At 38.3% G+C, this 60,948-nt stretch overlaps 2 protein-coding genes across 2 annotated transcripts; both read left to right on the top strand.

Annotated features, from left to right (window-relative positions):
- Positions 1-534: 534 nt before the first annotated feature.
- On the top strand, positions 535-9,268 carry HSPA13 (heat shock protein family A (Hsp70) member 13). Its single transcript, XM_056497818.1, has 5 exons — positions 535-604; positions 2,091-2,431; positions 3,993-4,206; positions 4,787-4,954; positions 5,880-9,268. Exons 1-5 carry the CDS (start codon positions 580-582, stop codon positions 6,548-6,550), a joined length of 1,419 nt encoding a protein of 472 aa, XP_056353793.1. The 5' UTR covers positions 535-579; the 3' UTR covers positions 6,551-9,268.
- Positions 9,269-20,007: 10,739 nt separating this feature from the next.
- Positions 20,008-35,684, top strand: LIPI (lipase I). Its single transcript, XM_056497299.1, has 10 exons — positions 20,008-20,243; positions 23,320-23,696; positions 25,259-25,367; positions 26,018-26,119; positions 27,148-27,237; positions 28,325-28,492; positions 29,490-29,582; positions 30,700-30,811; positions 31,165-31,338; positions 34,872-35,684. Exons 1-10 carry the CDS (start codon positions 20,195-20,197, stop codon positions 34,975-34,977), a joined length of 1,380 nt encoding a protein of 459 aa, XP_056353274.1. The 5' UTR covers positions 20,008-20,194; the 3' UTR covers positions 34,978-35,684.
- The last annotated feature ends 25,264 nt before the right edge of the window (positions 35,685-60,948 follow it).

Below are 60,948 nucleotides of genomic sequence, written 5' to 3'. Positions count from 1 at the left end.
GTGAAATGAGTATTTATTGTGAAGTTCTGAGAATCGGTGAGCTTGATTTGTGGAAAGCTTCTACTTGCATTCTGCGCAGAATAAACAATGTCTCCTTTCCGAAACAGGCTCCTGTCCGTGTGAAAGACACGGCGGTCAGGCTCTCTCGAAACCCTCGCAGAGGAGGGAACTCGGTGCTTTCTAGCTGAAAACCGAGCGGGACAAACGAAGACGTCCTGCTCGGGCACGGCCACAGCCGCGGTCTCTGACGCCTCACGCCGGCGGAAAGCAGCAGAGCGCCATGGCGCCGGGGCCCGAGACTACAGCTCCCAGCAGCCACCGCGACCGCCCCGCCCGGGCCTGCGCATGCGCTTCTGAGAGGCCACACGCACCCTCCCCTGCTAACGGGTGACGCGCCTCCCGGCCCATTGGCTGGTACCCGCCGGAACCGGCTGTGCTGCGGTGTGCACTGGGAGTTGTAGTTTTCTTACCCCCAGCAGCAGCTGATGTGAGCGGGGCGAGAGGGATAGGCGTACTACCATTCCCGGCGTGCCCCGCGCGGCCCGGAAAGAGCCGTCAGCAGCCGGAGCCGGGGCAGACATGGCGGGGCAGATGGCTGTTCTGGGTGAGGCGGTGGTGCGGCTGGGCTGGGAGGTTTTGGGGAGTTTTGCTTCCGCTCTCGCGTCTTTCTGCCGTCGGTGTTCCCCGGCTTGGCTGTCCAGGGTGGCACGAGCTTCCCGTCCTCGGTGTGTTCCGCTGTGCCCAATTCTGGACTCCTCTGTACAGGAGTGAGATGGATCTCCTGGAGCGGGTCCAGCGGAGGGCAGCAAAGATGATGAGGGGACTGGGCCTTTTAGAAGCAAAGGCTGAGGGGGCTGGGACTATTCAGCCTCAAGGAGAGATGAGTGAGAGGGAACCTCACCAGTGTCTGTCAGTGCCTGCAGGGAGGGGCCAGAGCATGGACCAGGCTCTGCTCAGTGGTGTCAGCAATGGGACAAGAGGCAATGGGCAGGAACTGATGCACAGAAATTCCACCTGAACAGGAGGAGGAACTTCTTCACTGTGCAGTGACCAAGCACTGGAACAGAGCACCCAGAGAGGGTGTGGAGTCTCCCTCACTGCAGATATCCCAGAACCATCTGGGTGCAATCCTGTGCTGTGGGCTCTAGGTTGACCCTGCTTGAGGAGGGAGGTTGGACTAGATGATCCACTATGGTCCCTTCCAACCCGACCCATTATGGGATTCTGTGAAAGCCAAAAGTGCTCAGTGGCACATTGCTCAGAAATGCCTGGGGAAATTTGCAGCCCAGAGTAAGCCAGGGCTTTCTGACCAGTTGGTTTGAAGTATTACTATGACCACCCTTCCCTGCCAGAAAAAAGTGATCACTCACTCTTTGAAATCTAACTTATTTACATTTCTTGGTGAGATTTTGTTTGTTAGTGCTTTGTTTTGGTAATCATCTAAGGCATTATTTGATGCTGGACTTTTGGGTCTCCTGTGTCTTTTGATTATAAGTAAAATAAAAAGAAAATCAGCCAAACAACAAACTCTTCTGCACATAAACTGGTCTTCCCTTGGGTTTCAAGGTACAGAAAAGATGCAGAGGTATGGGAAAATGCTTTTTTGGGAGCTATGGCTGGAATAGAATGAGTTAGTATGGATTTCTTTCCACTTATTTTTAGACTTCTGGTGAAGCTGGAGGTGTTAGAATTGGGAGTTTATTGTTTCACTGTGATTTTGGGCAGCCCAATTAACTCAATGTCTTTTTAGGGTCCTTTATAGTCAGCTCCTCCAGAAGTACTAATTAGCCTGTGTTATTGCAGATACATGCAGAGAGAAATAGAATTATTACAGTGTGGTGATATTTTTGGCTTGGCCGTCTCTTGGGCTTTTTTTTCTTAATCAGTTTAATATTTAATGCCTAAAATCCTTGACTTCTAGCCACTCTTTGTTGAGAAGGAAATTAAAAACTAATTAGGTAGCTGAACAGGCTCTGGAGTGTGAAATAAAGCTGCAGGAGGTGCAGAGTGTCACACCGCGTCATTTCCATTGACTTGCAGGTTTGCAGAGCTGCTCCCCTAACCCTGCTGTTCCCATCTCCATGTTTCAGGCTCTGCTGTGCTGGCCCTGCTCTTGGCCAGCTACCTGGCCCAGCAGTACCTGCCCATGCCCACCCCCAGGGTGATCGGGATCGACCTGGGCACCACCTACTGCTCCGTCGGCGTCTTCCTGCCCGGCAGCGGGGACGTGAAGGTCATTGTGGATGAGAGTGGCCACAGCAGCATCCCCAGCGTGGTCTCCTTCACAGACTCAGGGGTGCATGTGGGCTATGAGGGCCTGGAGCTGGCTGATGCCAATCCTCAGAACACCATATATGATGCCAAGAGATTCATTGGGAAAGTCTTCACTTCAGAAGAACTGCAGAGTGAAAGCAGCAGGTATCCCTTTAAGGTAAGCAGGCACCACCTTCAGTGCCTTCCAAGCAGTAAGGTACAGGATACAGTCCAAGCTGGAAATGAGCAGATCCAGAGCAGCCCTGGAGAAGGAGTTGGGGTGCTGTGGGTGAGAGGCTGGACATGCCCCGGCCGTGTGCTGGGAGCCCAGAGCCCCCCGTGTGCTGGGCTGCAGCCAGAGCCCCGTGGGCAGCAGGGCAGGGAGGGGATTCTGCCCCTCTGCCCCTCTGCTGAGACCCCACCTGCAGGGCTGCATCCAGCTCTGGGCTCAGCACAGCAAGGACAGGGACCTGCTGGAGCCAGCCCAGAGCAGGCACCGAGGGGAGCAGAGGGATGGAACAGCTCTGCTATGGGAAAAAGACAGGAGAATTGGATTGGCTTGGGATTGGAGAAGTCTTAGGGGTGAACTAATTGTGGCTTTCCGACACCTGAAGGGAGATTACAAGAAAGGTGGAGAGAGACTATTTATGAGAGTCTGGAGTGACAGGACAAGGGGGAGTGGTTGCAAACTGGTAGAGAGTAGGTTTAGATTAGAGATTAGGAAACACATTCTTTACTGTGAGGGTGGCAAGGCCCTGGCACAGGTTGCCCAGAGAAACTGTGGATGCCCTATCCCCAGAAGTGTTCACAACCTGGTCCCCATGGTAGGGGGTTGGAAGGAGATGAGCTATGAGGTTCCTCCATCCTGATTCTATGACACTTGAAATGTGGTTGATCATCTGGTCAGACCTTGCTCATTTGGCCCAATCTGATATGCCTGAAAACCATAAGAGATATCCAGAGAGAGGAAGGAAAAGGTTGTGGAAGTTGTACACATCTGCATGAGAGCTGATAATGACTTTCCAGAGGACCATGTATTCCTACTCAGAAATGTGTTTGTAACCTTCCAGTCCCTTCTTTGAAAGGATAAATTTAAACTTGAAATGCTAACAGTGCTTTACTGAAACTTTACTTTTCCCTGAAATTATAAAATAAAAATACAAACAAACAAACAAAAATCAACATACCTCCTCCCCAAAAAAAACAAAACCCAAAAAAGTTTTAAAGCCACATGTTCTCTGTCCCAGTGGCACATTACTACGTACTTGACCAGCAATAAGCATGGTGCAGAATGGGTTGAAAAAAAAATTTGTGTACTGCAAGTGGTCTTTAAAGTCTTTTTAATTTTTTTTTATATTGTTAAGAAAAGCTATTTCAGTACCAAGCTGTTTGTTTCCTCTCAGAAACCTTAAAGGTAACCTTATGATTAAAAAAGCATCCCTTCTGTCTTTGAATGTGGTGTTGGAAGTTGATTGCACAGTTTCTAGGTCTTAAATTTTTTTAATGTGTTTTACTGGGGCACAGTGGGTGTCATTTGTTTGGTTATACTTTGCCCCCTTAAGTGGTGTGTTTTGCATAATCCTCCTAATCCAGGAATAAAAGTGATCCAGAAATGGCAAAAGCACGTTTAAATTATTCCAGAATAAAGAGACTACATGAAATAAAACATTTGGTGGGAACAGGGTGGGGGAACAGAGGAAGATTTCTCACTTGGGGGTTGTGTCACTTTATCCTTCTAGGTTGTCAACAACAATGGATTAGCTGAATTTTCTGTGACAACTAATGAAACCTTTCACATCACTCCAGAGCGCATTGGCTCTAAGCTGCTGCTGAAACTGAAGCAAATGGCAGAAGCCAACCTTGGCATGTCCGTTTCCAAGGCAGTCATCTCCGTGCCAGCAGAGTTTGATGAAAGGCAGCGGAATTCTACCGTTAAGGCAGCTAACCTTGCAGGTGATGTCTCTCTATTCCAGAGTGTTTCTTGGAGACCTTGAGGTCTATTTCACTTACAGTAAGGTTTTGTGGAGGATATAGAAACAGTGAATCAGTGACAGAGAAGTTTAGAAAGGATTTATTGTGAGGAGGCTGAGAGCTTCTGAGTACCAAAAGGTGCAGCTTGCTAACGCAGGCATACATGGCTGGAAGTAAGTTTTACTTCAGGGAAAATAGTCCCTTTTATAATCTCCAAATAGGGAGACTATATAGAGCACACTTGGACAATAATTTAAACAGAAATAGAGCACATGAAATAAATCTCTGTAGCAAGGTTTCTCTGGAAGCAGTTATGTTTGGGCACCTTATGGTTTGTGATTTTGCCCTGATACCGAAGCAGTACTGTTTTAAGATTAAGCAAGGAAAGGATTTCATTGGATATTACTGCTTAGGAAACTATTTCCTTTAAATCTGACACTTACCTTGAGGTGAGTGTGGTTAAAAAAAACTCCAACAAGTAATGGCAAATGGCATTCTGGTGTAAGAACTGCAGTTTTCTGAGGCGTAGCTGAATGTTGCTTGTTGTCTCTGCTCTTCACAGGGCTCAGCGTTCTGCGAGTAATCAATGAGCCCACAGCTGCTGCTATGGCTTATGGTCTCCACAAAGCTGATGTGTTTAATGTTCTGGTGGTGGATTTGGGTGGAGGAACTTTGGATGTGTCTCTGTTGAACAAGATGGGAGGGATGTTCATCACACGAGCCATGGCAGGTGAGAAAAATACTTTTGTTTCTCAAGGAGTGGGAGGCAAGCTGCACCTGAAGTTGCTGTTGGAGGGACTTTTTAAAACATACCAGCCATGTCACAGAGTGTTTTCCTAATGCATTCTCAGCTTATTTTCATGCAAAATTAGGTTTGTGGCTGGTTTCAGCAATTAAGACCACAAAGTCATAGGTTTTGGCTGACCCAGAGGGGTAAGTTGTGGTTTCATTTTATCCGTGCCTGTTGACTTTTGTGCCCACTAATAAAGTGCTGGTGCATGCTACAGTTACTTTGACTGGACTTTTTGGAGGCTGGGGTTCTTTAAAATCTTCCTGCCACCGTTGCCCAAATTGGGAATATTGGCAGATCACTGACCAGTGCTTTGGTGCATCCATGCCTTGTGTTTGGTGCCAGTTCAGTTGAGCAGGGTTTGGGAATGCACATGCTGTTAACCCAGAAGTTTTGTGATTGGTGTATGAATGATTCATACCTGGGCACAGAGCTCTGGCAGCAGTGTTTGGTTAGACTGTGGTGAAGAGACAGCTGTGCTTCAGCTGGCCTGCCTGCACACAGCTCTGAGGTCCAGTGCCAGCTGCCTGTGTTGCCTTGGGTAAGCAAGTTCAGATGTGAACTGCTGCTACTGCTTCTGAGTCCAGTTAGAGTGGAGCAGCAAGAAAGGTTCACTCTGATTTAGTCAGACAGAGGTCCACTAAGTGAGTTACTGTTTTCAGTCAAAACAAAACAGTGGAAATTATTATGCATCGTGTGCAGTGGACAACAATTTTGTCTGTTATCAAAGCTCTGTGAGCTCATGTGCTTGTGGTTCTTCTGTGATTGTTCTGACCCTTGAGCACCATCTCCCAGTGAAAGAGAAGCAGTGTGCTGCTTTGGGCTTTGGAGGTGCTCTGTCATGCCTTCTATTCTGATCTTTCAGGTAACAACAAACTTGGAGGACAGGACTTCAATCAGAGGTTGATGGTGTATTTGTATGATCAGCTCCGTCAAATGTACGGTTCTCTGCCAACACAAAAAGAGGAGATTCACCGCCTCAGACAGGCCGTGGAAGCTGTTAAATTAAACCTGACTGTCCATGAGACAGCTACTCTGAGGGTGCTGTTGACTCTGCCAGCAAACAAGCTTACAAGAGACCTTGCAGAAAGCCAGGCAAAAACAAACAGTGCACTAAAAGACGAGGCCTCACAGAACACAAAAGGCAAGAAAAATCCTGGAGACACTTCCAAAGTAGAGGACAACTTTGTCGAAGTTGTGTTTGAAACAGAAATCTCTCGGGAGCTGTTTGAGATGTTAAATGAGGACCTTTTTCAGAAGATTCTTGTGCCCATTGAACAAGTGTTGCAGGAAGGGCACCTGCACAAAGCAGAAGTGGATGAAATTGTGTTAGTCGGAGGCTCCACACGGATTCCCAAAATACGTGAAGTTATTCAGGACTTCTTTGGAAAGGAACCCAACACCTCTGTAGATCCCGACCTGGCAGTTGTGACAGGCGTAGCCATCCAAGCAGGAATTCTTGCTGGGTCCTGGCCTCTCCAAGTCAGTGCTATAGAAATCCCTAACAAGCATTTACGGAAGACTAATTTTAACTGAAAAGAAACTTTTCTCAATTGCATTCCAGCTCTCCAGAAGGATCCATACTTATCTGACTGGCAATGGAGACTAGTCTTAGCTACATTCTATTCAATTTTCACCTGTTCCCATTAGGTGTTACTGGACACCTACCTTTGCTAAAGCTTGATGTTACTTTAAAGGTACAAACGAGTTCTGAAGTGTGCTGTGTTTACTTGGAGATGGGATATTGGATGAAAAGGCCAGTGATGACACACCCATATTCTCTTGCTAAATTTTATTAGCAAATCCTGGAGCGGTGTGTATTTAAAGTGTAAAGGGAGTGTGACCAAAAGGTTTGAGGTGATGTGGTGCTGAGGTGTTCCTGGCTCCAGTGTATTTGGAAGGACTGTGAAGCAGCAGTAATGCACAGAGTGCTGGCAGTGTTCAGCTTACACTTATTGGTTAGATTGAGCCATTCAAACATTTAAGCACCTTTCCTAAAGGCATCTTGCAGCTTAAATGAGACTGAGGCATTCACTTGATTCTTCTGCTGTTCATAACAGCATAATGGTATTGCTGAGGCTCCGTGGCAAATGGTCCCATGATTAGGAAATTTTATTGAAAATGTAGCTCTTGCCAGTGCAGTTTCTTGGTCTCCAAAGGCTTCATTCCTGACCTGGCTGTGATGGTTAAACACAGGTGCTGCTGTTTTACCACTGATGTTCTCCACAGAGAACGAGGGTATATTGCATATTCATACCTGCCCCTGCCTTATTTTAAATCTACGCTGATTTTATGTATCTTGAAGCTACACCTGCCTGTCTTCCCTTGAATTTGAGCAACATGAATTTCATCATTCTGCATTTACAAGTGTGTGACATCTCCTCCCTGAAGTATCCCAAGCCATACTGTGCTTGGGGAGAAAGTGTGGGACAGAAGGGATGGCCTGGATGCAATGTTGTTCCTGTAGCCCTAGCAAATGAAAATTGACCCAACTACTTTGTGCTTTTCAGCTCTTACATGGTTTAGGTTTTGTCATATCCCCACCCTAAACTGAACAGAGGTTATAGCTGTCCTATTGGGAAAGAAGCAGTGTTGTGTGTAACTCAGGGTTTGAGGCAGCACTTCTTAGGACTCTCTTTTAGGCAAATAGGTAGCTATCCAGATATCTTGAAAATGTGTGGAGAACAAAGTTACTGATCTGAAAAATAAACCAAATTGGTGACAGTTCTCTCTTTGGAGGGATTAAGCAATAATCAAACACCAGCTGAATTCTATTATCTTCTTGGAACTTCCTACCAAAAAAACCATGTCATTCACTAAGACTGGTTTCAACATCCATCAGCCCAGTCTTCATCAGGTAAGCTCTAGTAATAGGAGATTGTAAGGATTTTCTTGTCTTCTCGAGAATAATTTTGTATTAACCTTGCTAAGATAAAGTATGGGGCTTAGATTTATTGTGTTAACCTATGACTATATTAAAATAGGCTTATTACTCTCCTGGCAGTAGGCCTGATTTATGGCACTGCCATGAATCAGTTGTGCTGATTCAGCTTTTTGCATAGCTATTGTCTAAATGCATCTTTGAAGTAATCCAATTAAAAACCTCTTAAACTTGATGCCTCTTAAAACCTTGAATCATAGTTGCAAACAGCCATTCCAGAGCATTGTTTAACTTGACAGAGGATTCCCAAAGTACTGCTAACATCTCTTTAATTTTCCCGAGTTGAAAACCAAAGTGATTTTTTTATTTGAGGATTCCTTTTTTCCTTTGTGCCTCTTTGAATGTGACTCCAACTAAGTCTGTATGCAACTTCCAGTAAGTAAAACTCCTGCAATGAAAGAAGTGCCTCTTCAGTGACACCATGGATGAATGACAGTGTGCACTACAGTCCTCAGTTGCTGTTGGGGGTCTTTACTTTGCAGATATCAATGTGTGTGTTCAACATCTGTAACATCTTTAGAGTCATTGTGGCCTTTCCTTCTGCCCTGCTATAAGTTCATCTCAAAATCCACTGGAGTTACAGTAGGACTTAGGTCTTCATGTCTTTAATGCACTGTGTAAAACAAGCAGACTTTTATAGAAATAGAACCACATCACAGGGAAGTTAAATGATTAAAAACTTTTGCAGTTTTGGAACAAGTTAGGTAGGAGCTGTTAAAACTCTCAAAGCAAATAAATGAAGTACTTTTTCCTTTCATATCCTCCTTTACCCTGGGGGAGTTAAATCTACTTCAGTGTTAATCTGGGAATTGGAGAGGAAGGGCAGGTTGTTAACTTGTAAAAACTAAATTCACAAAAGGGTATTTATTCAGATTTCTGTACAGGTTGGATTTTTTAGTAGAGAAGTTACTGTACACTGGATATCACAATGCATCCTTATTTATTAATTTTTCTGATTATTTATTTTGTATCTTTTAATACTGTATTTTGGCACAAACAGTTGAATTTTAAAGATGAGTTCACTGTACTAAGTAGGTATTTCCAGGTATGTACCTGGGTTGCTTAGCAAAAGTCTCTCTGTAAAAACTTGGTATTTCAAGGCTGAAATATTTCTGTAATCCTTATGATTGCCTGTGGTGGTAGGTGTGTAACAAATTTCTCTAGGTAAGGCTTGTTTGGCAAGTTGAAATTCTGAAAGCATCAAGAGGCCTCAGCAATTATGTGTGCCCTGATTACTTCCCAGTACAGATGATGAAATGCATTTTATAAATAACATTTTAGATTTTTTTAATAAAAACAATTTCTACCCCTTGTGTCTGTCTTCTTTCACTTTCTCAAGGAAATTCCTGTCTTCCTCAAATTCCTTGGAAGCGTAGAAGATAAGGTTGTGTCAGCTGTGTGGGTTTGTGCATCTGTGTTGTCTTGGGGAGTTGTGAAGTCTGCAGAGCCTGAACTCTACTGCACTTCCTTTTCTGAAGTTATAGTCAAATGTGAGGGGTACAGCTTGCTGAAAGAGAAGGAATAGCTTTGTTGATGCTAGTCTAGCAGTTTCTCTCAGGCTTTGCCTTTGTTCAGTCTGCAGCACTCCGAGGAAGTGAAAGGTTATGTCAGCCTGGCAGTGAGCACAGAAAACCCTCCCCACAAATAAAAGTAAATAAAGTGAAAGTTACCATGCACTGATCCTCCACTCGGACTGTTTTCTCTGGGCCTTGCAAAAGGGATTGGCTCCTGAGGTACTGAAGGCTACCTCCCCTAGCCTGTGTGCCCAAAACTTTCTCTTGAGCAAGAAATTAAGATTGTACTTGATACACCAGGTGTCAATATTAAACTAATATAACTGGGCTGTACCAAAGAACTTAGTTTGTTGGGTTTTTTTAAGCAGTTGATGGGGATCTTATCTTTAGAGAAGATGGATTACATTGGTTATGTTGGTATTAAATTTTAAGAGCTTCAGGAACTGCAATAAAAACAAATGACTATTTATGTGGGCTACAGAGATACATTTAGCTGACATTTCAAGTAAGGTTACATAACTTGTCCTCCTTCTGTAATTAGTATGGAGGTTTACATATTTACCCGCAAAGAGGCAGCTCCACCTGACTGCATTTTTTGGGATTCTTTCACAATGGATTTTTTAACATTCAATTAAGATGTGTTTTTCAGTTTTTCAGAAATCACAAAAGGAAAACTGACTTAATGGTGCACATTTATTGCCTCAAGAACTACCCAAGTATACGTGGGGATGTGCATATCCTAAAAATCAGCCCCAAATGACATCTGTCTCTGTGTCCACACAATAAGCAGTTTTTGAATATGTAATCATAATAAGGATTGTTGACTAAATGAGCATAATGTCAGAACAACTTAGTTCAAGTTAAATAAAACAGCATGTCAATAGCAAGATTATTTTTCAATCAGTCTTTACTAATCCAGCAGTTTAAACATACACCATGAAAATCCCTGCTTCACTCTGTTGTCCCAGTGCCAATATAATAAAAACAAGTGATTTGTATAAAGTCTCAGTTTTAAGAAACCTGATCAATATATACAGATTGTAGCTGTAGTAAACAGCAATGCTGAGAGGAACTCTTGAGTATGTCAGTTGTTTTATGTAGAATATAAAATATTGCACCTATAAATATGGAATGCCAGAGATCCCTTGTGTTCCTTCATTAGTTTTCTTTATATTCTTGTCCCAGGCTCTGCAACCATTTCAGAAAAGGCACCTTTTCACTGTAACAAATTCAGTGGTGTATCATATTCTAGAATCCTTCCTGCATCCAGAACCGGCACTCAACAGTAAAAGAGCAGAAAGGTTACAGAAGATAAATCAGCTCTTCAGCCTCATCTTCCAGTCCTAGTACAAGTATATCTGGTTGATGGGAACACATGTCACGGAAGGAGTTTACTTTTCAAATGGCTTATCAAAATTTAGCTCCCTGGATCCGTGATGGTGTGTAACCTGTGGGCTGTAGTTAACACTGTGCAGTTGTGAAACTCTCTTTTGATGGTTGACTGCACAAAGTTTTCTGTTTCCATGTCAACAGAAGTTGTCACCTCATCTAGGACCAGGATTTTTGTCTTTTGTAGCAAAGCACAGGCCAGACAGACCAGCTGTCTCTTCCCAACACTGTTAAAAATACATTTGAGAAAGGGACATAGAGGACAGGGAGCACAAGATAAAGCTGGGATTACCGTGGAGCATGCCTGTACTTCTTTCCTAACAACACCTTGTGCTTCTGAGAACAGAAATATGTTCATCCTGCTTTGCAATCTTTCTTCTTGCTCAGCCAATCAATAGTAGTTAAGGGAGGACTCTTGAACACTTCTGGCTGAACTTTGAATCTTAAACCCAGTCTTCAGTTTCTATGTTCACATTATAGTGGGACACTAGGAATGAGCCAGATTGAATGCTGAACCACTTTTTAATGTTCAGTGTAAAAGTTTGGGTATTTCTGTATGTTAGTTATAGTGTGTGCCTTCTAGAAATGTCCTCCTGAAAACGATCTGTCAGAAGATTCAGGTTGATATTCAGTACACTATTTAAGATCTGTCCCTTTGCTGCTGAAAGCTTCAATATTTGTCTCCTCAGTTTCGAGTGTCACCCTCCTTGCATAATTACGGGGTAATAATTTAAAGTCAAAACTGAGGTTTTTTGCCTAAGCAAACAGAACAAAAGAATAAGCTCTTTGCACTTTGGTGGGTTTTGTATTTGTTGGGGTTTTTTTTCAGTTGGTTGCTTTTTGTTGGTTTTTTTTTTGTTGTTGTTGTTGTTTGATTTATTTATTTTTTAAATATAAATAAATGGGCACTTTTCTACCCAAATCGAATGAGGTGATGCATGAATTGCAACACCACACTCCCCCTTCTTTACACTTATATACTTGAGCTGAAAATAGTCCACTCCCTTGGCTTCCCATATAGCACAGGCCATCAGAATTTATACCACTGTGACCAGTTGTTCATCTCAAAGAAACTTGCACTACTAGAATAGTTCTACTAAAAATGACAGGAGATGTGTCATTTCTATCCTGATACCTTCTGAAGTAAATTCTCTGGAAGGATCACATAGTTTTACAGCACTGGAAAATAACAGCATTACCACTTTCTTGATTATGTACCTGAGATTTTCACCACCTTCTGCCATCTCATGGAGGAGCTTCTTTGGCAGTGACTGGACCTCTGTTGCTGATGTATTTACAGAAATATTTTTATCATCTTTTATGGTAGTAGCCTGATTAAGTTTTAGTTGGATCTTGGCCCTTCTGATTTCCTCCCTCCCTCATGACATCATTGTAGTCCTCCTGAGTTGCCTGAATCATCAACCTGGACTGCTAAAGTCCAACAATTAGGGCACAGCTGAACTGGGTGAAACAGACCTGCAAGTCTGTCACCTCATATGCTACGTATTAAGATGACACCAAACGTTTTTATAGGTCAGACAGCTACTTGTACCTCTACATTATTATCCTTGCATGTCGTGTAGTTAATAATGCTGCTGCCTCAGCAGATCTTATTAAAGGTGAGGTAAGTTATAGATAGACTTCCACAGTGCTTAGTCATCTTTCAAACATCTGAAAAACAATTAAACTACCGGGTTCAGAGCTCAAAAGCAATTTCACTAAAATCATCAGATACTGTAACCTCCTAAGTGTGGCAAAATTCACCCTCTCTTACTCACTACTACTATGTTGTAAAAAACAGTGATCCTGTATATCCTTACTTTCTCCCAGACATCCAACCCCATTTCAATCAGTAAATTTGGGGAATTAACCCATAACCAAAATATAAAGTGTTTAGTTTCTACATGTATTTCCAATATTATGTCTGTACAGGTGGCTGACAAAAAACATGTACTTTCAGGATTACAGTGTTACAGTAGAAATTCTGCTGAAATTCAAAATTATTATAAATAAGCAATCCTCAAAATGCATCAGTCTGTCAGCCTGCCACCAGGGTGTAACATTCTGTGTTTTGATCAGGCAAAGTCTTTTAACACTGTGTGTATTTCAGGTTTTGTTTTGAAAGCAAAGTAGAAGGACACATGATTACCTTTTTGTAGATCAGGCCAACAACTGCAGTCTTCATTTTTGAGTGCTGTAAGAATGTTGTCCCAATGGTATAAGTGATAGAGAACAGTTTGTGAGAGAACCACAAAAATCAGGGCTATAGCAGAGCCACAGCCACTCCCATATGTCACTACTCTGGAAAAAAAAAAAAATTAATTTTAATTTCCATCCATTAAATCAACAGCCAACAGCAAACATTTCACAAATTAAGACACTGGCAACTTGTTTAATTGAATCTATTTTGGATCTAGATATGGTTAAAGATCATAACAAATTATTATTTTTAAAACTGCAGGTTTTATATGTGTTTTCCAATCTCTTGGCTCAGAAGCAATTCTCAAATACAAACCTTGACATGAATGTGCTATTACTGACTTCTCTGACAATGGAGTACAAATGAAGAATAAAAGAAAATAACTTTATAAAAGATTTTTTTTTAATTAGGAATTTGTACTTAGAAATATTGTAACTACCAACCACAAGAGCAAGAGTGGAAAAAAAATCTATAGGAAAATTCTTAGTTTTTGTGCTAAGAAATTATAATCTTAAGTAACCATCAGCCATGATGTCTTCAGGCAGATTTTATAGTTAACCATTTTGATCAGGATTGCATTAATTCAGAACATATTTTGGAGGTAACCAATAATTCTGTTCATCAACTCTTTTCTTTATAAGCACTCAAGTGCTTATAAAATATAAAAGATCATCTCTTAACACATCTATGGTAAGCACACACTTATCTAAAGTAAGTAAGATTTCTATCAATGTCATGGCACCAGCAACACAATAACAGAGTGCATTTTCACATTAAATATCATTAGATATTATATACTTGAGTTTTTTTAAAAGTAGAGATGGAAAAAATGACAAAATGGGAGGAAAGTTAGGTATCTTTAGTGCATTTTTCTTAGCATTTGAATTTATATTTGTATATTAAATACTTACAAACAATACTGTGGAACTTTTACTAATTTTGTCTCAGTCCTTTAGCTATGAAATTCCTGATCTCTTTGAGCTTTCCTTCATTAGACCATTTCAAAATAATGGAGAGGGAAATTTAGATCCTGGTAACCCTTTAGCTTTATTATTAATATTTCTCTTGGAACAAAAAATGAAACACATTAAAAATTAACTTCATTACTTGTGGACTCATAAAAGCCAGAATGTCAGCTGTAACTTTCAGAAATGCAACTTTAATCAATTAATATTTAAATATTTGCCATAATGGCAAAATCAAAGATGGATTGTGGGAACATAAATAGCACTCTTTGGATGCAAGAAGCCTGCAAGATTACAAAAATATAGAGAGTATTAAGAGAAAAAAAATTAACTTTTCCCACATTTACAGTATAAAATATGTAATATTAGAGTGTCTATCTAAAGCCATCAGTGTACTGTCATCTGAAAAAGAACATTTCCTGCAGATAAAAGAAAAGCTTTGGAGTAAGAAATTAAGTCTGATTTTATTTAGCCTGGCTAATAGTTATTTAGGAAAGGATAAATGCAATTCCTAGGGTTGCCCCTATCATCCATGAATATAATTACAATATACTTTAATCCTCAAGTTATTATCACAGGTCAAAACAAAATGTATCAGAAATAAACAGAGATAAGTTTAAATATAAATGCATTCTCATTTATAGCAGACTTGCAGCAACTTATTTCAGAATATTTTCAGTTGTCTAGCAACCTTTTTTCCAGTTTGAATTTTGCTCAAACAATTGCAAAGATTTTTGAAAGGGCTGAAATAAAAATGTGTGTGTGTTTATGAGTGCCCAAGGGATGTGTGTTTATCCACAGCCAGGAGTGACTGTAGCTCACCCAAGGAGTGAATCCTTTCCCCCAGTCACCTCCTTATAATAATCCCAGCCCAAGGATGTAGTTTGAGCCTTTTCCAGCAGGTGCCAGGGCTCCTCTGTGGTTCTCCACAAGAATTTCTGTTGTGCTTTCAGTAAAATGCTGAATGGTTACAAGAGAATGGGACAAATGACTGCAAACAGTCCATAAGGATGTATGTGGCACAGCCCTGGCATCAAGAAATGTTGGGAAAGTGCTCCCAGGCTCAGGGTGTGACTGAGGAATGGTCCTGTGCAAGAAAAGGTGCTGGTGTTCCCTTTCAACTCAGCCTATTCTGTGATTCTGGGGTTCTGTAACTATTGTATGTGTGAAAAACGAGGTTCACTTTTTTGGTAAATTTTAAAAAGTTTAATAAAAGACAATAAGAGATGGTAAAGTAAAAGGTTATAATAGTTGGGTGCTTGGCATTTAGCCAAGAGCACACACTGACCTAGAAAACACTTTTTAAAATGCATTCACTTGTATATTCATACATTTCATGCATTATTCAAAATCATTCCTTCTAACTTGTAAGTTAACTTTTTTTCCTTGTGGCTCTTTTTTGTAAGTGCACTTTTTGATAACGGAGATTAATAATTTTTTTTTCTTTTTGAGTTTTGGTGTTCGTCACCCTTGTTCTTCATTTATGATAATTTAAGAGTATAAAGAATTTTTTATTATCTTTTTACTAATTTTTGAGTTAGTTACATGAATAAAAGTTTTTTTACATTACTATGTTATAGTCTAAGAAAAAAATATATTTATCACACTACTAAGTGTTATTAATAGCAGAACTAAAAGAAATTATATTTATTCAACAAAGTTTTCTGACATTATACATATAGCATTCATTTTAATTGTGAAAAGCCGATAATATAATATATACTTATAACATATGCATAGCACATTTCAAAAATAGTGTGACTCTTGAATGTTCTTTTTTTGATAAAGTTCAAAGATATGAACATTTCTCTCATATCAGAATAGGAAAAAAACAAACCAAAACAAATAAACCAACAACAACAACAAAAAAACCACAACAAAAATAACCACAAAAAAACCACAAAAAACAAAATACAAACCCCCCCCCCAAAAAAAACAAAAACAGAAAACCAAACAAACCAACTCCCCTCATAAACGGAAAAAAAACAACAAAGAAACCCACTCCAAAACAACAACAACAAAAAAAAAAACCCTGAAAAAATCCTCAAAACCAAGCAACCAAAGGAAAAAAAAAAAAGAAGAAGAAAAAAATATTACTCCACTTATCCAATATTAATGGGTCTCTTTCTTGACTTCCTCGGCTTCTGGCCACACTCTCTTCGCCTCCTTTTGTTATTTTTGGTACTCCATGTATCATTGTCACAACTCTGCCATTTTCTCATTCTTTCAGAGAATCTTTCCTCCACCTGGTGCCCTTCACATTCATTTGAATGTGGCAGGGCCAGTTCAGGAGAGCTCTGTGCAATTTTTACATTTGCACTTTGATTCTGGTAAAGACAACACTATAAATTTGAATGCACTGGTGGAGACATCTGCTGGCAAGGAAATTGTTGATTTGATGGACCCTTTACTGTGTACTGTCATGCTAAAAATTGGTACTTCTAGAGAAACAGAAACTTGAGTTGTTAACACTGTAAAAGTTCTGAAGAAGACATGCAATATGGATTAAAAAATTAAAAGACTGACAAACTATAAAATAAAACAGAACGTTTGAAGATAAAGCTGATCTACTTTATTTCAACATCTAGTATAGTTGGAAAAAGAAATAGAAAGAGAAAAGAAATGGAAAAAGAAAAGAGGGACGTGAGAGGGGTGCACTTTCTATGGCTGTGCTGGAAGAGATGGGGAGGGGACAGAGCAAAGAGTGGCACAGTGGGCACAGGTCCAGCTGGGGCTGTGTCATGGTGCTTGCATGACACTTCAGTGTTTTAAGGCACTTAATCCAATTTTTCTTTCCTGGGTTTCCCCTGCTGACAGGAGGAAAAGGTTCATGTTGTCAAGCCTTGCAGTGGAAGCTTGCATGGCATAGGAACAAGGCTCTGGGAAGAGCTGTATGTGCCACAGAGTATTTCCTTCTCTCTGTGAACAGTGAATAACTACTGGGAAAACACCTAATTATGTGCAAATTGGGCTAAGAAACTGCACTCCCCAAATGCTGCCTTCATCAGCATGATAAAGCATTGTGATAGTTACTGACAAAATACACGTACACAATATTGGATGTTGTTTACTTCTCAATAAAAATTACTGGACTATGATTAGCTATCTTTAAAGCTGAAGTTACACCTGCTTTATAACCCACACCTGCCTGGTTGCTACAAACAGGTTTCAATCGTGTACAAATATTCAGCATTCCAAGTATATTTTTAAAGTGTTATTTTACAAAGGAGCACATTTACAGAAGTCATCCTGATGACAACAATGTGAAAAGTAATCATTAAAGAATTTATTTTCCAAAGCATAAATAGTATACATTACCTTAGCACCCATATTTTCTAATGGAGGATTAGTTACCAACTTGTCAAGGCTATTTAGAAAGGGATTATCAATTTACAGGAATTGCAAACATCAGTGTAGAAGACGGTAAGTCTTAAATTTCTTCCAACAAGTCAGAGTTTTTTATTTGCAATCTTTAGACAGTTTATTTGCATAGTCAAACATACTGCATTGCAAAAGCCTGGTGGGATTTCCTCTTGCCTGGAAGGGAGCAGTGCTCTTAAATTTATTGGTTAGAGAAGAATTTTTCTGTAGAAGTGGCTTGTGAAGTAAGAGAAATGAGAGTTCTGAGAATGGGATTTCCCAACACTTGGGAATCCCTGGGGGCAGAGAGATTACAAGGGGAAATTCCATTTACATGTGACCACAGATCAGCATATCAAGGCTTGTGTAAGAATTTAATCTTAATCTTGAAAACCACACTGTTTCAGATGTTTTCAGTTGCTATTTTGTCAAAAACTTCTGGGGATGAATTCAATTGTAATAGTGCCATTCCTTTTTTAGTAGCTGGCAGACTGTGGGGTTTATTTTTAACCTGAAAATTATCAGGGTTTATTCAGCAGGTGGTACTCTGACAGCCCTGAGCTGTGGGGGACAGTCAAAGGCCTGAAGAGGCAGTGCCAGCATCCTCCAGTGGTTTGCATGAGGCACTTTCAGAGCAGATAACTCTGAATTTCAGTGTGCAGGAATGCATCCTTGTGGGAAAAGCACGAGGCATAATGAGTGGGCATAACAACAGTGCAGCACAGCAGGATGGGAAATAGCTGAACTTTGGAGCTTGTGAGAGTGCACCTGAAACTCAGAGTCACCATGAAGGATTTACCTGACAGTGAGCTGTCAGTAGGACCTACAGTATAACCAACAACAGGAGTTGAGATTTCTGGATTTGTCAGAAGCACAAGTGCCACTGCTGGTGAGCACTGCTCCCTTGTCAGATTACAGAGATGTGAGTTCACCCCAGTTCAACACCCTGATTAATACCACAAAACTTTCTGGGCATTGATTTGGTATGGGAGTCCTTTCCCAGAGGGCTTTGAAAACATTTCATGAAGGGTTATGTCAACATTTCTGTGAGCTGAGCTTATTTCAGTTTCCAGTTCAAGAGAAACTTAAAATATCCTATTTCCCCATTTCTGTGTAACAGAACAAATGTTAGCAGTTTATTCCCTTCTAGTGGCATTAGGTACATGTAAATATATATAAGATTTTCTTCTAAGGCCAGGTGATTGGCTCTTGGATAAACCAGTAAATGTTTTACTGGGGCTGTTAGCAGTTTGGTTTTAGTGGTGTTGATACTTTAAATTGTATATGAATGGGTGCTGTGTACAGAGTGCGTGCTGAGGCTCCCTGACTGGAGGTTTCTTGGGTGCACTAGGCTTTTTTTGTAACAGTAATCTAGATTAAAAAGTAGGGAGAGGGAAGAGCCAGACTGACACTCTGCCATTACTTGTTTTAAGCAATACATGATGTCAATAAAGCTGTGCTTTTATAGTGGTGGTTGGACAAAGTGTCAGAGATTTGAGATGACAGGGAAATGCAAAGGAATTCAAGAGCTGCCATAGTGAACTTTACTCCAAAGTGACATATATGAAAAATGGAAGCAAAAAATTAATTAAAGGTCATTTGTTGAGCTTATTTTCATACCAGCAGATATACTGCATCTTTTTCTCCTTGTGTCTGCATTCAAAGAGAAAAAGATGACTTTGATGACGTCTCCTGAAGGCCGTCTGCTGCAAACCTTGTGTAGCTTTGATGAGCTGCTCAGATTCATAAAGCTGAAGACACTGATCACTCAAAATTAGGTAATGAAACACATAAACACACACATACACCCTTAACTGTAGTGGAAGGAACCAAAGGAAACCCAAACCTATGCTTAGAAGCACTGTGAAGGATACATTATGCAAAAAGCATTCCTAAGATGCATTTGGATCATATTGGAATGGTTATGGTGTGTTTTTCTTTCTCCTGCACTGGAAATAATTGGCACATAGATATGAGCATCCACACTTCACACATGAATAATGCAAGGTTCTCCTCATTATCTGCCTCTTTACCTCACCACAAACTTTAAAATCTGTAGTTTGCACTCCTGTATTTACCCAATGATGTGATTTGTAAATAAATGAGCTTCATAAAAATAAATATTTCTTCATTTATTTTGCAGCTGGGATACAGAGGGAATGAGGTTAAAAAACACAGAGCAAATCAATATCTAGGTGAGGTTTGTGAGACTCTAAGCTCCATTTCTCTGTCAGAGGGGATTTTCAGACCCTCTCTGGATTTAGATTAGAGAATGAATCCTTGGAAAAGCTCAGATGATAACTTTATGGAAACAAGATCTCCGGAGATACAGTTCCCAGAATTATTTTCAAGTTCTTACAGGAAGATCCTTCTGTCTGAAGAATGAATTTTTGTTCTAAGCTTTTTGCCCATCTCAGTGCCCCTAACTGCAGTTCAGTGAAACACTTAAACCCCCCCACACTGTGGATCTTTAACAGGATGCACCAGCAGTTCCCTCACCTCCTGGGCTCCACACATGCAGGAGTTGTCAGTAACACATGACATTACTTGGTTACGTGTAAATCTGCTGATAGACAGAGGCAAATAGATTAAAAATCAGTCCCAACCCTCAAAGCCCAGAAACCACCCTATCTACAGAAGTCACTCAATAGGAGGAGTCATAAATTGCAGAAGCTTGACTACAGCTTTGCCTTCTGCTTCCTACTCACTCACTTCTCTGGTGTCATTCAGTTGTGCTAGAAGTCTAGCATAAGGAAACTCTATTTGCCACTTGTCTGTGGATACTACACATCACTTTTTCTCCACTTCCACATGTTGAAATTGTGTTTCTTCATCTGTTTGATATACTGGGTGAAAACAGGTAAGAACCATTAGCTTATTTGCCATGTAGAATCTTCGCTTTAATCAAATATTTAAAAAATGGATATTCCTTCATTTAAATTGGCCAAAAGATCAAGATAAAATCTTATGATTTATTCCTAACGAAGCAGATGATTAGTAAAAAGAATTCAATAACTTTCAAACTGAGACATAAGTTTTCATTTTAAAGTAAATAGAACCAAGCCTGATACTTTATCTCTGGCTTGTACTTTGCCCAGAGACTGGCTCAGGTATGTGCACTTTGTACAAAGTAGTCCTAATCATGAAACAGTCTTAGTACACTCAGTTTATTGGTTGTTGCTCATTTGATAGGTGCTTGGATTTTCAAGTTATGTGTTACATTTTAAATAGTAAAATTTAGTTACAAGAAACACTGTGCACTTCAGATTTTTCCATTTTCAACCCCACAGGATAATTAAAATGCTTACCAACATGCAAAAGAAAGTTAAAATTATACATTAACTGGATTGAAGTGCATTTGTACCAGCCCAATGCTTACGTGTGTGTTTTGATTGTAGAGAAAAGAGTGAGTACTCCAACGAGACTGCACCAAGGGCAGCTGGGTATTGCTTCCAGTGCTCAAGGAGAAACAGGAATTTGTAAAACTTCCCCCAATGACTCCTCGCTAAACAATTCAAAGTATTAAATCTATAAACCTATTTGTAGTACTTATCTAATTCCACAGTAAAGACATCATCATTTTGGTTTTATTCTCTATTTACTTTTGAAAGAATAACTTCTGTCATTTCACAGCCAAGAGTAAAGGAGTTGCTTCCTTTTGACATTTGCCAGCTAGTAAATAGGTTTGGCAGTTAAAATAATTTCCTTGTGATAGATTTCTCACTCCCATGGAACAGGCTGTGTCTGGTTTATCTCAATGTCATTCCACTGGTTTTAGAATAAATAATTTTTATTTCTACTAATCAAAAGATTAAAAAGAAAATCAAAATATTTAAAGGGCTATAGAGAAATACTTTAACATGAGTCTTTTATATTTTAGATATGAAGAAGTGAATTTTAAGGATCAGTGATTAAACTTGGATTTAAAGACCACATCAGGCAAAATGAGAGTTTCATGTTGTACCTTTGAAACTATAATCAAGTGACTGGTTTTTATTTTCACTTTAGTAGATGAAGTTAGTGTAATGTAATTGATATTCTAATTTTATCATTATATGTAAATATATGAAAACCAGAAATCAAATGTGACACGTATTGTTAACATCACATGCATGATTTTACCAAGTTCTTGATTATTATTTTTATTAAATCCACCTGAAGAGTTCTCACTTTCAGAACTTCTTGGATAAGTCCAAGTGATGAAATGAGTTGCCTTCCTGTATCAGTTAGTTAATAAACTGTCTAGTAATCTCAGTAAAATTACTTATATTATTATGTGTTTAAATTAGGAAAACACTGGTATTTATTTTGAAATATAATTCTGTCTTTTTCTTTATGCAATAATTGTAGTTACTGTCGTATCATGACAATAGGCATAAAGCTTTTGTCTGCTTGATTTGCAGCAGGGGGTTTCAGGTTATTTTTAAAATTGTGTAACTTCAAGCTGGCTCTTATTTGAACTATATCTTTTTTTTTTTTTTTTTTTTTTTTTTTTTTGTGATGTCCAGCCCAGAGGGGACCAGTCTAGTCCTTGTTAGACACATAATTTGGCATTAGAAGTGATTGGTCACTAAATTAGTGAATTAGTGCCTTTACTGAATCTTTACTGCACCTTGAACACCATAATTCACATTGTTTAGCTTTGCTTAGACCTGACCTCTAGTATTGAACACATATTTCAGACACCTTGTGAGCCACCCACACTTGATTTTTGCAGCTTTAAGAAGGGGTGCAGTCTTGCTGTCCACCTCAGATATGGTGGATTTGATTCTGCCTGTGAGCTGTTCTCTGGGAAAAGGAGAAGGGCTGGAACTGCTTCTCTTATGACTCAAAAAAACAGAGAAATTCAGGTTATTTTTTTATATTATTTTTAAGGAACTAAGAAGACAATGTTTATTTTATCACTTTTGCTTTCTTGAAAGTGACTTGTTTTGCATAGACTTTAATGACAGAAGAGTTCAGAAAGGTGCCATCAAGCACCAGAGAGACAAAAGTCTTGCCTAAAGTAATGTAACCCACTAGAAGTCAGGAGATGGGCCAAAAACCTTGGCCAAAAACCAACTAACACCATAGCAAGGGTGAAGAGGCTGTAGCAGAAGAACTGTGACAGGTGTTGGTGTTCTGCCCAGAGTCCTGAAGTGCTTTATCCACACAATGGGACCTCAGCAACCAAAACGTATCTTTAAAGTGTGAATTTTGGATGTTGATAACCAGACAGGGGAGAAATTTAGTCTTTTTAGACTCCTTTAAAAATCTCCATCCTTTTGTTTACCAGCTTAACCTGGTACACCCTGCCTGCCCATGTACAGACAGAAATGCTAAATCCTACTATTTGTCTTGTGCCATTAATTCTTATTTTTTCAAACTTAGAGCATGATTCTTTGTTTCTTCTGCTTTTGTTACTTGGTGCTGTTATGGTGATCCAAAGCTAGGAAATTGTTCTGGATAATTCCTGTTTTGCCTGACAAAAACAGCTATTTTTTATTGCTAGATCAAACAAATAAGGTCTAAGGACTGGCAGCACAGCCACCCTGGCCCAAAGAGGAAGAAAGAACCACAACAGCCTTCCTGTTTATACAGCACACACTTGTTGTGAAAAATTCTGAGAACCTGCCTTTGATGGTGAAGTAAAGGATCTTATCAACACTGACTACTAATTAGTACTTATAAGGAGAAAAATACACTGTTCAAGAAAAATTGGGATAATTTCACATTTGAAGGGTTTGGAGGAGCATAGTGGTATCTGCAGAATTATTATTTGAACTGTAGTTCCTTGTTCAGTGCATGTATTGGCACATCTTTCCAAAGGTCAAGAGTAAAGAAAATGGAAGTTCTCCACTTTCAGCAGAAAAAGATACAGAAAGAAAAGGGAAGGGGTGGTATTTCAGGTACCCCAACTCATCAAATGACTGTCTTAACATTTTAATCTTTTTCAGATGAGGAACAAAAATGTCCCGAATTTACAGACCTTAACATAGGCAATGCTTTGTCTGGAACAGAACTGCACGTTCAGCTGCTCCTGTACACGAGGGAAAATCAAGATTGTTCTGAGAGACTCATTGAACACAGCGTTACTGCATCTGAGTACCTGAACACAACCAAGAAAACTGTCTTTGTTATTCATGGCTTCAGGCCAACAGGATCTCCTCCAGCATGGCTGGGTGACATGAAGAAGCTTTTACTGTCTGTGGAGGATATTAATCTCATTATTGTTGATTGGAATCGTGGTGCTACCACTGTGAATTACGGAACTGCTGTGGAAAACTGCAGAAAAGTTGCAGAAATCCTGAAGAATTATGTCGACCAGATGCTGGTAAGGCAAAGCATTGCATCTGTTCTGAATAAGTGTCCAGAGCATGGCTTGAGTGGGAATGGATATTTAAAATATATCTATAGAGAAGTCCAGTGAACAATATCAAATCACATTTCTTTAGAGAGGCATTACTAACTTTACATGAATATATTTAACTTCACCTGAGTTCTGGTTCCCTTTCACTGAAATGTGCCTGAAAGTGTGTTGTGTTGCACAAAAGTGCATCTGATTTCTTGAACCAGCTGGAAGTTTTAGGTCTTCTGGAAAGAGTGAATTCAGCAGTGGGGAAGTGAAGGGAGAGGTGATCAAATATCATGCAGCATAAATTTACAAAGACATTGCACTACACTTTTTACTATTAACCTATAATAAATAAAGGTTTTAAATGAGAAATAAACCACTGGCAAAGATATAAATATTAATTCCAAAATGGTATAAACTTCTTGTCTCTAGAAGCAGTTGCTGAAATCACAGTTGATGCCAGTGGTCATAACTGGGCTGTAGATTTATTGCTTGATCAAATGAACAAAACATGTAATGATGTTATTTATGCCATTGCCTGGTTTGTCACTTGAATTTTCTTCTTTTCTCAACACTTATTTCTCAGAAATGCAGAAATTTTGAATGCTGTGCAGTAAAAAATATTCACATGGAATTTGAGAAAAACATCAAAATTTTGAGAAAGGCTGAGTGAAAGGAGACAAAGCCTACCAGAATCTGTCCTCTGGGACTAGATACAGTGATAGCAATTTGCAATTGCACCACTAGATTTATCGTTATGGAATTTAAAGAAAGTTAAATAGGACAATAAGAGGAGTCACCAAGTTGATTGTTGTTTACAGATCTGCCTGGCAAACAGTGACAGCATGTGTGAGTCCTGAGAGTGGTGGGAGGGGGGTCTGAGTGTCCTACAGCTATCAGTTTCACACTTACAAGCTGTTGTGGTGCCTTTCCAATTCATTTTGAGACATATGGATATTTCAGATCCTGTGTGTCTCCACATCATTTTGCAGGGATACCAGCTAGGTCAGCTGATACTGTCTTGGAGCTCTTCAGTAGGTTTTTATTTGGGTTTTTTTGAATACTGCCTGCTTTGTAGAATAGTCATTTTAAGGTGTGCATTTGGCACCATTATTCAGCAGTTGTGTGGCATAAGTATTTGTTAATGGTATAATATTTTTAATTTACTTTATTGGAAGGATAAAGCTGGGAAATAGTTTTTTTTCCTCATTTGTAGTTTTGGTTTCTTTTATCTGATAAATGTCTTCCTCTTCCCTTCCCTGCTCCCCTTCTAACTAATGTGGCATTTCAGGAGAAGTGTGACTCAAGCTTCCTTTTTACATTTTTCATAATTTCTACATTTTAACTAATATAGAATTGAAAACTGAAAAGAAATTCATAATAATATTTTTTTTTTTTTTTTTTTTTTTTTTTTTTAAGAGCTAGAAAGTTAGAAATAAAATTTAAAGTACTGAAAAAAAGTGAAAACTAAATCAGACTACTGATTTTTGTTCCATTAATTCTGTGTGTGAGTGGCTTTGGTGTTTTTTTTCCCCTGATAGGTGGGTGGAGCTTCTCTTGACTCTATGCACATGATTGGAGTCAGTCTTGGTGCTCATGTAGCTGGTTTTGTTGGCCAGAAGTATGATGGCAAACTTGGCAGAATTACAGGTGAGGCTTTTAATCCCAGTGCACATATTCTATTGTACCTTGCATTGTTGTCAGAGCACTGAGACATGGACAAACGAGAACTGAATATTTGATGACATACAGGAGGAAAAATACAGCCCTGATAGCAGTTCAGGAAATTGAGCAAGTCTGCCTTCAAGACATAAATTACAGATTAAATTTTCCAACCTGGTTGCTTCTAGTGTCTCAAATGAAAATTGAGTGCTACATCTAAATGCCACTTAAATGATATGCTACCTGAGTGTCTGTGTTCTGGAGATGAGAGCAGTTATATTGTGCACTATGGTTTTATGAAGTGTATAATAGCTACAGCATTTTTTGGGGAAAAGGAAAAACAAATTCTCCTGATTTGATCCCCAAAACTCTTGGCTTATATTTATCTGAATAAATGGGAGATGAACACATCTAGTTGTGGAAAAAGAAAAATTCATAGATATTGGTTGATCAGTGGTAGGAATGTTTGTTTTTCTTAGCAAGTTGAAGAAAAAAGTAATGCTTTTTATCTAAAAAAAAAATTAAAATTTTATACCAAGAAAATGAAGACTCACTGCTGCATAATGCTCAGATGTTGATCTTTTATATACCTGTAGAAGGAGCCCAGGGCTCATGATGTAAATGTTGTTTTTATTCAGGTCTGGATCCAGCAGGCCCTTCGTTCACTGGAGGACCCCCAGAGCACAGGCTGGATCCTACTGATGCACAGTTTGTGGATGTGATCCATTCAGATATTGATGGTAATAGCACAGCATGACTTGCCTGTTTCAGCTTGAGGAAAGGCAGGAAAGCAGAAGAGAAGGGATAAGCTGTTTCAGTAACATCCAGATAGTGCTGCAGGAGAATATTTTGTGTTAGCAGGAACGTTCTTTTGCTGTGCAAGTGTGTCTAGTCAGAGAGGCTGCAAGCACAGGGTGATCACTGAATTAATCCCCTCTGAGACAGTCAGGTCTGCTGTATCAACTTAGTACCTCAGAGCCACTGCTTAAAACACTAAATCATGTTACTGTAAGGTTAAAAAGGAGAACATTGTAAAGTCTGCTTCATCCATGCTTTAATCTCTGGTTTCATTTTTCAAATTCATGAAATATATATATTATATAATATATTTTAATACCAAAATTGTCCCATTATTTGTATAGTTTGATATCAGCTTCCTTAATAATATTCAATTTTAAGCATTTTTCTATACACATTTAAATGTTAGGCTGTAAAATAGCATCTTTTGTAATGTTCCTACTATGTGAATAAAGATAATGTGTGGTAAAAAGGAATTAACTCAGATTTAATTAACTCTTACTCATGGAATTTTGCTTACTTTTATAGGATAGATACAAATTTTCCTACTTTGATTTACTGCTGATATTAGTGTACTTCAGAATCCAATGTCCTGGAAATAATGGAAATATTTTCTCTAATGAAAATTGCACTGGGAAAGATTCTGGATTCTGGAGAGAACATTAATTTCATAAATTTATTTATATAAATATTATCTCAGTTATATCTGTTTCTGTTCTTTCCCTTTTGCAGCAGTAGGAATCTTACACAATTTGTATACATTTGTGTACAGCATTTTACATATAAAGAGAAAAAAGCCCTTGACTTTTACCTCATAGTATGACTTTGATTTACAATACAAAAAGAATGTTACAATTGCCAAAATTGTCTTTAAAACTTCCATGGTTTTTGGAGTGAATGTGATGATAAATAATTGGCTTTGTAATTCTGTTTATGTTGATTTCTTTCATTCATGATGTTTTTACTTTAGTACTAGGTTTCAAGAAGCCTTTAGGAACCATTGATTTCTATCCAAATGGAGGAATGGATCAGCCTGGTTGTCCAAAAACATTTTTCAGTGGTAAATAAAAATATGTTTAATTAATGAGAAGAAAAGTTTGGGATAAATTAAAAAAGGTTAAATTGAATTGAATGTACACTGCACTTAGCAATATGGGACCTGAGACTGTATTCTTTCTTTTCCATCCCTATGCAGCAAAAGAAAAATTATAAAGATATTTGAAAATAATCTTGCTATAGCATACATATCCCATCATATCACTGATATTGTCATGATGGAATTATGTTACTGTATTACATATACAATCCTAATATAATGATCATTATTTTTCCATGGTTGTATGGGTCCAGGCTTGGGGGAAGGTGTTTGTGTCCCAGTGGCTTGGGCAGGATCCCTTGCCTATGACATGGAAGGCAAAGCTTCCCCATCCCCACTGTGGTTTAGGTTTCTCCTGCCTGGCAATGATGAACTAGGTTTTGGCATCAGATATGTCTTTTAGGCTCTAGGATGAAAAAAGTTTTATGAAATGATCTTTTGATGCAGAATTTTGCTTACTTCAGCTTCCATGAGTGTTAGGCAAGGTTGCTGGCAATTGTTTTTGTTTACTCTTTTGGATATATTTGTTTCTGTCAGTGTTTCCCATTACTAAACTGCAATTGTTGCTACCACTTAGAGCTGCTGCAAAGGCTTAAGGCTTCCACTTGTGTGAGTATGGGAGAATCCCTAAGCCAGCACAATGGTCTTCTCTACAATTCCCAATGCTTACTTTTTCAGGAAAGGAAGGAATTTATTTTTCCCAGAAAGAATCTCTGAAATGTTCCTCATGGTAATTTTTTTTTGGCCAAAACTGTCACTCAGAGAGTGGTAAAGCACTGGCACAGGTTTCATGGAGAAACTGTGGATGTACCACAGGATGAACCCTGGAAGTGCTCAAGGCCAGGTTGGATGGAGCTCTGAGCAACCTGGTGTAGTGCAAGGTGCTCCTGCCCAAGGCAGAGGGGCTGAAACAAGATGATATTTAAGGTTCTTTCCAACCCAAACCATTCTATGATTCTACTTACATAACACCTTTTTTCATTAATAAAAAGTATAAAGTATTCTTTTTATGTTTCTTTTTTTTTTTTATTTTTTTTATTCTCCTCTGAAGGAGCTAGTTTTTTCAAATGTGACCATCAGAGAGCTGTCTTCCTCTTCTTATCATCTCTGAAAAGCAAGTGTGACATAATAACTTATCCTTGTGACTCTTATTTGGATTTCAAGAGAGGAAAATGTGTTGATTGTGATGCTTTCCAGCCAATGTCCTGCCCAGTACTGGGTAAGTGATTTCAGCCTTTCCTAGTGAGCAGGAAATTTAAATTTAAGAAATTTAAACACCACATAATTAGAAGTTAACTTTCAACTTATATCTTGTCTTTTTTTGAACTCTTACACTGGGATGGGCATGCTATATTATTTACATCAGGTTAGGAAAAAAAGCATAGATACATCTGTGTGCTATTTTATGAAAAAACTCTAACTTTAATGAGTCTTTAAAGTAGGAAAGAAAGACTCCAGGACTTTCCCAGGTATTAGCCATGCCTGATGCACTTGGACAGAATACCCAAGGTAGGAGTGGAGAAATATTTCCCCAGTCAGCTGCTGAGTCTGGGCACTGAGTGGAGAAGCAGCATCCTTCTGCTGTAATCTTTCCTGAGGTGTCAGCTCTGCAGCCTGGGATCAGCCCTCCTTGTCCAGGCAGAGAGGTTAACAGGGAGAGAACAGGATCATCCATTCTAGAAACAAGGGCTGTTATCAAACCCCAAAGACAAGAATCCTGGAATAAAAAATTTGCATAAATTTCTTTCTGTATTAAATCCATGAGCTTAGGGGGTTTGCAGAGTATCTTATATTTTATTAAACAATATCTACAAATAGGCTAAAAAATTTAAAAATATTTAATGATTCAAAAGAAAGAAGGGAAATCTATTCTGTAAGTGCTCTCTGCAAGTATGTGGGCTATGGTTTTGGGTTTGTTTTTATTACTTCTTCAGGATTTTGTAGGCACTATTTTTTGGAGTTAGTATCTAGACTAAAGAGGTAACTATTACATTATGTCATTTTAGTGATAATAATATATTAGAGGAATTAACTACTTGCATACTACAGTCTGTTATACTCAGAGGATTTCTTTTTTCTAGTCAGTTTTCTTTCTCAGAGGATATTTAAGAAAATTAAAGCCAAATTTGTCAATTTATGATTTTTTTTGTGTAAATATATGTGTATCATGATTTTGCTAAATGTCTGAAATGAAATATTTAAACTTTGGATTTCAGGTTATCATGCTGATAGATGGAAAAACCTGTTGATTCCTTATAGCTCACCAACAAAAGCTTACTTTGATACCTCGGGCCAGGACCCATTCTGCAGTGAGTGACTAAACACATACATGAAACCTCTTTATAAAAATTTATTACTGTTATTTTTTAGCTGATCTGGAGTGAAAACATGTTAAAAGTAGCATGTTAGGGTCAGCCACAGTGTAAGATGATGTAAAAAGCCATGAACTAAAGGTCAGTTCACAGAGTGGAGGAAGAAGAATGGTGGTGGCAGAAGAAAAAGCAATGCTGTGTGAAGTGGGAAAGAAATGTAAATTTAAAAGTAGTGGGATGGACTGCCAAGAGGAAGAAGGAAGCCAGAAATTTTAAATAATTTTTTTTTGCACAAAATTTACATAAAAAACTCCTCTTCCCAGTGTCTTTCAGCTCAACCCAAACCAGGTACTACTGTTCTCCCCTGCCCCTCTCTGGTGGTGGAGGAAAGAAGGAAAGAAATGTTATCAAAGATAGGAGGAGGCACATGGAGCAGAATAAGGAATATTGTAATGATAGTATAAATTTAAAGGAAAATATGCAAAATCAAGAAGGAAAAAAAAAAGCAAAATTGGGAAACAAACCAAACCAGACTGAAAAAGATTTATTTATAAATAAATCTTAATTTATATATAGTAAATATATATAGTAAGTAAGTAAATAAATAAATAAATAAATAAATAAATAAATATACATACATATATACATATATATATAATAAACACTATATATATATAGTATTTATTACTTATAGTCTTAATTATTAAAAATTTGGAAACCTGAGGAAACAGAAATGAGCAAGAGGTCTTAAAAAGAAGGGAAATTAGAAACCTGAGCAAGGCAAGGCCTCATATGAGGATTGGTTTTTCAGGAGAGAATGATAATATGCAGCATGCCAAAAAATAAAGGAAGTTTTACTTGGTGTCCAGACTGGGAGCAGTAAAGGTGATTCCAGTGCTGGTGATGATTCCAGAAGGCCAGGTCAGGGTTTCTGAGGATGCAAGGCAGATCAGCAGCAGGTCAGCTTTTTATTCTCTTTTGAACTGGTTGCATAAAAGTAAAGAATCACTATTCCTATCATCTACTAGTGAATACATTTAGCAGGATTATAATACCAACTATTTCCTGTTGAGGTAATTTTTTGACTCTCATGATTTCCTATCTCTTCCTGCAGTGTACAACTACATACTGGACATTACTACCTGGAATAAAAGCACTAGGAGAGGTTTCATTAATGTTAAAATAACAGACTATGCTGGGAACACAGTAGAGTCACAGATGAATAGGTATGTTGCTCTTTGTTTTTAAATCTTTTTTTTATCACTTTATAGGACTAATTTTCTGAGCTTCCTAAACCTTTTAACTTGTTGGCTTGTAAGTTGAAGGAGTATCTTGAGTTTGTACAGACTTGGCCATGGCACCATTCCCTGGGTGGGGCTCAGTGTCAGGGGCAATGCCCCTCACTGAAACAATCCCTTCCCAGGTCCTTGCTTGGTCCTGGCTTGAATCTGCTCCAGCTGTCCTTGTTCTGAATGCTCAAGGCTGATTCATCTCACAAGATGTCCCAGTTTAATGATAATGGTTAATAATAATGAATATTACTCAGTTAACACAAGCCTAACTAAACATTTTTCTTTAGTGAAGCTTCAACATTTCAGCAATATAAAAGAGTGAAAATACTGACTGGATTTCACAGAGACATTGAAAACATTGCAAAAATTTCCTTGACCTATTCTACAAAGACTTTAATAGGCCCAAAACACAAACTTAGGATTCTTCAGATGAAGCTGAAATCCCTCAACAATCCAAAGAGGTGAGTGTTTGTCATGTACCACAGCTGGGTATCAACTAAGGTGCTCAGGATGTTTTCTCAGTAACCTGTATTTCCCTGCAATAATTTTTGTAATTGCATATTACTAAGTGTATGAATATTCTTCTCATCCTCCTGATGATCCAGCTGGTCATGTGGAAGAGCTGCTGTGTGCATTAACACTTAGTGCACAGCAGCTTGTGCATGGAGGTGTCACTCATGCTGTGTGTCACAGCTCTCAAGGAGCAGCCTGACTGACACCTGCATGGACAGCTTCTCCTCCATAAGATAAATTTTATCAGGCACTTTTCTGATTTTCTCATGTGTCTGTACACAGCTTTTCACACCCAGGTGTGAAATGGAACACTTCAGCAACACGTGCCACTGGAATAGTTTGGGGTTTTTTTGTCTTATTGAAGAAGGCAAAACATTATTCTGAGATCAGAATACAGTCTGTGTCTGCTGACAGTTAAAATTTAAAAATCTGAATTTTTTTTTATTTTTTATTTTTTGTTTATTGTTGTTTATTTTTCGGGGTTTTTTTTATAATTCTGTGTAATCACTAAGCTTTTATGAATTCTGGTTTAAAATATTTCAGCAGTATTACTATATGTTCATTTTTTAAATCTCCAAATTTCCTTGTACAATTAAAATTAAAATTAAATTTTTGCAGTTGCATCTTGTAAAAAGAACATATTACATGGAATAGGTAAAAAATATCCATGAGTAGCAAGAATACTTTATTTGGAGTTGTTATTTTATTTCTTTTTAATGGCAGATTCATGAAAGACAGAATTTAAAATAAAAATTTAAAAATGCTTATCAAATAAGTAACATCAAATGAGTAATGAGTGAGAATAATATTACAATGCTTAATAAGTCTTAAGTCAGTGTATTTTATTAACTTGATGTAAAATTTAGGATTTCTTATATGGTGTATGATAAGAGCCTTGTAGAAAATGAGTATGATACTTTGCAAAAATTATGAAACTTTCTTAAATTAATCTACTATTTTAGATTTACTGATAAAGAGGAGGAGATGGATGGGAGAGACTTAGGAATAAACAAAACACTCAATAATTAAAATAGTACCCCAGAATACACATACATTAGATTTTATTAACTTACTGAAAGCCATAAGTCTAAAGCTCTCAGGTGAAAGTGTCATGATTTTATCTGAAAGCAATTGGTGCTGAGAGAGGGTGAAAAATTCTAAATCATATTCCAATTTTTTTCTCAGCCCAGTGGTGATAAATCAGAAGATATATTTTGTGTAAGCTTGTCAGCATTTGGGACTTCCTAAGATAATGATCTAGCAAGTAAACAAGAAAGGTATTCAGTGAAGAGGGTTTGAGTTTTCATTCCTGTTAGTCTGACTCTTGTTAGTTTAAAAGTAAGATGCACTTGATGTGCTTTAATATAGGATCCACTAAAGTCCTTCATGTGGAGCCTCATCAGATTGCAGCTGTAGGACCATGTTAGCTACTTTCAGAGAACAGTAAAAAATACTGTATTGAATCAGCATGTGAAGGTAATTTAAATGCAGATGTTACAGCATTATTGGTTGGCATAATTACCTAATTGCTCATTGTAATTATACCAACCTATATTTACCTTATTTACATATAATTACAACAATTACTTGAATACAGGAGGATCAACTAGAAACTACATTAAAATATTTAAATTATTCACAACACAGTAGTAGATAAAAACCAGGGCACAGATGCAGGGATAAAATCCTGCCCAGTCTCCCAGGTCTGGGTTAATGGCAAACTGTGGGAGTTTGGGGAGTATCACAGACAATTGTCTGCTGGCTGGTCCCCTGTTCACACAGATGGTGGGTGAATATGGGACAGCTGAAAGGTACACATAATTTTCATGCTTTCTGCTGATCCCTGAGATATATAATTTCTGCTCACCCATGAAATCAGAAAACTTTGCTAACTTGTGCATGTCCAGGTGTCAGTTATCCCAAAAAAGCTAATGAATCCATCAGTGAATTCAAACTCAGTTAAAGGGGAAGGTGGATGTCTCAAAGATATTTAGCCTAGACACTTCTGGGGTTTTTGACCAAAAAAAGAACTGAGATAATATAAAGACCTTGCAAATACCTCTTCTGAACAAGTGGGGCATGCCCATGCTTTTTAGTAGACAGCAGAGGAGCCATTTGGGTTGATGGTTTAAGGAAGCCTCACCTAACAAAAACATTTTTTGTGTTTTGCTCCTTGTTGATGAACCTGCTCACTGCTCAGGGCTCCTCTCCTGTGAGGCATTCCTGTTACTCAGTAATCACAAACTGAGATGACTTGCACTTCAAATTAGATAAAATATGTTGCTTTTATTTCTAGAATTCAGCATTATGGTTTGTCTAGGTATTTTTTCCCCTGTGTAAAAATGCTATAATAATGAAATACTGAATTCAAATCAAAACTAATTTTTGATGAAGGAGTGGATGAAATTCTATGCTTTTCATTGTGCAGAATACCAGAATTTGTCTTGATCCCTTTAGTCATAAAATTTCTGTCATAACCTTGTGGAGACTTTAAAAGGTGTCATATTCTTAAGAAGAAATCTTAAGTAGAAGTAGATGTCCCTTCACACATAGACAGGTCAAGCCTTAACTGGTTGGAAATCTCATATGAATGGGCAGCAACAGAAATGCCTGATGTGCTGTTCTCTCCTTTTGCTGTTTCACTCTATTCTACATCCCAGGCTGAAATGAATTGTGTGGTATAGCCACATCTATGAGTTCAGAGCAATTGAGAAGATAATTTTAAATAAAATAAGTCTCATAGCCTGTATGCTATGGAGGTGCCATCAGAGGTGTGTCCTGTTCAACCAGCTCACCCCATCCATTACAATAGTGCAGGATTACATACATTACAAAAGAACAGGATTGTGACCTGACTCTCCCTTAAAAGGCAGAGCACTTACATTGACCTCAAAAAGCATATTTTTAATGTATAGGTGGCTCCCTTTGTGGCCTCTCTTTGTGTTCATGCAGTATTAGTCAGCTGTGAGTTTTCTAGGTGTTTAGGAGAAAAATTGCTCTCTTGCATTAAAATTTCTTACAAATGCTGTCATTGCAAGTGAAAGAGAAAATATTATGATGTGGTTCTTTGCTTTCCTATGTACAATAAAAGCAGAGAAATTTTCCTACCAAGGGAACTCAAAATAAATTATTCAGGCTCTTTGTTAACAGGAATTGTGCAGAGTTTGGGTCATGCTGCTAAAGCATTAGTTTGCAGATTAATAGCTGTAATGGATGAAATGCTGCATCTTTGTACTTCAGACCAGTGGGATACACTTCTTTGCACCATCCAGCTGATGTTTGGGTGCTTTTCAGTCTGTCAAAGCTACTCTAGGAATGCATAAAATAGGGTATAAACATAGACAAGAAGACACGTCTTGTCCTAAGTACTGTCTCTGAGAGCTGATAAATACTGGACCTTTAATAATTCAAATACTGAATATTTTTTCTGTTAAAGTTAACTTTTTCTATTGTGATTTTTTTTCCTTTTCTGCCTTTGTAGGCCACAGCTGTGCAGATATGATTTTGTACTGATGGAGAACACTGAGCTGACCTTCAAACCTATCCCTTGCTCTGAGAGGGGTACATGGAAAGAGGGCTACTACTAACCTAATTTCTCTCAGAGCAGTGACATTTTGATGCTTCCTCAGGATAAAGACTGCAATGAGAAAGGAAATGAGATAAGCTAGATTTATTTTTCAAGAGTCTACCTGATAATGTGCAGTGCTTGCTCTGAGTGCCTTAGGCTGAAATTAATTGAAAAGTTCAGATATGTATGTGCTTGGAAAATTATTTGAGTAAAGTAAATGCATCATGCTGGAGAACATGCAGTGGTCTGTTCGTTACTATTTGTTAGCAATAGTAACTGCTGAATTAAATATGAATTATCTGCATAATCCTGGCACATTATTTGTCATATGTATATTTAAATATTTATTATTTGTAATGGCTTTTACATGGAAACATAATGATCTGTCTACTAAGTGAATTTAATATACTGTGCATGTGATCTATGGATCTGATACACAACAGTTTTGTTGTTCTGTGTTCATTGGATAAATGAATTCACATTTTCTCTTTATATGATGTCTCAGTATGAGAAGCGGAACAATAATATTTGTGAGTACATTTGTAAATTTTCCAGTTTAAATCTGTTATCTTTATGCTCATTGTAGATGAATGCTATCACAGACATTCAGATTTTTTTTTTTAAATAAATACAATGGACGGGGCAGTGTTGTTTCAGATACAAAACAATGTAATGTCTATTATAAGGACAATAATTTAGAAGTGAAATAAATATATTTTCATTTTGTTTCTGTTTGGGCCTCTAGGAATTAGAGCTGCTGCTCGGGTTGAGAGCTTTCCAAGTACTGGGATGTGAGCAGGAATATTTGATACAAAAAGATTACCTCCTCCAATTCAGAAAAAAATTTTTTCTTGTCCCAGACTGCCTTTCCTGATGGAACTTATTGGAGGACAGATAGGTTTATTTTTCTTCTGCAAGGCTGTTTTGTGTGTTTCATGCTGGTTTGCCATGCAAATGCATCCTATGCACATTATCCATTTCCTTCCTTTCCTATATCCCTTCTGTCCCTACACTTGACAGCAATGTTTGATCAAACCTATTACCCAATTTCATCTGAATGTCAGTGGGGTGGGGTGTCCAAAACCTGTGAATTGTATGTTTTGTTGTGAGTCAAAAGCTGGGTTGTAAGGAAGATGGAATACGGTGACCCAAGGCAGGCATGCACGTTTTCACAGCTTGTGCATGTTTGTCAGTCCATGCAAAGCTCTGAACCAGCCATTGCACAGACTTTTACTTGTCTGAATAAACCAAAAATATACAGACTTGTGGACAGACATGCTTATGGACTGACGCTTTAAAAAAAATTAATTCTAGAGAAATAATAATTACATTACCATACTTATATTACATTTCTATATCTATAGTCAAGTTCTCAGCTTGAGCATTTTACTATGTAGTTCTTGGTTCCTTTCCTTTGAGGGAGTCATTAGGAAATACACAGAAGACATTTTTGTCTGCTTATATGCTTATGTAGGAAGGGTGGATTTTTAAAATTTATCTTATATTCTCTTTTTTGAAACTGCTGTTACACTCCTTATTTAATTCCACAGGTTTTTGTCCAGCCTTTTTCTCATCTACCCTAGCCTGACCTTCACAGGTCTCTGAGTCTCCTTTCTTTTCTCACCTTTCCTCCAAATACCTACTACTTAATCCCTTTAAATAAGCACAAAGACCTGAGACTAGATTTCAAATGTCTGGAACTAGAATCTTTCAATGTGATATTCAGGCATAGATATATATCAGACTGAGATACCTTCCTAAATTTTTTCTGTTTTCCTTGTTGACACAGGAAGGCATACAGACATGACTAAGTGTTGCTCAGTGCTGTGATAAGGAAGTTATAATATTTTACAAAGGGAATGATATTTTTACACAATTTAAACATCCCTATAAAATATGTGGGACAGGAATAGTGATTTTTTGGCCTTGATTTTCATAAGCTTTGGGTAAAAAGGAAAGAAGCAGTGGGGTTCATAAGTGGAGTTCCAATAAAGAACATGAGGCAGAGAAACTTTCTATTCCCAATTTCCAATTTTAGCTGGTAAATTCTGTTTTGTAAGAGGGGCTGTTCCAGGCAGTGCGTTTCCAGCACACAATTGCACTTCTCAAGTGGCTGAGCACTTGTGTCTCCCAGCACCAACAAAATGGGCTGTAATTGTTTGGAAATGCAGTGCATTCTGTGGCTCGCTGCCACATGCTACTTTGTACTAATTGTGTCAGCTCCCAGACTCAACAGAGGATGCCACAGTCGGGCAGAAAATGGAAATCTTCCAGGGAGTTCCCTGCTCTGAAGCAAGTGGAGGTGGTGGCTGAGTGGAGCAGCCTTCTGCATTAGAGCTGAAGAGAGGCTGGACTCACTGCAGCTCATCTGTGCTCAGAGTGCAGGACACCCACTAATGCTGTTCCTTGTAAAACAAAAAGGTGCCATTGGGGAAATTCAGAAGGGGATGAAAACACCAAATCAGCTTCCTTCGAGAAAATCTTAAATGATGAATTAGATGATTTCAGTCCAGTTTGGTTTGGAAGCAAATGCTTGCCTTATACAACTGCCCTAAATGCTCCAGTTTTCTCCTGGCTCAATATTTGGCAATAATCTCTGTTGGGTTGCTTGGTAATGCCAATGTGCTTTGATTTTCACCTGTAAGATGGAAACACCAATTTGTGACAATAAATTTCTTAACCTTTTTTAAAAAATGAGCTTATACCTGGTTTTTTTGAACAGTAAGGGAGAATCTCTATACATGGGAAGAAAGATATATCCCATGAGTAAATGTAGGCTCTTTAATTAATCACTGTACTGTAGTGATACCAAAGGGATCTCATTAGTGTGTACTTGTAGTAATGAGCTCTAAGCTGGTTCCATCAGATGCAACAAGCTTGGGAAATTTAATGCAGTATTTATATTTAGTGTTTAGTCACAGGGAGATTAAATTGTTAAGTGGCAGGTTTAAAAAAACTCAGACAATCTTGTTTTTCCTCTGTGTGTGTAGGACCTGTTTAGTATTGGATAAATTCATCTTTTCTTTTAACTATACTGTTTGGAATGGCATGACATGAAGGATATGTCAAGAAACTCTGTAAATGCTGGGAGTCACTGGAGCAAGCAGGATCTTACTTGGATGAAAGGCAATGAGTATAAGACAGGAGATGTTTGCTGCATCACCATCTTAATTCACAGTAGGCTGAAATAGTCTAGATCAAAGATATGTAGGACAAGACCATTTTCTAGTTTAATTTGGGATGGCTTTATTGATTTCAGTGTTGCTATATAAGAGCTAGGGCTGTGGTTTATGATCTCTGCCTCAGATAGGGATTGATTACACCTTGCAATTACTTATTTGTATAAGGTGAAGTGCAGATATATGATGGTGGAATTAAAGGCCAGGTTTATATGCAGCTAAGTGGAAAGCAATTTAATAAGGAGATGCTGAAAGGAGGTTGGGTATCTTTTTAAGAAGAAGAAAGCACTCTAAAAACATCTACTCTTCTCATGCAAGTTTCTTAAATAGAGTTATAGGTTACTTCTGAAGGAGTATTTCAGGGAAATTAATAATCACGTGAGGCATTAATGTCTGGATGGAAAGGGATAGGACAATACAGCACAGCTGATATGAGTCAGGAAGGAAGGATTTAGACATGGGGTCCTAAACAGGTACTAAAACAGGGCAAGTCCACAGTCACCTTCTGCACTTGACAGCTGCCACTGACAGCACTCAGCTGGTACCTCAACTTCTTTTTTCTCTTTGAAGTTTCTGAGGTTTCTTTTGAGCTTATCAGGAGAGAGAAAGCACAGGATAGCCCAGAGACTGGAGTTCTCAGTGGGAGAGGGACTCCTGGGTGACAGGCATTACTCCAGAGGCTGTTAATATCATTTTAATACTGAATGGTCAATATGTATCTCCTAAAATTCTGTGTTCATTTGTCAATTTCCAGTGAACTTTCTGTCCTTTCTTTCAAGGTAAGAAGAAGCCTGTATGGCTGAGGTCACAAAGCTCTGGATTTGCTGCAGCTGCCAAGGAGGCTCTGCTCTGTGGCATCACATTCCAGTTCTATTTTCAGCCCCTTGCATCCTCTGTGTACTGTAGTAATGTAAGAGCTGACTCCCTAACACTAATCAGAGTGCATTAGGTGTGCTCCTGGAAAGCATCTTTCTATTTAATTTCATTTGAAAGCAATCCACTCTGTTCTGGGACCAGCCTGCAAGGCAAAGTTGGATGTGGTAAGTCAGGATTCAGACTAAAAGGTTTATAGATACTGCCAATCTGCAATACTGCAATACTGCTGTGGATAAAGAGACCCATGCAATGGGTGTGTCTGGAAAATGGGAAGATGACACCTGTTTAAAAAGTGAGAGTATGGTAGTTAGTATTTCTACCACAGCCCAAAATACCAGACACCACTGGCTCCCTGCTTGACTGATATGAAGAGGGGGTGAATTTTATCATGTTTATCAAATACATACAGTTTACACATTAATTGTGTGGTGTATTTAACCTTTTCATTTCTGTGTTTTATCATTCTGAGCATGAGCATGAGGAGTAGGGATAATGGTCCTACTGATACAATCTACAGAGAAACAAAGGGGAAACCATAAATGCAGATTAGGAAAATGTGTGAAGATTTTTGAAGAAACTGAAAAGTTGTCAGAAGAGGGCAGCCTTTTCCCATAAACTATAAACCAACAGCATGGAGAAAACATCTGAAATTATTCTTTCACTAGAGTTAAGTATGCCACTGTGGGGTTAACCTTGTTAAGGAAACTGGAACATGCACAAAACTTGATCACAAGAAGAATGCTACTCTTTTGTGCTGCCTTCAAAGGACATAGGCCTGGCTTTGTAGAAATATTTTTTTTCTCTTATGTTCAGACAATAGAGTTAGAAATTATTATGAGTCAACAAAGGGAAATGAAATCATCCTTCATTTTGTTTTTGTTTTTAGTTAAAGAGAAATGAACTTTGAATACTTTGGGTATTAAGGACAAAAGATGCTTACTTAAATATTACAGAGAAGTAAGCCAATATTTAGATTAAGAGTGGTCAAAGAAATAGAAAATTAAATGAAAGATGCTTTATTAATGTATTCTTAATCATATAAATCTGTCTCAGTATTTATTCAAATACAATATTTAGTCCATAATGACTTTCAAATAGTGAAATTTATGTCATAAACAATTGGCAGATTACACTGGTTTTCCTACAGAACTCATTGGTGTCAGTAGGCTCCAGCCACAACTAGTCTGTAACAATTCCAGTGAATTTGCCACTGCAGTAGAAAAGGGCCAGAATTTGAATGAGCCATCCTTTGTGAACTGATAAAGAGATTATGGAGATTTTGTTTGTTTGTTTATGCTTTTGTTTGTGGGTTTTTTGGTTTTGTTTTTTGATTTTTTTTTTTTTTTTTTTTTTTTTTTTCTTGTTCCTGAGTGGAAGGAGTAGCCTTTTGCCTTTTGGCTTTTTCTCTGTGAGTAAATTGGCTCCAAGCAGGGCTGGACTATGGAGTGGGAACTCTGAATGGAAAGCTGGGCCAGGCTGAATATCTAGACTGGGAATTGGGTCTAGACACTGGGCTGAGTGAGGACTCACCCTCAGTTAATGAAGGTTTTAGATCTTGACTCAGCAAAGTTAAACTCCATTGATTTAAGTGATTGGTTAAGATAAAAATTAAGTGCTTTAATAGAAGCTTGTCTAATTGCAGTCTCAAGTGCTTAAGTGCTTTCTTCTCAGAGACTAAAGATTATTTTAGTACTTAAAAACATAATAAAATATTTAGTTTGTGTATGATATGCATATTATGCCATTGTTCCAGTTAAGAAACCAACACACAGCATATTACCATACTTCAGGATAGCTGAATTTTGGATATTTCCCAATGTTTTGACTAGCAAAGCACATGGGTTCCTGGTAGGTCCACGTTACTGAAGAGACACATATAATTGGGAAATTTTCCAGGGACAGTATGAGTCTATCTGTTAGTTAAGGTGTCTCTCTCTGAGCCTGGTTGCAGGTAGCAGCCTTGCATCTTTGTCTCTATGTGTGTGTGGTGGGCTGACCCCAGTAGGTGCCAGGTGTCCCCAAAACTGCTCAGGCACTGCCCTCCTCAGCTGGACAAGGGAGAGAAAAACACAGCAAAAGGCTTGTGGGTCGAGATAAGGGCAGGGAGACATCACTCAGCAGTCACTGCCACAGGGACAACACTGGGACAACAGCCTCACCCTGGGGAAATCAGATTAATTTATTACCATCCAATCAGAGCAGGGTAATGAGAGAGGAAACAAAATCTTAAAACCCTTCCCCATCTATCCTTTCTTGCCAGGCTCACCTTCACTCATGAGATCTCTCTCCTTCCCCATCAGACAATCACAGGTTGTCTCTCCTGCTCCCTCCTCCCCAGGGCAAGGACTCCTCACTCCTCCCCTGATCCCACTGTCAGGTCTCCCATGGGAGGCTGTCCTACATCACCTCCTCCACCTGAAGCCCTCCACCAGGCTGCAGTTCTTCACAAACAGCTCCAGACTGGGTCCTCTGTGTCCTGCCCCAGCGTGGGCTCCTCTCTCCACAGGGCCACTGGTCCATCAGAGCCTGTGCAGGGTGAGCTGCCTGCATGGTCACACCTGGTCACACAAACCCAGAGAAACACAATAGAAATTTCTCCCCTCGTTATTGGCTTGTCATTAGGACTCCTAGGCCATCCTTTAATTGTCTATTGCTGGATTTAATTTTTTTTGCTTTCTTGTTTCTCCATTCCTTTCTTTCTGGACAATGAGAGGAAAAGGTCAGTTCTGATCAGCAAAATCGCCCACTTTGAAATCATGTGTCCTTATTGTGGAAAGATTACTTTTAAAAAAACTTTAAACTAGAACAATTTTAAAAATAAATATAGTAAATATGTAATATAATATATAATGGTGAGGTGTTTATCAAGTGTAGGGCTTATGCTGATTTATATCCAGGTAAATCCATCTGCCTTTCCTGGAAATGTTATTGCTGCTCCCTCTACCTCAGTGTACACTGGTTGGTGTCAAATACCTTGTGCTTCAATTGCTTCAGCTAAACTGTGTGTACCTTTATTGGGATAGATAGGAAGCTTGCAGCTTTGAGGACATTGTAAGTACCAGAAGGACAGGGGTGACAAATCCTAAAGAACAGAGCTGAAAAATAACACAAATCATCAACCTGATCAGCTGTGTAAAGTGAGAGAAATAAAGGAAAAACAAGGAAGCCTTTCAGAAGAACCAGTCAAAATAATGACAAAAACAAAGTCTGGAACCAGTCTAGGGTAAAAGAGGAGATTTCTGGATGCAGTTTTACCTGGGAAAAGAACTTCGCTAAAAACTGGAGGGACTTTGTTGATAGACAAAGTTCCAGCCCAGGCTGAGCCATAGCGGGTTCATTCCAGTTCAGATGAGTGGGTTTTAAAGTCAGAGCTGGATCCTGAGCTGTCTGTCAGCTGAAAAAGTGCAGCTTTCCATGCTGGTACACTTTTTTCTGGGAGCCATGCCACCCAGCTTGGCTCAGCAGTGAGCTCCTCCCTCCCCTGCCCACTCAAGCACAGAACAAGAAGTCCCTATCACTGGAACTGCCTGTGAGCATGGCAGCTCACCCATTCCTGCACCTCCCTCCAGCAGCAACTTTTCCTGCCAACAAAGAAACCTCACAGGACCACAAACCCTACTTTACTGCTTGGTTCTTAAAGATGGTGCTCAGTGACAGAGCAACCTTGGTGTTTAAAAAATAGAAACACCTACCACACAAAAAGAATCCCAATAAACATTACTAACACTCTTCAATGCACAAAGGCTGAAAACAGTAAAAAATGAAGCACTGCAATATCTGGCCCTGAATGTCTTTTGGGTTGCAATTAAAGCATTGAAGCAGAATCATAGCTAGTGCCATTGCTGCTCACTGCATGCCTTCTCTGCTCCACACTTGTTAAGTTGCAAGGTACTGTGTTTCCTTTTTGTTTACTAAGTCTTGAAGTATTCAGCAGAGTCAGTGGAAAAATTCCTCCTGATGGAAATGAGCTTGGAGGAGTCCCCTCCCAACCTACCCCCACCAAAAAGAAAAAAAAAAAAAGGAGTGATAATATCAACATGGAATCTAAAGCCAATGAAGGGGAAATGAGGTAAAATGCTAATGAAACTTTGAAAATGCATTCCACTCTAAAAAATAAATATAAGTAGAGCTCTTGCAATAGTTTTACCCCATTATCTACAGGGACATAAACATTGCACTTGATTTCTGACAAATGCAAGACTTTGAAACAGAGCTAGTGCTTTCAGGCACACAAATCACTGGAAGAAAGATCCAACATTGAATAAAAGAAGCTTGAAATTATTTTCAAAATGGAGATGCAGATTTTGCCTACAGCATTAATATATTACAGTTTGGCATCTCTAAAATACAGCTGTGAAGAATGCTGTGAACTTGCTAATTAATAAGACACCTTCCTCAGACATTTCATTAACCTAAACTTTTTAGTTTTCTGCAGATGAATGCGTGCATGCCTGTTTTAACCTTTGTTCAATGGCTCCTCATGTTATTATTAATTTATTTCCACTGGCAAGATGAGAATATTGGGTTATAGAAGTAAATCAAAATGAGTCACGTTTAATTTATATTGATCAATATTGTGGAGTATAGTGTTTTATTCTCTGTTCTGACTTTCCATTTTATAGAAATAATGTATTGTCAAAAGTACAGAACTCTAACATTTAATTTATCATCTAGCTTTAGAAAATAGACTGGTAAATATTTAGGAAGACCCAGAGACTTTCAAGATCATCTAGTCCAACCATCAACACAGCACTACAATAAACCCCTAACTGGTATCTGCTAGTGCCACATCAGATGTTTTGAACTTCCAGAGGCGGTGATGTCTTCCTGGGTAATTATTCCAATGCTAAACCATTTTTTCAGTGAATTTTTGAAATGTATCTTGCACTTCCCCTGGTGCAACTTGAGGTAGTTTCGCCTGAGACATGGCAAAGGTGACACACCTTGCTGTTTGTGTGTTTGAAAATTCGTGCTGAGGACTGCTGCACTCTGCAGAAGATTGAAAGTGAACAAGGGAGGAATTTTCTCTTCTTAGGAAACTGGTCTGGTCACGTTTCTTTAGTTTGTTCTGCTTTGATTTTTCTCCAACTGTATCCACAGTAGAAGAAGAACCATAAGGTTTTGTTATCTGATAAGCCAGGTGGGAAATGGGCTGTCAGGAAGAAGATGAAAGGCATTAAAATACCTATTTTCTGTGAGGACACAGGGTAACAAATACAAGTGATCAACTCTCCTTTGATTTTTAGCCAAGGAGGAACTGAGAGATTGCCACCAGCAGAGTGATGATCACCTTCCCAAATTGGAGCAATCATGAGTGGAACAATTTACTGCTGAGAAATGATCCCAGGTTTAATGAAGCTGTAGCCTAATTAAACTATAGCCTTTGCATTTTTCCCTTCTCTTTTACCTTATTTTCTTCCTTCTTGGTGGTATTGCTGATGCCACCACTTTGTAGAGAGGGGAATTTGCCAGTCCATTGGCTCCCTGCACTCACAGGCACCCAGAGGTTGGATGTCAGGTTGCCACAGTGATATTGGATGAAATGGAAGGATTTCTGTTCTGTAAATAACTCCCCTGTGAAAAGCCACTAGGTAAACTCACATGTTTAAAGTTTTGAACACTCACATGGTTAAAGTTTCATTTCCTGTAGCAAGTGCACCACTTAATACAGTGATCTGGGCACTTCTACAGGATAGACCCCAGATGTTGTGAATTTTCAATAGTAAAATTGAATACAAATAAAATACAAGTAAATTCCTTGTGGAATTAGTTCTAGGTACTTGTGAGAATGAGGCCTTTATGAATGTGAATGAGAGCACTCCATCTTTGGGAAAATAAGACACTTCTATAGCTGTAATAGTTTTAGGTACAGTAATTAAGAACTTGAACGTTAGTAGAGAGGAATGTGAAGCAGGTGGATTGCTACTGGTTAGAGAAAGGGTAACTATTATTGATGCAGGATGTTGCTGTCCATGGTCTGGATGCCTGTGACCAGGTGAGCCACAGGAAGAATTTCAGTGAGTCTCCATAGGCAAAATAAACCTTTTCTTGTTATTGCATCAGGTTGATGTTAAAGTATTTAGGTTCAGTCTTGGCTGTGAGCAGATCTAAACTTCTTATTTTAAGCAATTGATTATAGATGATCCTTCCCTATTTTCCTTTTTTCTTTTTCTTTTTTTTTTTTTTATTTTAAGTATCTTTTGTGAAACAATTTATCACGTAGTGCCTATATGTTAATTTCATCCCAGTTGGAGAAGTTTCTAACAAGGATGTTGTTTTTATGGCATCCTTTTCCCCTCTCTGCCCAGTTTGGTAATAAATATATTTTCAGATATGCAGTCATACACAGACTGTTTTGAATTCATGGTATTTTTCAGTGTGCAGATAGCTTTGGGATCCTTGCTTTAGGATTCATTTTATTATTTCCCTCATGATTATTCTGGCTTACTTGGTGTTTATTATGTATCACTCTCCTAATTATATGCTTGTACACTCCAAAGTTTAGGGATTTGAGGGTCTGTTTGTGCCTATTCCACAGCTCTTCATAAGTTTCTTTCAATATGCTTTGACACTGCAGTCATTCCAGAAGATATCATTAAAACTACCCTTAATGTCTTAGTAACTCTTTGAAGGTGGCACTTCAACTTTGTTTTCTTTCTCATTCTTATTTTGTATTTTCCTGCCAGGCATTTTGGCAAAGTGAAATGAAAATTGGAGAATGGCACAAAGACTGAGCAAGCCAGTAATTACCTACTTTATGTGCTTATATTATGAAGTATTCCATCCTGAGTGTTCTGAAGATTTATGGATGTGTGCTTACTCAGAAGCATTTAGAGTTACAAATTTTTTTTTTCTCAAGAAATGGTCTTGAGCCTGCATCAATCTACTTAATTTGGATCTTGTCTCACCTAATTTTTTTGAGTAATTTAAAATGAAAGAAGTTGAAACTCCTGTCTAAGGGATGCTCAAACTCTGGTTTCACTATGTGGCTGAATTGAACCAGGGAACACACAAGCTTGAAATTAATAGCAATAAAAGCAGGAAAGAGTTTTGGCAGAGCCCAATTCCCAGATACAGCTTATAGAATCCTCTCATACGCACTCATTCTAGCTCAACTGAATCCTGCTGCTGTAGCTCCAGTTACTCATCCCAAAGCCAGCTAGTTCTGAGTCTACCACAGCTGATGACTGGTCTGCAAATCTTCTGGGATTTGGGAAATTCTTGCTGTGGTTGGAGCAGTTTTCCATCTTACCTGTTGAGTCTGGTTTTCTGCACATCAGTCTCTTCAGCACTCAAGCTTTGTGGTCTGGCTGCTTGTCTCAAATTGAGAAGCTGTTCTGAAACATCCTTTTTCTGCTTTTTTTTTTTTTTTTCCTACTCTCATGATCTATTGCATTCTAATTTCTGCCAGCACACTGTCAAAAGGGTGAACTCAGCAATGGAAAAACTGTGTGATAAAATAAGCTAAAAGACATCTCTCAAACATTTGTAACCCAGTAAGTTACTAAAATATGTCTCACTGTGCTGACTTCCAGCCAGTAGTACGAGATAACTCTGAGAAGATATAATAAAATGTGAGTATGAGAATGGTCTGCTTTTTCTGCAAGAAAGAAACATGTTTTAGAGCACTCCTTTAGTCTGCATTGTGGGTTTTCTTTGAAATCATTAGAGCAAGATGGCAAATAGCAGGACTTTGGTGAATCAATACAAAGGAGTTGAATATGTGCCAGTGGCAGTGTTTTCATTACAGCAGACACTAAAGGCATACTTCTGAATAATATCATAAATCTTCTTGTCTTCAGATCTGAAGATAATATTCAACAGTTTGTGTTGGTTTTGGAAAGACAGCATGAATAACAGAACATTTCAATTATTATGACATGTCAGTAGGAGTTATTGCAGCTCAGATGTCATGTAATGATAGAAAAAGAACATAAAAAGAACATAAACCCAGAAAGGAAACAAAAAATGATTTTTTTTTAAGTCTACTATGACATTTTAGTATTTTCTGGATCAAATTTAGAAAATTACCATCAGCAATGTCCAATTTAAAAACCCCAAATCTATAGCAGTTCTTATTGAAGCCAATACGAGTAGATGAATATTTGTTTACTATAAACACTTCTTTTAGGAAGTAAACTGCCACAATATGTATAAGGAAATACCATAATTCAGATATGATATTAAAATTCTTATTTTCAGTATTGTTCATTGTGCAGGCATCAGTGATTAGTTGGGTTATCTACTAAAGTAATCTATGCAATCATGACATTTTCCAAACTCAGGGCATTACAGTGAGCAGAGGTCACAGTAGAGCACTTGTCCCTAAATTTTATCCTTTCCAGTTGGGCTCCTTATGAGGTGCTCTTCTTGTTGAATAAGTAGCCACCATTCTCATGTCTGTGCTTTTCATTTGCTAAAGCTTTCAGTATCAAAGTACTTCAGTCTCCTTCAAACTTCTATTAAAAGAAGCAGGATTTTTGTCTGATTGCAAAGCACTGGGAAGGACCTTATCTGAATGCTGCATAACAGCTCCTCTTATCTTTCAGACTTCCCAGATTGAATTGCTCTGCAAGAGGGTTTGGGTTTTTTCAGTTAAAAATGAGTACATCATTTTCATTATTCAATTATCTGTCATACATTGGAGAGTTTCAGTTTCTGAAAGAGGAAGAAAGAAGAAAACATGGTTTTCTATTTAAAGTGGGCATTCCTTTTATCTTATTAGAGCCATACAGAGTGTTAAAACAAAAGGATTAGAAACTATAAAACAAACTCCAAGGGACTGATCATTATAATCAAGTTTTTTTGAAGTTGAAGTGCTAAAATTATCAGTGCCCTAATGACTAGCTCTGATTGCATCCACTTATATTGAGAATTCATAGGCAATGCAGTTTTATGAACATGAACAGTTTAACTAAATAAACTTTTATCAGAAATAATGTGGTCAATTCATTAAAACTATACAATTTTTCTTTATCTAGTAGAAAGACAGATTTCTGAAAAATAAAATGCTTTAACCTACAGAGAAGGAGACCAGATGATAGAATACAGAAGGACCAAAGAAGAGTTTAGGATCTGGGAGCATAGGAGAAATATTATCTATGCAGATACACTCTAAATGTGGCTGTATAAATCTGTGGAGAATATGATTCTATAGAAAGTGCTGCAGGAAAAGACAGTGGAAAAGTCAGCAATATTTTGTTTACATAATTCCTTTTGTATTATTTTTTTCTGTAGAGGAAAAGATTCTCATGTATTCTGGATTGAAGTAAAATATGGAAGAATGGAAGAATTCAGGCTTATTTAAGAAAGCCCAGAAAAATAGCACAGTGGATATATTCTACTTCTCCCTACTGCTAGTGGCAAGTTTTCATTGATACTCATGGCTTAGGACAGTTTGGCCACAGAAACTTGAATAACTAGGAGTTTTTAGCCATTTCTTCTGGCTGCTCCCCAAAACAGTTCTGTGGCAAATCTGTATAGAATCTGTTCCTTCCTTATCCACCTGTTGGCAGCCAAAAAATTATGCCTCTGTCTCAGCTCTCCATCTGTAAAATGAAAAATAATGGTTATTCCTCTACCTTCCAGAAATGTTATAAATGCACTAAGGCTTGTGAAAAATTTGTTATTCAGCAATGCAAAAATATAGAGGATGGAATCCCTTGTGAAAAAAAGCTTTTTTGCTATTGAGGAATTCTCCATAGCATTTATTTCAGGTTAACAATCAGTTTTAGCTGACAGTGTTTTAGTACTAGAGATTTTAGGTCTGTTTCTTTATTCTTTATTTTTTTAAAATTTCAAGTGCTGTATTTCCAGGTTAGACTGAGCTGTGCTTTTGTCGATGGCAAATTAAGACTTTCATCTTACAAGATTCCTCTGTTTTTGTGATCAGCCTTTTATGGTGAATGGACATACTGTTTACACAGACAAATTGCATGAAACAAACTTAACCCCAAAAATGCTTGACCATCACTAAAGTGTGGATTTAACTTCTTTTTGTACTGAGGGACTAATGGAAATAGTAGCTTTTGGCTAGTTCTGTTGGCTGCTGGAGTAGCTGGGGTTTTTACAAGGAGGAATTTAATGGGACAATCGAGCCTGTGGCCATTCCCACCCTGGAAGAGTGTCTGGACTCAAACCAGCCCTGCTGAGCTGGTGGAGGAGCTCTGCAGTTCATGCCTGTCCCTGCTACTTGGGTGCTGTTTTGAGGAGGGCCATGGTGTCAGGCTGTCATGGGCTGCACAAAATCAAAGCTTTTAAAGCCTAAAAAACCCTACCCATCAGCTGGTTTTGCTTGGGGGAAATATTGGTGTTGAGGTCTTTAGTGCCTTGGTGCTGCCAGCAGCAGCTGACCCCATCCCATCCACAGGGTGTGATCACCTGGCTGCTGGTTCTGGAGGGATGCAGCACCCATCTTGTCTGCTTGCTGGGACAGCACTTCATGGAATATGCATTTCCCAAATCCTTTTGTGAAGAAATATTCTCCATGCAGGATACAAATTGGAAGAACAGACATTTCAGAGCCTCCAAGCTACTGCACAGCTGATTCTCTAAACATGCACAGCAGGAATGATTTCTGGTGCTTGAAGGATATGATGGGTGCCCTGATGACCTCTCACACAAAATCTTTGTGATGGACAAGCCCTGTCAGGAATACTTAATAAATAAAGTTGTCAGGGTTCAGTCTGGTATGACATGGATTTAAAAGCTAATTGTTCAATCAAATAATGGCCTAAGGCAGGAGGAATAGTTTTGAGAGGATTGCTTTGGGCCATGGAGCCAGCTTTAATTTTGCCTCATGTTTTAGGCTTATTTGGTAAACTATTTCACTTGCACACGAGGCTTTGTACTGCAATGGGCACCCAGCACATAATTTACATGATTAAATAAATAGATCAGAGATCCAAATACATGGAAATGCTTCTCAGAACAGTATGCAGTCTAATGTTTCATATGGAATTAAGTAAATATAAGCCTGTCACCTTAAATATATGGAAATGTCTTGACTCTAATGATACAATTGCAAGACTTTCTACAGCCACAAAGCAAAGGACTAATCTGGAGTGAGTCTTTGAAGTGCAAATTGTACATTTCCCACCAAACACTTGAAGTTAAAGATGGGAAACATCAATTCACACTACTGACAAAAATAGACTTCAGTTTGTCACAAGAAGAAAGGTTTAAATTTGCAATTTTCATCTACAATATAAGGTGTTAATGAATTTTATATTTCATCCAGATGGGTATGTAAATTCCTTATGAACTTTGTTCAGAAGAGCATCTATTGTGCAACTACTGAAAAGGGTAGAGAGTGTAGTCAATTGAAGGGAAAAACATCTAATTTACATTGTCTTGATTTTTTTTTTTAGTTCTTTTATGGATCCTGTTGTGGTATCTTTCTCAAATGCTGTGACTGAAATCAGTGGAATTTTTTTTTTTTTTTAAATTTTTAATTTTTAAATAAGTTTCAGATCAGACCAGTTTTGGAAAGTGTAGGAAATTCCTTTTAATTATTGTCAGAGCTCACAATATCCAGCACTCTTACTAATTCAGCTTTTTTTCAGATAATAAACCACATTCAATAAATTAAAAGACATTTCTTGGGGGAGAAGTGGCAGATTCACTATAGATGACCTTGATCCTGTGACCCACCCATGGCAGACAGTCAGTGTTCCTCCAGCTTTCTGCAGCAGCAGAATAAGAGTGCAGAACAAGACTTCATTTCCTGAAGACAGATCTATTTTAACAACAGCCCCCAAGCTGTTGAACTGTGAGGTACAGAAAAATTTAAGGTCTTCTGTTCAAGTTAAAAGACTGGTTTATATCAAGAGTAGCTGAGTAACTTGCAACAACTTAATAGGAATCTTAAATATTCATAGTTACAGCATTCCCTTTATGCTTGAATGGAATATTCTGTATTGCAATTTGTGCTGCTTTCTACTTCTTCTTGTGTCACTGGATACTTCTGAGAAGTCTGGCTACATCTTCTTTATGCTCCTAATGCCCATGTAATCAAGATAAAACTTTTTAAAGTGTTTGTAGCTCCAAATTAAAGAGTAACATGACCAACAGATTTTTTGGTCTGGATTTATTTCATTTCCTTCTTCAACTCTGTTTCTTAGGTATAACTTTTGTTTTGGTGTATGAAATTGATTACAGACACAAGAATTCTGCACCATGAAGTTAAAGCCTTTGTTAAAATGTGAGCAGCAATCACCTTTATAGATCTATTCCCTAAATGTGAGTTCTAAGAACTATTTCATATCTGAAACATGTACACTTTAAGTTATAGGTGGCTGCATACATCTGGCCCTTTGTAGTAATTTCACCTCTGACACATTTAAAAGTGTTTTTTCTCTTAGAAATACTCCTCAAACATGAATTCTAACTCTGCTTACCAGGATTTTCTCAACTAAGGACCATTTCCTAAATGCAGAACTGGGTCCAACCTAGATCTCTCCTATCTAGGGAATAAATCACTGGGATGAATTTCATGCTTGGCTACAGCAGCATAAATGTAAAGTAGATTCATTGAGGTCCACTGGGTAGCTGCAGATTTATGTTGCCATTAGTGAGATGTGATTTGCTGGAATTGTTTGGTTTTTCACTCTCTCATTCCTGACTATAGGAGTAAAATGTGGAATGCCTATTATTTACTCTTAGTAACATTCTAACAGTTAAATTTCATAGAGATTAAACTTGCCCAAATCAGGTATAAACAATAACGCAACAAAAAAAAAGTTTATTTCCTGAAGGTAGTAGGAAACCTGGGTTTCCTGGGATATAGGTTATGATACCAGGCTGCTTTTCCATCCAGCCCCTCATTTGAAAAATCTAAGTCTTCTGTTCATGCAGATGCTGTGGTCTTAGAGACAGCAGCTTTTGCATTTTCTGAGCAGACACTATCAATTCCCCATGAGGGAAGGAAAGGCTGTGAGGTGAATTAAGTCCTTACTAAGTACCTGAGAAGTCATGAAGAAGAAAGATGTTACCAGTGCCTCACACATAGGAAGAAATTTCCCAAAATTCAGATGTTGTTGTTACACATCAGAGAGTTCAACATCATACAACACCTGTTTTATTGTTGCTGCTGAAAATCAGCAGATTTGTAAATAGGAGCTTCTCTGAGTTAATATTTTTTCCCTTGTGTAGCTGGAGGAAAACAAAAGCATACCAGAGAGGTATTGGATCTCTGAAAATTGCAGGAGGATAGTAATATTTGAACAATCCATTCTTGTAAAATTCTCCCTATTCTAATATGTGTGAACAGTAGATTGCCCATCTGCCAGCAGCACCAGATTTGAGGCTCTGTTGCAGGATGGGTGGTGGGGGAAGAATCCTGAGAAACTTCAGCCTTCTTTTTTGGGCCTATGTTTATGGCAATGGCAATAAAATGCCAGAGCCCACTGGAAGAAAAAAGGGCAATTTAAAATTATTTTTCAGGCTCATCTGAAATAAGATATCAACTTTGACATGTTAGCATTCATCGTGGTAATAGTTATCAAGCCTCATAACATTGTACTTTTTCTGTGACAACTCTCTCTATTTCAGCAAATGCAATGGATCAGCCTCCCAGCTTTAATTCAACAGATTGATAGTGTACTTTAGTTTATTGCAATATTACTGGTCTGCAATGTATATCTGCCCTTGTAGCTACCTTCTCTTCTTTGGAAAAACACTTTCAATTTAGCAATTTATTGCCCAACACACTTCTTAAAATGTCACATAAAATTGGATCTTAATAGACATGGTTGGTAATAATCAATGACCTTTTAGAACATGTTGTGCCAATAAGTGGTTACTGACTGTCTTTCCTGAAATATCTTCAGTGATCCTATTCTTTCTCCAAATATCTGAATAATTCCTCAAGGAATTTAATGAAACTTCACAGGCAAATGGAGAGGGCAAATAGCCTCTCTCACCTTGTGATCTGGAAAAAGTATTCTTGCAAACAAAGCAAACCTGTAGAATAAATGGTATAATTACTGTTTGGATTGTGTTTCAGGCAGGCACTGGAAGAAGGATTCAGGTGTGGGTTTCTGCACCAGAAATATCAGTTTACGTAAGAGGAATTAATTGTGTGAATTGAGCAGTGTGTGACTGCCTTTCTCAGGGAAACCATCCTGTTGGTTTGAAAACTCTTCACTGCAAAGGTGACACCAGGATCAGTTTACACATAAACTGCCAGCTGCAAAATGTTCAGCTTCATTAAAAGCTCGGTGTTCTGTGTGGCACATTTCACTTATTTGAATTGTGTAGTATGAGACAGCTCAAGAGAGGAGGGAATTGCTCTCCATATGGTGTCCTTCAGCTCTGTCCCTAAGCGAGGACCTTGATCAAATCTGGGCAACAGGTTGTTGGGCAGGCAGGAAAGGATACAGGAAAAGACAAAATTCGTGGAATAATTTGAGCACCCACTCTGCTGCTCACTCCCTCTCCTTGTGATGGGAAAGCTCATGTGTCAACATGGAGACAGTTTGATAGGTGAGGGAAAGAGGCAGGGGAAACAAACAAATCAAAACTGAATAGTCATGAGCTGCCTGCTGCCATCAAAGTGATGCCCAAAAATCTCTGAGCACCAGCCACCTTGAAAGCTAACTCTCCCTGCCCTCCCCATGCCCTCAAACTGCCCAGCCCTTTCTTTCTGTATTCCATATTATGGTTCATAGAATATCCCTTCAGCCATTTTGCATCATCTGTCCCATCTGTGTTTCTCTCTCTCTTCTTCTTACCCATCTCCTTTTCTGCAGGGAAAACAAGCAAAAAAATAAAGGCTCGACTGTGGAAGCACTGCTCATCAATAGTCCAAATATGGATGTGTTATCAACACTGTTTTAGTCACAAATCCAAAACATAGCACCACATACAGCTTGTAACAACAGCATACTGGTTGCTCTGAAGAAAGTTATCTCCATCTCAGCCAAACCAAGTATAGAAATAACCACAATTAGGGCAAAAAGCAAAAGTGGGTATCTGTGGTGAATTTTTGATGTCCCTTGTGTAGGAGAAACTCAGCAATATTTATCCCTAATTGAGTCCTGTATGAATAAGAGAAGTTCAAAGCCCAGTTCCTGATGTTTTCTACCTCAAGTGAATGAATCAGACAGAATTTTAATTGTCAAATATTGAAGTGAAGATGACTTCTTGAAAAGCATCTTGAGGATGCTTCTGGACAGAGTTTCAATAGTCCTCTGAATATTTTTAGGATTTATTTGCAGAGATTGTTTATGAAGATGTTGAAGAGCACAGGGCTGAGGATGGAGCCCTGTGGATCCCCACTAGTGAGAGGCCACCAGTCTGATGTAACCCTTTGTGTCCAACCTGTGAGCCAGTCACTGACCCCTCCCATGATGTGTTTATCCAGCTGTGGGATGGATTTCATCCAGAAGGATCCTGGGAGAGACAGGATCAAAACCTTACCGAAATCCAGAAAGATCACATCCTCTTCCCTTGATCACCTGGGCAGGTAACCTTGCCACAAAAGGAAATCAGGTTTAAAAAGCAGGACTCTCCTCTCCTGAGGCTGTGCCAGCTGTGACAGTGGCTGTGCTGTCTTCCAGGTGTTTTTCAATATCCCAAAATAATCTCCTCCATAACTTTACCAGGCACTGAAGTGAGGCTGACAGCCTGTAGTTTCCAAAGTTCCCCTTTTTGAAAACCAAGATAATTTTCATCAGCTTCCTGTCAGCTGGGACCTCTGGTTTTTCAAGACCAATCAAAAATTATCAACAGAGGTTTTGCTTAGCCAGCTCTTTGAGGATTCTTGGATGAATCCCATCAGACTCCATAAACTTGTACAGATCCAAATGAAGCAGTAGATCACACACCATTTCCCCTGGGAACTGGTCACTCAAACTGGTGCAAACTGTTAAAAAATATGGGTTATCCTTCCTCCAAGGGTAGAGGTTCCTTGTTTTAAAGGAAACAGCCAAACTTACAGTAGTGTGTATATCCAGAAAATTGTGCCTTTTTATAGGGCATTTAGGTTATTTATTTAAGATTGTGCAACAAATTCTTCCCTGGGAAAGGTAGTTTTTTGCTATTTAATTACAAAATGTGTGTGTTACATCCACTTCTTATGACTGTCTAGCACAAATAATTGTGTGATAATTAATGGCTTGCCAAAAAGCTTTATTTTGTATAAAGAACAATTTATTCAAAGGGAATTTTAAGCAGGCACTTTCAATCCTCTATTGAAAGTATATCTTGGCAGACACTATTTATCTGCCCCAGTATTTGAAATATAATGAACAAAGTTTGATGCACTGCAAAGAGAGAATTGAAAAGAAAGTGCAAAACACTTAAAGGAAGTACTGAAATGCACTGAACTCAGAAAAATGCTTTGAAATGCATCATGTTACCAGTAAGGTGGCAGGGGAGGGAGGGTCCTAAACAAGCAGTAATACATTTGTAGTGGATGAAATACTGATTTTCTGTTGCAGCCATAATCATGTACCTTAGGAGAGCAATATAAATCCAAATGATGTTATATTTGCTAACCATAGATACTTCTGAGTAAGGGAGGGTTGTCTACACATATTCTCAAAGTTGGGTCCTTGAAGTTTTTTTTAATGAAGTTGAACCTTGGTGTTGAGTTGAGGTCTCTTTATGTATTAGATTATTCATTTTTGTGATGAAATAACATTGATGTTTGTGACTCTATCAAGTAAAATTTGATGTGCATGATAACCTTGACTTGACACTTCTGGTTTGGTCCTGCACCCCACAGAGGGGATAGATTTCTCTTAGCTCATTGCAATGGATGATTAAAACAATTAGCAGAATCAATTCTGTACCTCTTTGCTTATGCAAACACGAACTTCTGGAATTTTGTCTTTTTGATCTTCCATGTCTTTCATGCTCTGACTGACAATGGGAGTGAGTCCTTATTTTGTTAACTCAATTTTTATCCAGATCAATTGCTGTCTCTTGAAGGGCAGATTAGCTATCAGAAATTCTATGTTCTATGACAACTTCTGCTATTATTGCTTGGGTTGTTTTTTTTTCCTATTTGTCTGGTTTGAGTTTTCTGGGTTTTTTCCCCCTTAACTTTCACTATAACTCAATAGCTTTGAAATTCACTTTCTTGCATAATAACATATATTTGTCAGGGCTGCTTTACTGATGAAATCCTTTACATTCACAGGGCATCATGTTGCATTGGTAAAATAATGGAAATTATTTTACATTACTGTAATAATGAAAGTAATGACATCCTAGAAATAAAGTCTCTGATTATTCATTAGGATTCAGAAAGATTAAGTAGCATCTTGCATAGACTCTTTGAATTGAAATATCTGACCTACTTTTCTTGCATTCAACCATATGCAACCTTCAGGGATCAGTGTCCTGATTTAAGGCGTGAGCTTCTCTCTGCTCACAATATATAATGGAAATAAGAGGAGGTGTGGATGGTGGGATGTTTCCTGAATGTTTAGAAAGAGCTTGGGCAACTTGTATTTGACCCTCTGTATATATGAAACTGAAATGTCACAGTCAGAGGAACTGAAACTGAGTATGAAGGTGCAAGGGAAGTTGTTTAACAAGCGTCTCTTTTTGATCCTGCCCTACTTTATCAGCAGAGGCATCAAGGTGAAAAAGGAACTGTTGCTAGAACTGTAAAACTTAAACTGCACTGCTCCTTAAAAAAAGCATCATGTTTCCTTTATAAAGAACAGCAACAGGTTCCTTCTTCCCAGCATGTAGTAAAAAAAAATAAAAATGCAATAATAGAAATGATGGCTACCTCTTCCTCTGCTGGCTTGATTTTTTTTCCCTTTTTTTAATTAATAAATCAAAGATTAATTTGCATATGAGGGTGATGAGGCACTGGAACAATTTTCCCAGAGAGGTTGTGAAAGTTCATCCTTGGAAGTGTTCAGGGCCAGGTTTAACAGAGCTCTGGACAACCTATTCTAGTGGAAGGTTTTCCCCATGGCAGGGGATTTGGAACTAAATGTTCTTTAAGGTATCTTCCAACCCAAAGCATTTTACAGTTCTATGGTGTGCAGTATGGACACTGCTGCACCCACTCTAGTTAGTGACAGGACTTGCTGAACAGCAATTAATTTGTTCCATCACATTCAGCTGCATTTTCAGCCAATGGCTTTATATTCTTTCTCTTGCTGTCTGTAGTTTTCAGGTGACGTTTCTTTGCATGGCTTTCTCTTTTTCAAAACTGGGCAAATGACCTGCATAAAAGTGCCTGTGAGTACTTGCTCCTATACCTCTACATTTTTTGTAAAATACAAGCACTGAGAATTAGAGACCATACTTGGCTCAACTTGAGTTGGTGTTTCTTCACAAAAGGCAGCAGTTTGAAAAATAGAGGTTTGTCTGTCTTTGTAAGATCCTTTTCCCTTACACTTTGATTCTAGTATTACCATGAGCCTTGCAGTACAACTACAGCATACTTAAAATTGAAATATTAATTCCTTACCAATGATAATATCAGTACAACATTTTTAATAATAAACCATTCCTTATCACTGGAATATATTAACATTAGTAGTTCTCCTTTTGTAGGGCTGTGTATAGGACAGTGTTGAATGAGCAGTGCTTTCAATACAGTCTTTGGGAAGACTTATATGCCTTATATGTGTTTGTGCTACAAAAGAAAGTGCACCTGCCTCCTACTTCTGCTTTTTTTCTACATTCCTTTGAAGTAGTCATGTCCATCAATACACCTGCCATTGCTGCAATTTATATAAAGTATATTAATTCAGTCACACTTTTAGACTCAAATAACAAAACTACTTCAGCAGCCTCTGTGAAGCTGAGAGAGTTGCCTGAACCTATCTAATTTAATTTCAGAGTTCCAGCTGCTGTGAGGTCAAGGAGGATGGTGAGTGTGATGGAAACAACAACAGCAGCAGCAGAAAGTAGGAAAGCATTAACTAATTGGAAGAGAGAGGTGTCCGTCCTTTGGTCAGAAAGAAACCCTGATTAAAATATGTCAAGGGTACAGCTGAGAACTTGTTGGGAAAAGGAGAGAAAAGTGCTTTCTCAAGCACTGTGGTGTGAAAGGGAAGGTTAGAGACATTGCCTGAGGCAGTAGTACAGAATTCTTTTTGAAACAAGGGAAGGCAGTATTGAGGCTTATACAACATAGCTGAATACTAGCTATAGACAGATTATATAGGTATGAACCAATGTCAAAAGATGAAAAAAAAGAGCTGTGAGAGCAGCATAAAGAGTGGATTAAAGAACTGAGGAAATAGCATTTGTATTTTTCCTTTCCAGACTGGAAATCTGCAGCTATTTTCACAAGGTTTCCATAAAGATTCATCTGACTTCAATCTTTTGTAAGTATGTGCTCACAAGAGTAAAGGTAAAGTCTGAAGTTCCTGTGGCTCCTATCCTTGCTTGTTCAGAACCATTTCTTAATGGGAGGAGAGTGGAATAAGCCCAAAGCTCTCAAAAATATACAAAGAGGATTGTGAGGTACCAACTGGTTTAAACCTAAGTGGCTGCAGTGTAGGATTAGCATGTGAGCACCAAGGAAGAGCAGAGGAGAAACAAAAATTTTCTCTTCATTTTCAGAATTTTTCACAAAATCTTGAGTTCTGCCCTTCCCCCAGAGCAAAATGTGAACTCCCAATTTTGCTCTTTCCAAGGATAAAACAGCCAGATGCAAGGAAAAGGAGGTCAGCAAAGCAAGCAAGGATTCAGGAAGAGGAAAATACAGTGATTGTGCATGTAAAGCATTCATCAGCCACAGTGACATTTTAGAAAAGCTATTTAAGATTTTGGGAATTACAGATATCACCATGTGATCCTAAGGTGCTTTTCAAGGTGTTCTCATTTATCCTTTTGGAGGCTTCCCTGTCCAGTCTAATTTAAGTTGCTCAGATTACAGAGCATTCTAACAGTCCCTGAAAGGCTTCTCCCAGCTGGAAAAGCAATTTGTTCCAGACTAAAAGTTTCTGGATTCATCATCAGTTCCTGGGGAATCCCCAGCTAGTTGTTTACATTTCTGTTTGTCTGGTTTATGTATCCTTATACTGAGGCAAAGAAGAAGTGCTATGGGACAAAATACAGCTCAGGACATCCTTTTGAAATTGGCCTGTCTGGCAGTCCAGCCATCCAGTCCTGACACTGGGCCAGCTCAAGGCAAGAAGAACTCACTGCCTTTGTTTCTTAACATCAAGGCAAGAGTCAAGACACCACAGCACCAAAACTTAAACCATTAAAGTGATTTTACACACATTTTAAGGTCCTGTAATGTGCTGCAAAGGGAAACTTTCAGAAAATGTGTTGCTATACATATGCTTGTCTTCTTTTAACATGAACTAACAAAAATATATAAAACAGAGGCTTGAGAAACTAAACAAAAACTATTGCTTTAAATCCCACAAGATAAATCTATTTAAACTTTATTACCAACACATGACATCTTCTCTTCCATATTAGCTGTATATCCAAAAAAACAGGAACAGGAACAAAATGATGGGAAAACTCTTCAAAATATAGTGATCACTTGTTCTTAGGGATCTTTCTCCTGAGCTATGGAAGGAAAGCTGCATTGCTTAGTCAAATATAAGCAGAGCAAATGAACTGGCTTCCTCCTTAAGCCAGTTAAGCTGCCTAACCAGTATATTCACACTTGGCAGCAGAAATTCCCTTTGGAATTCAAAGAAGATATATTCATAAAACTTTCTGGGAAGCTGCAGAGTAGGAGCAATGTTGAATCATCATTTCCCAATAAGAGAGTGTGACTCAGTAGCTTTCTGCCCACTTTTATCTCAATGTGCTATTGTCAAGGAGTAAAAAGGTAGTTAACAAATATGAGAATTATAGTATTTATCACTGCCTTGCCTTGGTTCAGGTGAAGTCATGATTTCAACTTCCGAAGAGATTGTAGGTAATAAGGTGTAGTTAATGTAGCTGGCAGCTCTGTGGTACTTGGTTGGTGATAAACCATGACAAGGATCAAGTAAGGGCTTTCAAATCTGCACAAATTCCTGCCTAATTAAGTGAGATGCAACTTCTCAGCAGCCACTTTCTTTCTACCAAGGTCATTACAAAGTGTTATGGGATGTGATGGCATTTTTTCATTTCATGATGACTGGTTCCATTGGTTTTGTCTGCCATATACAAACCATTCATTTTTCTGAGGAATATATTCATTTATTCCTGTGATACCTTCTTCAGAGTTTTCTATTGATTTATGCTTTTCATCTGTCATTTATAAGTAACTGTTCCAGCCCTTCTGATTTTTTTTTAATCTATTCCCTAGAATCCTGTTGCTATTGATTTCTTTTTCTACTTTTGTATGCTATTTTTCAGAATTAATCCTTTTGAAACCTTTTTGTCTTTTTTTTTTTTTTTAATATGTATGGCAAGAAAACCTGGAGCAATCCACTGACTTTGTAATAAAGGACAACCAAAAACTGTGGTGCTTATTTCCAATTCCTCATCTTTCAGACATATATTAATGATTTTTCAGTACATCAGTTTCATAACAGTAGCAAAAGAAATTGAGGTTTCTTTGAATATACTAGCTCATTCTCTTTGTTGCCTTGCCTAAAAGTGCTTTAGAAAAATAATTGAAAAATCTCATTTAAATTTTGGGAGCGATTTCCACACAGAGTTCTCTTCCTCCTCTTAATTGTCCTTTAAAATTCCTATTTCTACCGATTTTAAATTCTGCAAGCAGGCTGGTGGCTTAAGGCATCTGCAATGCACTATCACACTTAAAATCTGTCCATAATGTGTCAGCAAAGACAATTGCAGTCTTTAAGGGTTCACGTGAATTGCAGGTGTATTGATGGTTTAAAAGCCAGCAAAAATATCTCATAAATTGGTACTTTAATAACAATACTGGATTAGGTAAGCTGGGAGCAATAATTGTAATTTTTATTTTCCCATAAATCTCGAGCAATGTGGAGGTGCTCATCTGTGTACTTACTATACTCATATGTGCTCTAAAATGG

The sequence above is a fragment of the Oenanthe melanoleuca genome, chromosome 1 (assembly GCF_029582105.1).
Source record: "Oenanthe melanoleuca isolate GR-GAL-2019-014 chromosome 1, OMel1.0, whole genome shotgun sequence".
Classification (NCBI taxonomy): Eukaryota; Metazoa; Chordata; class Aves; order Passeriformes; family Muscicapidae; genus Oenanthe; species Oenanthe melanoleuca.
This window is presented reverse-complemented; position numbering and strand designations above follow the sequence as displayed.

Excerpts from the sequence above, each read along its gene's own strand:
- HSPA13 (XM_056497818.1), top strand. The coding sequence starts at position 580 with ATGGCGGGGCAGATGGCTGTTCTGG. Across the intron at positions 605-2,090 it reads GGGGCAGATGGCTGTTCTGG|GCTCTGCTGTGCTGGCCCTG; the intron begins GTGAGGCGGTGG and ends TCCATGTTTCAG. Across the intron at positions 4,955-5,879 it reads CATCACACGAGCCATGGCAG|GTAACAACAAACTTGGAGGA; the intron begins GTGAGAAAAATA and ends CTGATCTTTCAG.
- LIPI (XM_056497299.1), top strand. The coding sequence starts at position 20,195 with ATGTTGAAATTGTGTTTCTTCATCTGTTTGATATACTGGGTGAAAACA. Across the intron at positions 28,493-29,489 it reads AATGTCCTGCCCAGTACTGG|GTTATCATGCTGATAGATGG; the intron begins GTAAGTGATTTC and ends TTTGGATTTCAG. Across the intron at positions 31,339-34,871 it reads TCCCTCAACAATCCAAAGAG|GCCACAGCTGTGCAGATATG; the intron begins GTGAGTGTTTGT and ends CTGCCTTTGTAG.